The sequence below is a fragment of the Pristiophorus japonicus genome, chromosome 2, assembly GCF_044704955.1.
Source record: "Pristiophorus japonicus isolate sPriJap1 chromosome 2, sPriJap1.hap1, whole genome shotgun sequence".
Lineage (NCBI taxonomy): Eukaryota > Metazoa > Chordata > Chondrichthyes > Pristiophoridae > Pristiophorus > Pristiophorus japonicus.
In genome coordinates this window covers 18358934-18431022 of record NC_091978.1, presented here as the reverse complement: position 1 = coordinate 18431022, position 72089 = coordinate 18358934, and the positions used below count along the sequence as shown (strand labels likewise).

Below are 72089 nucleotides of genomic sequence, written 5' to 3'. Positions count from 1 at the left end.
CTCTGACAGTGCAGCACTCCCTCGGCACTGCACTGAAATGCCAGCCTCGATGCTCAAATCTTTGGAGTGAGTTTTGAAGAGACAAAATTCATGATTCAGAGGCAAGCGAGTTACCACTGAGGCAAGGCTGAAGCTTTTCCAAGGAAATTGCTACAGTTCTGTATGCAGATACCACACCGAGACACACAGAATGAATCATAGAGATTAAACCAGGCACTGAAAGAAGGACCTCAAGAAAAATCAGCTGAAAGTGTCCTCTTGGCCTCTAATCGGAAAGGTTTTAGCTTCGAACACCAGAAGTTCCTTTCCATCTCAATAAACCGCATGACAGCTTGGTTCGATGTGACTGTGGCAGTACATAGCAAGTAAACCTCAGGGGACAGTGAGTGTCTATTCTCTTATCGGTGGGACTGCTGTACAATATCTGAATTATTCACCCACAGATATAGCGCCAGATTACGATAAGGAACAAGGGGAATCCCTGTGTAAAAAGTTTAAAATGAGCAATTATGAATTCAAAGATTATGCTGGGTATAATTAAGAAAAAAACTTTTACATATACATTTTTTTTATTTATCTGGTCGTGGGATGTGGGTGTTGCCACTAATGCATTTATTGCCCAGCCCTAATTGTCCTTGAGTAGGTGGCGGTGAGCCGCCAGGTCAGAGGACAGTTAAGAGTTAACCACATTGCTGTGGGTCTGGAGTCACATGTAGGCCAGACCGGGTAAGGACGGCAGATTTCGTTCCCTAAAGGACATTAGTGAACTAGATAGGTTTTTAACGATAATCTAGTAGTTTCACAGTCACCATTACCACTACTTTTTTCAATTCCAGATTTATTTAAATTCCCCAGCTGCCGCAGTGGGATATGAACTCGCGTCTACAAGTTCATTAATCATTGGTGCGATGTTGACTCAGCTTTTTCACTGACAAAATGTGCCGTTTGCTACCACACGACTGGCTCCTGCAACCTTCAGCTCTGGCTTTCAGTGACAGAACAGATCTTGCTTCTTGCTAGGCCTGGCCGCTCTGGCCTGGCTCCCTCTGTCAGACTTCACTTCCTACAGACTAGGCAGGCTCAAGCTCACTGCCTCTTGCTGTCAACTGCCACAAGAACGTACGAAATAGGAGCAGGAGTAGGCCATACGACCCCTCGAGCCTGATCCTCCATTCAATAATATCATGTATGTATGCTTGGGGTTACTAGCCACCAGATGGCGCGACTGTCGGAGGTCATGGGGCTGTACGCCCGTGTGTGCAACCCAGGTATAAAAGGCAAGCCATCATGAAATGTAATCACTTTGGGCCCTAATAAAGCAGATCCAAGTTTTACCTGTGTTAGTTTACAGTATTCAGTCTATCGAGTTATTACATGCATAACATTTGGCGATGAGGTAACTTAAGATCCTTCACATGCAAAAATGACACAATTGGAATTCTGGAGAGATTTGTGGAGGGAGAGGATTGGACAGATTTTGTAGCTCGCCTGGACCAGTACTTCGTGGCAAACAAAATGGAGGAACCCACTGATGCAGTTAGGCGCAGGGCGGTCTTCCTCACGGTTTGTGGTCCGAAAATCTATGGACTCATAAAAAATCTTCTCTCGCCTGCAAGTCCAACGGACAAGGACTATGAGGAATTGTGTGCTCTGGTACGTGACTGTTAGCGTTAGTGTTTTCTTAGAAGAATCACTCAACACTCAGATTCGGTTCCAATGCCTGGCGGCATTTAATAACGCTCAGCGGGGAGGAAACACACAGGACCGTATCCAGGTTTCTCTCCACAGAACAAAGAGTTACATGTACCTTTATATGTTTCACAACAGTTACAAAACAGTTTACTACAGTTACACAGCCCATCACGGCTGGACACAAGCCAATCACAACGATTTTCGATTACATATAGGTTCTTTTAACCCAATAGAATTCTCCTAGTATCCAGGGAACCATATGTTCGGTTATTGTCAGCTTGGGCTGATCGATGGCTTTATAGGTTCTCTCCCTAGTTCTTTCATCTGGGAGAAATAATTGGTATATAGCCTTGTTTACAGCAAATGGTTTCCCTCTTATCTTTCTTCCTGGGGAATTAATTGGTTTATGGCCTTGTTCACAGGAAATGGTTTCCTTCTTATCTCTGTCTTCCCAGGCATTCCTACAGTGGGCCTCACAGGGTTATTGCTCGGTCAGTGAACGTTCAACAGTTCACAGTTTGACTACCTGATTTCCCATAATGCCTGGGCAGCCATTTTATGTGTGTGTCCATTTAAGCTTATGTGAGTTTTAAATATCCAGCAGGTGCCTAATGCCTAAGTCTATATATATATTTCTACTCTCTACAACAGTGACCATCTCAAACCAGAAGAAGGCATCATCATCTCACGATATCGATTCCACACGCACGTTCGTTCTGAGGGCCAGGATGTGTCGGAATTCGTTGCTGACCGTGTAATTTCAAAAACGCGTTGAGAGATATGCTGCGGGCCTTCTTTGTAATCGGCATCAACCACGAGGTGACCCTGCGTAAGCTACTGGCGGCGGAAATGTTGGACTTGAGCAAGGCCATCACGATTGCCCAGACATGCATGACGACGGACAAACACTTAAAGCAGATATCATCAGAAAATCAGAACTCGGCAAGTACTGTAAACAAGTCGAACTGGACAGACTCCAACGTGAAGGGGTCATATAACTAGTCAAATTTAACGAATGGTCCAGCCCCATTGTCCCTGTGTTGAAGAATGATGGTACTGTCAGGATTTGTGGAGACTACAAGGTACGATCAACCGAGCTTCGAAACAGGATCAATACACTTTACCGAAGGCTGATGACCTGTTTGCAACGCTAGCCGGGGGGAAGTCATTCACTAAACTGGATATGACATCAGCCTACATGACACAGGAGCTGGTCGAGACATCGAAGAAATTTACGTGCATCAACACTCATTAAGTACTGTTTATCTACAACAGGCGCCCTTTCGGAATTCGCTCGGCTGCAGCCATATTTCAGAGGAACATGGAGAGTCTACTGAAGTCTGTCCCTAGAACCATCGTGTTCCAAGATGACATCCTGGTCACAAGTCGTGACACCGCCGAACATCTGAACAACCTGGAAGAGGTTCTACATCGTCTGGACTCAGACTGAAATGTTCAAAGTGCATCTTCATGGCACCGGAAGTCGAATTCCTGGGGAAGAAAATTGCTGCTGACGGCATCAGGCCTACGGACTCAAAAACCAAGGCCATCAAAAATGCACCCAAGCCTCAGAATGTGACATTCCTTAGTCTACTCAACTTCTTCGCTAATTTCCTACCTAGATTGAGCACTTCATTAGAGCCTCTGCACATGCTGCTAAGAAAAGGCGACAACTGGGTTTGGGGTGCGTCTCAAGACAGAGCTTTTGAGAAAGCTACTAATCTGCTTTGCTCTAACAAGCTGCTGGTACATTATGATCCGTGTAAGCATCTAGTATTGGCCTGTGATGCTTCGTCATATGGAGTTGGTTGCGCGCTCTATCAAGCTACTGAGTCGGGTAAACTACAACCTGTTGCATATGCTTCTAAAAGTTTGTCAAAGGCAGAAAGAGCCTACAGCATGGTAGAAAAAGAAGCATTAGCCTGTGTGTATGGGGTTAAAAAGATGCATCAGTACCTGTTTGGTCTTCGGTTTGACTTGGAAACAGATCACAAGCCACTCATTTCATTGTTTTCGGAAAACAAAGGTATAAATACCAATGCATCGTCCCGCATCCAGAGGTGGATGCTGACATTATCTGCCTATGATTATGTCATTCGCCATAGACCTGGCACCGAGAATTGTGCCGATACACTGAGCCGTCTACTGTTGCCAACACCGGAGGTGGAGATGCCACAACCTGCAGACCTACTGTTAGTCATGGATGCTTTTGAAAGTGAAGGAACTCCTGTCACGGCTCAACAAGTTAAGACCTGGACCAGCCAGGACCCGATATTATTAGTTGTGAAATGTTGTGTGCTTAGTGGTGATTGGTCTGCCATACCCAAGCAAATGGGTGATGAGACCAAACCTTACAACCATTGCAAATACGAACTATCCATTCAGTCAGATTGTTTACTGTGGGATAATCGTGTTGTTATGCCTAAGAAAGGCAGAGAGAAATTTCTGCATGATCTACTTAGCATTCATCCCGGTATTGTCATGATGAAAGCCATTGCCAGGCCTCATGTATGGTGGCCTGGAATTGACTCTGATCTGGAATCATGTGTGCACCAGTGCAACACTTGCATGCAGCTAAGTAAAGCACCAGCGGAATCGCCGCTGAGTCTGTGGTCGTGACCATCTAAACCATGGTCCAGGATCTACATCGACTTTGCAGCTCCCTTCCTGGGAAAGATGTTTTTAGTTGTGGTGGATGCATATTCCAAGTGGATAGAGTGTATAATCACGTCATCCAGTACCTTCACAGCTACCAATGAAAGCCTTCGTGTCAAGTTTGCCACCCATGGTCTGCCCGACATCGTTGTAAGTGACAACGGACCTTGCTTCTCTAGTCTGGAGTTTCAAGAGTTCATGACGCTCAATGGTATCAAACATGTGAAGTCAGCACCATTCAAACCCGCATCTAATGGTCAAGCAGAGCGTGCTGTCCAAACCATCAAGCAGAGTATGAAACGTGTAACTCAAGGTTCACTGCAGACTCGCTTGTCACGCATATTGCTTAGTTACAGGACAAGACCCCACACACTTACCGGGGTCCCCCCTGCTGAACTATTGATGAAGAGAGGTCTCAAGACCAGGCTCTCTCTTGTCCACCCTAACTTGAAAACGATCATGTTGAATACAGACATCAAAGTCAGCAGTGGTATCATAATCGCGCTGCCTTGTCACGCGACATTTCGGTTAACGATCCTGTGTATGTACTAAATTATGGTCAAGGTCCCAAGTGGATCGCCGGCACTGTTATGGCCAAGGAGAGTAACAAAATGTTTATCGTCACGCTCAAGAATGGGCAAACATGCACGAAACATGTTGATCAGATAAAGCTGCGGCACACGGATGAACCTACCCTCAGTCATCAGAGGACTCCGCTGTCATCAATGAATCTGGACCTTCAATCCCTGACATGGTCATTACCACTCCCATCAGATCGGCTACCCAGCCCCCAGTCATAACAGACTCAGAACTCTCGCCCAAGGCCGGAGTTGAACTGAGGCGATCAACTCGGGAGCGGAAAGCCCCGGACCATCTCAATTTGTAAAAAGACTGTTACTAATATCTTAAAGGGGGATATTGTCATGTATGTATGCTTGGGGTTACTAGCCACCAGGTTGCGCGACTGTTGGAGGTCATGGGGCTGTACGCACATGTGTGCAGCCCAGGTGTAAAAGGCCAGCCATCTTGTAATGTAATCACTTTGGGCCCTAATAAAGCAGAGCCAGGTTTGTACCCATTTACAGTATTCAGTCTATCGAGTTATTACATACATAACAAATAAGATCATGGCTGATCTTCTACCTCCACTTTCCCGCCAAATCCCCGTCTCCTTTTGCCTCGCGCCATCATCCCTTTTGTCATTCAATCTCTCCTGCATTCCACCCTATCACAGACCTTCCCTTTTGTTTGTCCCTCCCCTCCCCCTCTTTCCTTGCCTCTGCGCTTGCTTAAAACCTGTCTCATCTCTAACTATTTCCAGTTCTGATGAAGGGTCACCGACCTGAAACGTTAACTCTGTTTCCCACTCCACAGATACTGCTGCCTGACCCGCTGAGTATTTCTCGCATTTTCCTGTTTTTAATCCCTTGAATCGCTTGGTGCCCACAAAATCTATTGATCTCAGTCTTGAATATACTCATCGACTGAGGGCCCACTACCCTCTGGACTAGGGAATTCTGTATCTACCTATCTCCAGCCCTCCGAGATCTCTGAGCTCCTCCAATTCTGGCCTCTTATGCATCCTCCAGTTCCTTTGCCCCACTATTGGTGGCCGTGCCTTCAGCTGTCCTAAAGCTGTGGAATGCCCTCCATAAACCTCTCCACCTCCGTCACTACTCCCTTAAGACACTCCTTAAAATCAAACTCTTTGACCAAGCAGTCCTAATGGCCCGGAAATCCCGGCCTCCCCAGGTCCGTACGGAGTGTGTACGGACCCGGGAAGGCATCGCAAAAGCTGGTTTTCAGCTCAAAATGCACATCGGCTTTTCCGATCTGTCAAGCTGTATATCGGGAGCGAGGACATTTGTACGGGTAAGATTGCGGGATTTACGCATATCTTGCCCAGCAAATGTCCTCAAAATTCTTGTGCCTGATAAAAGCAGCCTACTTTTACAGGCGTAAGAGTTTTAAATCATACAAAAACATAATAAAATAAAATAAAATTTTAAAAATCATATTTTATTGTTTAAAAACCCTGCCCACTACGGTAAGTTTATTTTAAACCATAATTTATAAAACTTTTTTTTTAAATCGGAATTTTTTTTTCGAAGACATTTATTAACTTTAATTTTAATTATGTGGGGTGTGTTTTTTATTTTTTATTGTGGTGTTTCGTGTGTTTGTTTTTCTCTCATTAATAGCAATGGGAACTGGTAGATACGGAGTTCTCATTGCTATCAATGGGAAAGCTGTGGAATATTGTACCTGATTGGCTGAGCAGTCTCACGTGACTGCACCTTCTGCGTGGGAACCTGGAGGACGGGAGCGCGCTCCGCAACGCGGGAAGAGAATCCCACGCCCCTCCGGGACCACCAGGTAAATTCATAAAAATTCTCCGGTTAGAGGCGTTCGTCCGAAAGAAGCATCCGACTGGAATTTCAGGGCCAATAAATATCTCATTATCATCAATATTCGTCTGATAACGGTTCTGTGAGATGCCTTGGGACAGTTTTACTACGTTAAAAGTGCGAGTTGTTGTTGTTCACTGACCCTGGTTGGTTTACTACACCAGTCCATCAGTCTTGATCGGGGCGGAGGAGCAGAGAGAGATCGGGGTCCAGGAGCTTCGTGATCGGGTCCCAGGAGAGGCGAGGGTTCGGGACCCAGAAGAGGCGAGGGCCCAGGGGCAGCATTGGCCAGCCCACACTGCGATCTATGGATAGTAGGAGCATGCGTTCGCACTAGGTCCGTGCAGCAGAGCTTGGTCTCCAGTCGTCTTGATTAACCCTTGTCACTGGATCAAGACCTAGCTCTGTCAAGCCCGTGTAGTGGCTGGTGTACAACGACCACCCTATGTTAAAAGAATCCATGCACAGGCATCTTCCACCCTTTAGTATGTAGTTCAGGTCCCTCATCGAAACACCTGTGCACTCATCTATTTTTGTGTGAAAGTGGATTATCTTCGATACGAGGGACTGCCTAATACTACTATACCATTAGTCTTGTAAACACTTAGTCATAAACAACCAAAAAAGCACTTCTAAAGATTGTTTTCCCGAGTCCTTCTGTAGCTGAATTTTTTTTTGCTATAACTGGAAAGTTTATTCAATTCCAGACACGTGCCCAGCTGCAGGTCAATCTGACATTTGATTTAATATTTTGTTGCCTTTGCTTGTTTTTTGGGGAATTTTTCCAAACTTGCCTGCTGACACAACTTATGCTAAAAGTCCCCTGTGTTGGTTACAATGGATCACAACAACCTCAAGCACTATCTTGTCGTGTATACACCGATGGTAGAATGTTATATTTGTGCAGAAAGAAAGAACTTGCATTTATATAGTGCCTTTCACCACCTCAGGACATCCCAAAGTGCATCACAGCCCATGAAGTACAATTTTGGAGCGTAGTCACTGTCGTAATGTGGGAAACGCGGCAGCCAATTTGCGCATCGTAAACTCCCACAAACAGCAACGTGATAATGGCCAGATAATCTGTTTTTAGTGATGTTGGTTGAGGGATAAATATTGTCCAGGACACCGGGGAAGATCTACCCTGCTCTTCTTCAAAATAGTGCTATGGAATCTTTTCCCGACTATCTGAGAGGGCAGAGAGGGCCTGGTTTTAACGTTTCATCCAAAAAGACAGCACCTCCGACAGTGCAACGCTGCCTCAGTACTGCACTGGAAGTGTGAGCTTAGATCTTGTGCAACTTGAACCCAAGACCTCCTGACTCAATGTCGAGAGGCTTATGCAGTGAGCCATGGCTGACATGGTTATTGATTCCATCCAGCTCATGCCATCACCCTGGTCACAATCTCCCCCTTACTGTTTATCTTTCCCCAAGGATCTATATTCCCCAGTCTCTCTCCCCCATCCAGAGTAGTGAATATATGAACGGGAACAGGGATATCAGACAGTAAATAGCAGGGATAAAAACAGAAACTGTTGGAAATCTTAGTGGGCTAGGCGAAAAACAGAGTTAAAGTTTTAGGTCGATGACCCTTCATCAGAACTGAAGGTTCAAGTTGCACTCTCGATCGAGACTTCCGCACAAAATCTAAGCCCACACTTCCAGTGCAATACTGAGGGAGTGCTGCACTGTCGGAGGTGTCGTCTTTAGGATGAGGTGCTAAACCGAGGCCCTCTCTTTCCTCTCAGGTGGATGGAAAAGATTCCATGGCATTTTCTGTTTTTATTTCAGATTCCAGCATCCGCAGTATTTTACTTGAGTAAATAGCAGGGTTTGAACATACAACCTTCTGACTCTTTGGTGAGAGTACTATCAAAGCCAAGGTCCTCGTATAATGGCACATCTTATTATTGGTGTGAGAAAACCCGAAGGGTTAGCAAATCTGCAACTTTTGAAAAGTAGTACCAGGCGCGAATGATTGTCTCCTGCTGGGAAATTCAGCTTTAGCGCTCCAACAGGCAAGTGGAGCCCTGAATAAGGCGCTAACCCCTTCTCTTAGGGCACTAAAATCAAAGAGTGCCACGGTAGCATCAGAGTGCTGAACAAAGTGGAGTGCAATGCTAACGGCATCAGAGGATGCTTCCCTCGCTTAAAGGGAAGGGCTAATGACAGTGCACAACCTAGTTTTTGGCAGTTCTATGTTGCAAGGCGAACTGCGAGACTGCCATTACAGTTCCAAAAACTCTCAGAGAGCGGAGGGCTTGGACATCGCACGGCAATGAAACATCGAGAACTTTCAGCAGGCATCAGACTGGTGCAAATAATAAAAGATGGCCTACCTGAAAACCAATCCCTTTAATTAGCACTCCCCAAATGGCCAGCCGAGTTGATAACGCCTCCTCTTCCTGCCGTTGTTGTCGCCCGGCGATACAGCAGGGAGCGTGAAGCAATTTTACATCGGGGGCGATAACGGGGCGCGGCGCACTTTATGACATCACAATCTGCGAGGCGCTAGAGGCCCAGGTGGTAACCGGCACTGAAGTACGCGGGCGTCGCTGAATTCGCCATGCCTGGTCACTAACCCCTTAACGCCCCATTAGCACTCCCTCCCCAGGCACTAACGGGAGGCGCTAAGCAGACGAATTTCTCCCCGCAAGTATTTGATCACAACCACAGCCAGTGATTGACTGAGGGAGATTGAGGGAGATCTTCAGGTCACCATTCCCACTTCTCCAGACTCTGAGAGTGACAGCGTCCATCAGCATAGCCCAGACTCTGAGAGTGACAGTGTCCATCAACATAGCCCAGACTCTGAGAATGACAGGGTCCATCAACATAGCCCAGACTCTGAGCGTGACAGGGTCCATCAACATAGCCCAGACTCTGAGAGTGACAGCGTCCATCAACATAGCCCAGACTCTGAGAGTGACAGGGTCCATCAACATAGCCCAGACTCTGAGAGTGACAGCGTCCATCAACATAGCCCAGACTCTGAGAGTGGCAGGTCCATCAACATAGGCCAGACTCTGAGCATGACAGGGTCCATCAACATAGCCCAGACTCTGAGAGTGACAGCGTCCATCAACATAGCCCAGACAGCTGAGAGTGGCAGGTCCATCAACATAGCCCAGACTCTGAGAGTGACAGTGTCCATCAACATAGCCCAGACTCTGAGAGTGACAGTGTCCATCAACATAGCCCAGACTCTGAGAGTGACAGTGTCCATCAACATAGCCCAGACTCTGAGAGTGACTGGGTCCATCAACATAGCCCAGGCTCTGAGAGTGACTGGGTCCATCAACATAGCCCAGACTCTGAGAGTGACAGTGTCCATCAACATAGCCCAGACTCTGAGAGTGACAGTGTCCATCAACATAGCCCAGACTCTGAGAGTGACTGGGTCCATCAACATAGCTCAGACTCTGAGAGTGACAGCGTCCATCAACATAGCCCAGACTCTGAGAGTGACAGCGTCCATCAACATAGCCCAGACTCTGAGAGTGACAGGGTCCATCAACATAGCCCAGACAGCTGAGAGTGGCAGGTCAATCAACATAGCCCAGACTCTGAGAGTGACAGGGTCCATCAACATAGCTCAGACTCTGAGAGTGACAGTGTCCATCAACATAGCCCAGACTCTGAGAGTGACAGTGTCCATCAACATAGCCCAGACTCTGAGAGTGACAGTGTCCATCAACATAGCCCAGACTCTGAGAGTGACTGGGTCCATCAACATAGCCCAGGCTCTGAGAGTGACAGTGTCCATCAACATAGCTCAGACTCTGAGAGTGACAGTGTCCATCAACATAGACCAGACTCTGAGAGTGACAGTGTCCATCAACATGCCCAGACTCTGAGAGTGACAGCGTCCATCAACATAGCCCAGACAGCTGAGAGTGGCAGGTCCATCAACATAGCCCAGACTCTGAGCGTGACAGGGTCCATCAACATAGCCCAGACTCTGAGCGTGACAGGGTCCATCAACATAGCCCAGACTCTGAGAGTGACAGCGTCCATCAGCATAGCCCAGACTCTGAGCGTGACAGGGTCCATCAGCATAGCCCAGACTCTGAGCGTGACAGGGTCCATCAACATAGCCCAGACTCTGAGAGTGACAGTGTCCATCAACATAGCCCAGACTCTGAGAGTGACAGTGTCCATCAACATAGCCCAGACTCTGAGAGTGACAGTGTCCATCAACATAGCCTAGACTCTGAGAGTGACAGTGTCCATCAACATAGTCCAGACAGCTGAGAGTGGCAGGTCCATCAACATAGCACAGACTCTGAGAGTGACAGTGTCCATCAACATAGCCCAGGCTCTGAGAGTGACAGGGTCCATCAACATAGCCCAGACAGCTGAGAGTGGCAGGTCCATCAACATAACCCAGACTCTGCGAGTGACAGTGTCCATCAACATAGCTCAGACTCTGAGAGTGACAGGGTCCATCAACATAGCCCAGACTCTGAGAGTGACAGTATCCATCAACATAGCTCAGACTCTGAGAGTGACAGCGTCCATCAACATAGCCCAGACTCTGAGAGTGGCAGGTCCATCAACATAGCCCAGACTCTGAGAGTGACAGTGTCCATCAACATAGCTCAGACTCTGAGAGTGACAGTGTCCATCAACATAGCTCAGACTCTGAGAGTGACAGTGTCCATCAACATAGCCCAGACAGCAATCAGGCTGGCGATCAGAGCTAAGCATACTAACCCTCAACTTAAAAAACATATGTTGGCGGTAATCTGCCATCTCATGGCACACACAAAATACGGAGGGCCTCAGAACTCAGAACACAGCCTTTGAACCCTCCAACTCCACACTTCATCTCCTAGGTATATTTTACGAATTAAGCGGACAAGCACGTCACCCTCTCATCGACCAGAAGGGCTACAGCTCCGGTGGTCCTTGGTCAAGGAAGCCCAATGGCGAAACCCTCATTCGGTGAGCTGCGAGGAATGGGTGGGGGTCGGTGACCAGTTCCCCCTGGCTCATTATAATGAAGCACCCACGATCTCATAGGAAGCAGCATTTAGTTCAAGTGTCGGCCGTGGCTCAGGGTGTAGCACTTTCTCCTCTGAGTCATGAAGGTTGTGTGTTCATAGTCCCACTCCAGAAACTTGAGCACAAAAATCTAGGCTCACACTCCAATGTAGTACTGAGGGAGCTCTGCACTGTTGGAGGTGCTGTCTTTCAGTTAAGACATCAAACCGAGGCCCCGTCTACTCTCTCTCAGGTGGATGTAAAAGATCCCATGGCACTATTTCAAAGAAGAGTCAACTTTGACATATCCCCGGTGTTCTGGCTAGTATTTATCCCTCAATCAACATAATGAAACAGATAAGCTGGTCATTATCACATTGCTGTTTGTGGGAGCTTGCTGTGCATCAAGGTTCTTACATTACAACAGCGACTACACTTCAAAAAGTACTTTGTTGGCTGTAAAGTGCTTTGGGACATCCTGAGGTAGCCAAAGGCGCTATATAAATGCAATTATTTCTCTCAAAATTTGCTAGATATATATTTTTTTTAGATCCTGACTTGAACAACAGGTGGCAGCGTTGTGGGAGTCCATGGTTATCGAAACCCCCTCCTAATGTTGGGTGAAGACGTGATAGATTAATGATACGTGGACCCTGGCTGGAGCAGGCTCGGTGGGCCACTCGACTGATGACCTGTTCAGAACTTCTTAACCACTCTTGCGAAACAGGATTGAGTACATGAGACATCAAATCATCAAACTTGGAGACTGACATTTGTTCTTTATTTTATTAAGGAATACATAGATGGGTCTGCCCCACTTAAAAAAACACAGCATTACATGGTTCCAAGGAGGAAGTGAACAAATAAATAACAATAAATAAATAAATAATGTGGCTTGTTCCATTATTACAACAGGGAATGAGAAAACAGTCCAACTTTGACATAACCCCTTTAAAAAAGCATACGAGTTTGGTCAGATTTTCAACTTCTCCAATGCTTTTCAGTGGGAAGGGACACTTATATTTTTTGTTCTTTCACGGCAGCATTTAAACATTCTCATGGGAAAACTTTTGTAAAGATGCTGCAATAGGGCAGGACTTTGGTCAACAATTTAATTTCCATACTTAAAGGGGTATGTCCAATCCAGGACCTTTGCCTGATTCCAATAGGTAAATTCTAGCATACAGGGGGTGTAGTCCCTTTAAACTGATGTGATGTCACAGGCTGATGTGATGTCACAGGCTCTGCTGCCAACTCTCTACCCAATAGTCCAACGCTTTGTTTTTTTTTAATAGTGCTGCCTTGATGGGCCTTGTTTAGTCTTTTTGCCTTTCTTCTTCTGAAGAAGAAGAAAAAGAGTGAAAGAGAAAAAAAATAAAGAATTGAAAATCTTATTCTTTGTCTTTTCGCACACGCCTCTACCTCTAAGGGGGAGGCGGTGGGGGGGGGGGGCGGGAGGATGTGAAACTGCTAATTAATAGAGGTACCTGTCGCCCATTTAAGACGGAGATGAGGAGGAATTTCCTCTTCGTGAATCTTTGGAATTCGTGAAGCTGTGGAGGCTGGGTCAATGAATTTAAGGTAGAGATAGACAGATTTTTGAATTATAGGGGAGTAAAGGGTTATGGGGAACAGGCGGGAAAGTGGAGTTGAGGCCAAGATCAGATCAGACATGATCTTATTGAATGGCGGAGCAGGCCCGAGGGGCCAAATGGCCTACTCCTGCTACCATTTCTTATGTCCTTATGAACAAAAAAAGACGAATGATGAAGATTTTAAGAAGAACATTGATTAACACCGTAAAACGGATACCGGGAATGAGCCAGCCAATCAGGGTACTCTAATGGGAGGACTAGCATCAACATGATGGGCTAAATGGCCTCCTTTAGTATTGAAATTCCTGTCATTGTATGAGCAGTAACGCTTTGAGCAAAGAACACGTGTACAGGTTTCAAAATGGAATGTAACATTGGATATTATAATTAACATAAAGAATACATAATATAAGATACATACAGAGTGACCAAGAAAGATAATTTAATATTTTAAAAAAGAAAGCTTATTATAATTCTAGACTGTGCCTATTATTGGCATTGCAGTCCTCAATAGTTTATCAACTATCCTAATAAATTACTAATTCATTACCGCTCAACTCCTTAATAAATTATTGTTAATTTAATATCTCTAAACTGTTTAATAAATAATGGTGAAATAATTGTAAAATACCTCCAAACCAATATAACTGAATAAATATCTTGAAACTAATCGCTGAAAGTTAATTTATTATTTGAAAACAAAATGATTTCATAAATTAATTAAACTTTTTAAGAAATAGCTTCAAGTAGCTGAATAAATTAGTATTAACCCCTTGTGGCACTGCTGTGTCTGGGACCGTCCACAGGTGACTTTTAGGTTTTATTTGGATAGCAGCGGATTGAAGGGAACATTTTCGAGGATTCCTCCATTTAAAATGAAGTGGATCATTTTTCGATAAATACCCGAAGGAAAAAAATGTGCAGGGCTACGGGGGGGCGAGGGAGGGGAATTAGGTGCTGTTGCAGAGAGCCAGTACGGGCTCGACAGGCCGAAGGGGCTCCTTCTGCACTGTAACCGTTCTATGATTCCCTGATTCTATGGAGGAAAACGGTTTCCCTTAAAGGCCTGACCTCCGACCTGTCCCAGTTAATGACATAATGACGAACCGGTCAGCCCCTCAGTGACAATAACGAGCACCACCCCCCCCACCCCGCTAACCCTTTTTCAGCGCACGTGTGCTCTCGCACAAGGAGTGCTGAGCAGCCGGCAGTATAACTCAGTGCTGCCGACTCTCACCACTCTGAACTAAGGCACCTGTCTCAAGTGCCAAAGGAGCCACTCTTCACTTGTAATGTTATACGTAGAATTGACTTTGGCTGGCCCCTTGCATTTAAAACTCGGCGTCATAATAAATCTCATTGAACTAAACACTTCTAAGCAAGAACTTAAATTAGATGAATATTAAATAAATAGCTATTCTGAGACAAGTAATATAAAATAAATATAATCCCAGCTGAATTTTAAATATATACCTCAATTAATGAACAATTCTTTCAGACTAAAGAGCTTAACGATACTGTAATTGAGTCCGGTTGAAATGAGCTGCAATATTTATCCTTTAAAAATCTTAAATAATTAAATTAAATTGTAAATACATCTCCTTGATTCATTGATTCGGTTGTAGTTTGTGTGTGCTTTTCAGTTGAAATGGTTTTGAATATTATTTTCTCATGAGTTAGTCATAAATCTTATTAAAGAGACAGATTTTCTTTGCCGTTGGAGGTTGCTATAAGATGAATCCTTCACATGAAGGTGAGAGAGATTGGTGCTTGCAGATGGATCTTTGTGGGCTTCCCAGTGTCAACATTGAACACTGGGGTCCAGTATTGTGTTCGTTAGATACAGAGTCAAGCGCTCTCTTGCTCTGTCCGAGCAATGTAGTTCAGACCAGACTCAGAAGAGAATGCACCCATGTGAAAATTTTTGGTGTTTCTGAGCAAGATTGCTCTTCTGCTGCGGGCAAAGATGGCAGAGGCAGCATCCCTTGCTGCCCTCGGGGCATTATGTGGTAGAGGCAGAAACCCTCACCACATTTTAAAGGTATTTGGATGTGCGCGTGAAGTGCCATAACCGATAGGGCTATGGACCAAGAGCTGGAAAGTGGGATTAGGCTGGATAGCTCTTGGTCGTTTGGCACGGACACAATGGGCCGAATTGGCCTCCTTCCGTGCTGTAAATTTCTACGATTTCTATGATTAAGAGTCAATACCATAGTGTGGGAGTTGTGGTCACATGTATAGGCCAGTGTGGGAATGGATGGCAAGTTCCTTCCCCCGAAGAACATTAGTGAACCAGTTGAGTTTGTCTCGCAATCCTGCAGTTTGTTATGGTCATTTACATTGGCACCAGTTGGTGCCATTAGTAGTCTTGGTGCTGTAGGAACTGAACTTCTGATCATTGCATGCAGAGAGCAGACAGAGGAGACTTACATCTCCTCAGTCTGGGGCTGAATTGGAATCTGGTCTCAGAGTTGAAAGGGCGCTGTCTCCAATTTGTCCTTTGTCTGCGTTAAACACATTTCCGATCTGCTGCAGGGCCACATCGGGTCATGTGCAAGAATGTTCCGTCAAGGATGAGAAAACAGGAGATAAAATCAGATCAGTGAGGATGCTGTTACATCTCCCTCTCTCTGTGTCTAGGACCCAGAGCACCTTGAGTTCCTGGAATCGATCATTCATCTGTTTTCTCAACATGCAAGTAACAAATTTTGTTTTTCTTTTAAAGCAAATTGCTATTTCGGAAAGATTCAGGATGGGGGTTAATAATAAATGTTTGACTGGTATAACTTGTGCAGATGCCCTGATACCCATCTGAGACCCCTCTGAAGCATCGTGTCAGCCGTGGCTCAGTGGGTAGCACTCTTGCATCTGAATCAGATGGTTATGGGTTCAGGTCCCACTCTAGGGTCTTGAGCACATAAATCTAAGTTGGTACTCCCAGTGTAGTACTGAGGGAGTGCTGCACTATCGGAGGTGCTGTCTTTTGGACGAGATGCCAAACTGAGGCCCCATCTGCTCTCTCAGGTTGACGTAAAAGATCCCATGGCCACTATTTCGAAGAAGAGCAGGGGAGTTATCCCCGATGTTCTGGCCAATATTTATCCCTCAATCAACATGACAAAAAACAGATTATCCGGTCATTATCACATTACTGTTTGTGGAGGTTTGCTGCGCAAGTTGGCTGCCACGTTTCCCACATTACAATAGCGACTACACTCCAAAAGTAGTCCATTGGATGTGAAGTGCCTTGAGACGTCCGGTGGTCGTGAAAGGTGCTATATAAATACAAGTCTTTCTTTTCTTTCTTTGGCGTTAGGGGCCGTAGATGGGAAATAATCATTTAGTTGGAACATTGTGGGAGTCAGACAATTTTAAATAGGGCAAGGAAAATCTGTCTCTTTAAAGATTAGGGCCTAGAGGTTCGTCTCGGACGGTGGGGCGAAACAGGTGGTATGGGATCAGCCGTTGGTTATACGCAGTGCCTGCTGTTCACTTCCATTGGGGTCAATGGACTGAATATGATGCAGTGCGTATAACGGGTGGCCAATCCCATTCCGCGCCCCCCCTCCACTCCATTAACCCCGTTTCACATCACCGACGGAGACGAGTTTCACGGCCTAGGTGTTTTTTTTTTACCTCAGCTGTCATCTAAAGAAAAGAAAGTTCGAATCAAACGCGTACAGATCTGCTTTTGATCCAGTCACTCCATTCACTCCAGGGCGAGTTGAGGAACCGGTCCTTTGTCCTTATGCGCACTTCGTACTTTGCTGAACTGGGGACTCGGATCTCTGAGATGTTGAGGCCTTCTTCCATAACCTGACGGGAAATACAACAACAACAAATATTACACCTTAAAACGTCCCTTCGAACTCAACATCTGCAATTCTCTCTATTTATGACAACAGCCCTGAAATTGCAGCCTCTCTGGGTGCGTACAATGTGCGCGTGCTCGAAGAGGCCCCGCAAGTTTGGGTTTAGGATCTGTCAAAATGCCTTTGACCGGGAGAAGGGCCTTCACGGGCAGAGATTTGGGCTATTTGCCCAACACTTGGCTAGCGAGTGTCCTTCAAACTCTTAGGCCTGGTAAAAGCAGACGGAAGGCCTGCTTTCACCAACGTAAGAGTTTTAATAGACAGAAAAAATAAATGTCATTACTTATTTTTATATTAAAAACTCTGTCTTTTTTTTTAAATTTTTTAACCCTATTAAAACAAAAAAATAAAATTTTTCTCTAAAACATTAAATTTAATGCAATTTCTACAATTTTAAAAAAGTGAAGTGTTTTTCAGAGCTCCCATTACTACATTGTGATTGGTGGTCCAGGCCCACGTGATCCCTGGATGCGTATAGGCTCCAGGAATACTTGGGCCTCTGCACTGGGCTGCGCATTTAGGCCTCGGAGAGCTAGTCTACGTTCCTCCTGGACCGCCGGGGACGCAATTTTTGGCCCATTGTCTCCTACAGTTGTAGGGGGCTTCACTAACCCACCTCCCCCTGCCCCGACCCTTATCCCGAACTCTCGACTGCTCCCTGCCATGATTACTCTGAAGGGCTGAGGATTGTTCCTCCTCGTCTCCCCCATCCCGGGCAGGCACTATCGTTGGTGAGGATTCAGGCAAGGAGATCTCTATAGGATGAGATATTTTGGGGAGAGGGTGTGGGGGGGGCGTGGGGGCAGAAATTCGTTAAGGCCCGGTTTCGGGCACTAAATGGTCGACGCTCGGGAGCACAGGCCAGAGGCCAAAGGCCCGAGCCCTGTCCGAGATTAGGAGTCGGGGTTTCTTGTCATGAGCCGGGCAAGCGGCGCCCCCCCCCTCCCTCGGATGGCTAGATGTCGCCCGCCACTCCCGAGGGCACCGGATTGCGAGCTAGCTATGACACTGGAGAAGCCAATTAAACGTTCTTGCAAAATTTGTATCAGTTTTGGCAAAAATCATAGATTCATAAACACCACAGAAGGTCATTCAGCCCATCGTGCCTGTACCGGCTCATTGAATCAACTATCCAATTAGTCCCTCCCCCACTTTTTCCCCATAAGAATTTATTTTCCTATTTAAATATCCAATTCCCTTATGAAAGTTGTTATTGAAACTGCTTGCACCACCTTATCAGGCAGCGCGTTCCAGATCGTAACAAACATAGAAACATAGAAACATAGAAAATAGGTGCAGGAGTAGGCCATTCGGCCCTTCGAGCCTGCACCACCATTCAATAAGATCATGGCTGATCATTCACCTCAGTACTCCTTTCCTGCATTCTCTCCATACCTCTTGATCCCTTTAGCCGTAAGGGCCATATCTAACTCCCTCTTGAATATATCCAACGAACTGGTCTCCACAACTTTCTGTGGTAAAGAATTCCACAGGTTCACCACTCTCTGGGTGAAAAAGTTTCTCCTCAACTCGATCCTAAATGGCTTATCCCTTATCCTGAGACTATGTCCCCTGGTTCTGGACTTCCCCAACATTGGGAACATTCTTCCTGCATCTAACCTGTCTAAACCCGTCAGAATTTTATATGTTTCTATGAGATCCCTTCTCATTCTTCTAAATTCCTGTGAATATAAGCCTAGTCGATCCAGTCTTTCTTCATATGTCAGCCCTGCCATCCCAGGAATCAGTCTGGTGAATCTTCGCTACACTCCCTCAATGGCAAGAACGTCCTTCCTCAGATTGGGAGACCAAAACTGCGCACAATATTCAACTCGCTGAGTAAAGAGAATTCTCCTCATCACCCCTCTAGTTCTTTTGCCAATTATCTTGAAGCTGTGTCCCCTGGTTACTGACCCTCCTGCCAGTGGAAACAGTTTCACCTTATTTACTCTTATCAATATCATTCATAATTTTGAAGACCTCCCCTAACTTTTTCTGCTCTACGGTGAGTAATCCCAGTTTCTCCAGTCGCTCCATGTAATTGAAGTCCCTCATCCCTGGTACCATTCTAGTAAACCTCCTCTGCACCCTCTCCATGGCCTTGATACCCTTCCTAAAGTGTGGTGGCCATAAATGCTTTATATTGTGAACAGAAATTGCTTGCTGTACCTGCATGTTAACTTTTAGTGATTCATGTACAAGGACACCCAGGTCCCTCTGAACACCAACACTTTCCAATCTCTCACCATTTAAAAAATACTCTGCTTTTCTATTTTTCCTACCAAGGTGGACAACTTCACATTTCTCCACATTATATTCTATTTGCCATATTCTTGCCCACTCACTTAGTCTGTCTATGTCCCCTTGAAACCCCTTTGCATCCTCCTCACAACTTACATTCCCACCTAGCTTTGACATGAAACGTTAGTCTGTAAGCTGTTAACATAAGAAATAGGAGCAGGAGTAGGCCATATGGCCCCTCGAGCCTGCTCCATCATTCAATACGATCATGGCTGACCTGATCATGGACTCAGCTCCACTTCCCTGCCTGCTCCCCATAACCCTTTACTCCCTTATTGCTCAAAAATCTATCTATCTCCGCCTTAAATATATTCAATGACCCAGCCTCCACAGCTCTCTGGGACAGAGAATTCCACAGATATACAACCCTCAGAGAGAAGAAATTCCTCCTCATCGCAGTTTTAAATGGGCGGCCCCTTATTCTGAGACTATGTCCCCTAGTTTTAGTTTCCCCCTTGAGTGGAAATGTTCTCTCTGCATTCACCTTGTCAAGCCCCCTCATTATCTTATATGTTCTGATAAGATCACCTCTCGTTCTACTGAACTCCAATGTGTATAGGCCAACCTACTCAAACTATCCTCATAAGTCAAAGCCCTCATCTCCGGAATTAACCTAGTGAACCTTATCTGAACTGCCTCCAAGGCAAGTATATCCTTCCTTAAATAAGGAGACCAAAACTGTACGCAGTACTCCAGGCGAGGCCTCACCAATACCCTGCACAGTTGTAGCAGGATTTCTCTGCTGTAATACTCTATTCCCCTTGACTGGAAGATGCACATTAAGTGAGTAATTACACAATTTTGAGATATTGCGAAAGATAAGTTGGAGGAGGAAGACGTGAGAATGTAAGGGAGGCGAGTATTGACTTTACGTCAAGTAACCAGCTGTAACATGCTGCACTTACCGTGAAAGTCTTGCCATGTTTCTTGCCATATTTCTTGTACTCGATGGCAAAGACCAATGGAAAATAGGAATGCGGCTTAATCCAGTTGCATGGATACTGCCAGGAGACATTCAGCTTTTTCCGATTCTTTAGTGTGACCGTTATATTCTGCGGAAGGTCTGGCTTAACTGCGTCAGAAAGGAAATTATATATTAAGACATCTAAAGAAATTGACTGCAAAGCTCGATTTGCAATTAACAATCAATATCCAATAAAAAAAAGTAAGAACTTGCATTTATATAGCACCTTTCACCACCTCAGCGCATTACAGCCAATGAAGTATTTTTGAAGTGTAGTTACCGCTGTCATGCAGGAAACGCTGCAGCCAATTTGTGCACAGCAAGCTCCCACAAACAGCAATATGATGACGACCAGATAATGGCCCTGAAATTCCGATGACCCGGCATGCACTGGAAACCGACATTTCCAATCTGTCAACTTTTTGGTCTTGACAGATGGCCGCATCTCGGGAACGAGGACACTTGCAGGGTAAGATTTCCGATATTTACGAATATCTTGCCCAGCAAATGTCCTTTAAAATCTTGCGCCTGAAAAAGCAAGCGTGTAGCCTACTTTTACAGGCAGAAGAGTTTAAAAACATAGAAAAAACACGATTAAAATAAAAATTTAAAAAACACATTTATGTTAAAACCCAGCCCACTCAGATAATTTTATTTTAAACCCTAACCCTAATTTTTTTTTTAAATCGGGAATTTTTTTAATTTAAAAAAACATGTGTAACATTTTAAATTTCTATTAGTTTATTGCGTGAGGTATTTTTAAAATGTTTTGTATAGTGTTTGTGCGTTTTGGGGTTTTTCTCATTCATAGTAATAGGAGATTTGTAACTTACGAATCTCCTATTACTATGAATGAGAAAATACTTACCTGTGATTGGGTGTCCAGGCACATGTGACTCCTGCGGACGTCCTGACGTGCACACGTGCGCGTCATTGGGAGAGGAGGCCTGTGAATTGGAAGTCCCAACGTGGGCAGCAGCTCCAGGTAAGTGCGCAGTTTATTCCTATTTTTTCAGGATTTACCCGTGGGAAGCCTTCCTCGAAATTTCAGGCCATTATGTTTTAGTGATGTTGTTTGAGGGATAAATATTGGCCCAGGACACCAGGGAGAAATCGCTTGCTTTTCGTCTAAAGAGTGGCATGGGAGCTTTTACAACCACCTGAGAGAGTAGATGAGGCCTCGGTTTAATGTCTCATCTGAAAAACGGCACCGTTAACAGTACAGCACTGCCTCAGTACCACACTGGGAGTATTAGCTTAGACACCCTGGAATGGGAGCAATAGGGGAGTCAAGAGTAGTGGGAAGCGGGCGAGGAAGTGGAATTGAGGCCAAGATCAGATCAGCCATGATCTTATTGAATGGCGGAGCAGGCTCGAGGGGCCAAATGGCCCATTCCTACTCCTATTTCTTATGTTCCTTTGACCTGAACCCACGACCTTCTGACTGTGAGGTATGAGGCCACCAACTGAGTAGCTGCGCTACTAATCAGAAATCCCTTATTGGATCACCAGCCTGTATTATATTAAGAATTGGCAGGATTAAGGGTGCTACATTTTCCCTCAATGTCACTGGGATAGGGAAGGAAACGTCGACTAGGGTTCCTGCTCCTGATGACTTTGCATCTGAAATTGCGGAACAGGACAGACTTAGATGTGAAGACCCCTTGTGGTTGAATATCAGTGGACGATTACTGCCAAAGTTCATACATGAATAATGGAGGAGTATCAGAAGGAAACTGGTTCCTTAATAATCAAGCCCTGACAAAAAATACCCAACCTTCGGGAGAGAACTACAGAGGTGGAGACTGGTGAGGAGGGGCTTCAGTTATATGGAGAGACTGGAGAAGCTGGGGTTGTTCTCCTTAAGAGCAGAGAAGATTAGGGGGAGATTTAATAGAGGTGGTCAAAAATGATGAAAGATTTTGATGGAGTAAATAAGGAGAAGCTGTTTCCACTGGCAAGTGGGTCAGTAACGAGAGGACGCAGATTGAAGCTAATTGCCAAGAGAACCACCGGGGGCGATAAAGTGGAGGTATACTTGAAAAGGAAACATTTTCAGGGCTGCGGGGAAAGAGCATGGGATTAATTGAGTTGGTTTTTCAGAGAGCCAGCACAGACATGTTGGGCCAAATGGCTGGATGATTGTATGATTCTATCAGGTCACTGTGAAGCCCCTTCTGTTTTCAAAGAACCCCAACCACCTCCACACTTTCTTGGGGCATTCAGATTTACTTTGAGCAGATATCTGTTGCTACTCAGCCACTCCCGACCTCTGGGACCGCAAATGAAGCAAAGGGACGTACCGATATCTTCCGTGAAAAACATGGTTTTCAGCTTCTGGTACGAGACGCTGTTGACGGCCTCCACGATGAAAATGATGCGGCTGTATTCCTCCGCGTAAGGTGAGTAGTTCTGCTCAGTGAAGGTGAACTCGTGGTCAGTGCCGGCGTTGGAGTAATCCGTGGAATTACACTTGCAATCCGACTCCCTGCTGGAATTACTGGGAATAGTGAGAGTGGGAAAAGGTTATCTCAGTAAATGCTTGCATACTTGCATTGGAGGCTGTTCAGAGAAGATTCACTAAGTTGATTCCGGAGATGAGGGGGTTGACTGATGAAGGTAGGTTGAGTAGGTTGGGCCGATACTCATTGGAGTTCAGAAGAATGAGAGGTGATCTTATCGAAACGTATAAGATAATGAGGGGGCTCGACAAGGTGGATGCAGAGAGGATATTTCCACTCACAGGGGAAACTAAAACTAGGGGACTTAGAATAAGGGACCGCCCATTTAAAAGTGAGATGAGAAGAAATTTCTTCTCTCAGAGGGTTGTAAATCTGTGAAATTCTCTGCCCCAGAGAGCTGTGGAGGCTGAGTCATTGAATATATTTAAGGCGGAGATAGACATATTTTTGAGCGATAAGGGGATAAAGGGTTATGGGGAGCGGGCAGGGAAGTGGAGCTGAGTCCATGATCAGATCAGCCATGATATTATTAAATGGTGGAGCAGGCTTGAGGGGCCAAATGGCCTACTCCTGCTCCTATTTATAATGTTCTTATGTTCTTAGGAGCTTTGGGATGTTCTGAGGGCATGAAAGGTAAGATATTTTCTAAATATTTCCCAAACCGAATCCAGGGAAACACAGGGTGGGAGCACAGCAAACTAGCCATGATGTAAAATGTAGATTACGCAGCGGAGCGAGGCAAAACATTTTTAGCAGCCTATATTTTAACAGTTGCACATATGCACTACAAATACAATACAGATGTGCGGATAATTACTGCGGGTGTGACGTTACACTATTTGAAGTGCATCCAGACACCGTTTATAAACAAAACAATGACACTCTACAGCCTTCCGGACTCAACATCGAGTGCAACAATTTCACACCATAACCTCTGTCCCCATTTTGTTCCCTTTCCTTGCTTTTCTTTTACAAAAGCTCACCCCCTTCTTCATTTTTATTTTGTTTCTCTGTGTTTCTCATGGCAGCTGGTAATCATTCTGCCATTCACACCCTTTCCACATTCACCTTTTGTTTCCGAACTTGTGCTATTACCATCTCAATTCGGCCCATCATCCCTTTTGTCTCTTACCCTATCTTCCACCCTATCACAGTCCTTCCCTTTTGTTCTTCCCTTTTGTTCTTTCCCCCTCTCCCCCTTTCAGGGCCCCTGCACTTCCTTAAGAATCTGTTACATTTTGAACTATTGCCTCTTCTGACAAGGGTCTCAGACCCGAAACGTTGACTCTGTTTCTCTCTGCATAGATGTTGCCTGACCCGCCAAGATTTCCAGCATTTTCTGTTTTTAAAACTGTTCAGGAACATCAGTTTTATTGTAGCCACTGTCTATATGGCCTATTCCGAAAATTAAAACTATGAAAGCGTTTTGAGAGAGTGGATACAGAGAGAATGTTTCCACTTGTGGGGAAGAGCATAACTAGAGGCCATCAATATAAGATCGGCACCAAGAAATCCAATAGGGAATTCAGAAGAAACTTCTTTACCCAGAGAGTGGTGAGAATGTGGAACTCGCTACCACAGGGACAGGGAGTGGTTGAAGCGAAAAGTATCGATGCATTTAATGGGAGGCTGGACAAGCATATGAGGGAGAAGGGAATAGAGGGTTATGCTGATAGAGATAGATGAGTAAAGACGGGAGGAGGCTCGAGTGGAGCATGGACTGGTTGGGCCGAATGGCCTGTTTCTGTGCCGTAAAGCCGATGGAACCCCATTTCTTCGCATTACTGCCCAAGTCAAAAGCAAGGAATTTATGATGAACTGTTATAAAACAATGTTTTGGCCTCAACTGGAGTATTGTTGAGCACTGCACTTTCGGAAGGAGGTGAAGGCCTCAGTGAGGATGCAGAAAAGATTTACGAGAATGGTTCCAGGGATGAGGGTCTTCAAATCAGTTTAAGTTGGGGGGCAACCGAAAGTTGAGCTAGTCAATGTTTCCTCCTCTGAGTAGGTCTGCTATTGGTGCTACATGCCTCTTCAATATGCTAAATCGAAAAATTGATTTTTTGTTAAACACTTACCTTCTGCCGTACGTCACGTTGAAGATCGCCGCATCATGGGTTTTCCACTTGCAGGTGATGACACCGTTTAACGTTTTGGCACGGCATTGCACTAGAAGACAAAGAGATACAGAGTGTTCACACCAACATGGTCCTGGCACAAATTCTTGTTCTGCTCCCGCTGTGGCTCAGCAAGCTTGCTCAGTGTGAGCTGTGCCTCAGTGGGTAGCACCCTCGTCTCTGCGTCAGAAGTCCCACTCCAGGGACTTGGGCACAAAAATCTAGGCTGACACTCCCAGTGCAGTGTTGAGAGGGTGCTGTCTTTCAGATGAGATTTTAAAGTGAGGCCCTGTCTGCTCTCTCAGGTGGACGTAAAAGATCCCGTGGTACTATTTCGAAGAAGAGCACTGGAGTTATCCCTGGTGTCCTGGACAATATTTATCCCTCAATCAACAACAAAAAAACAGATTTTCTGGAAATTATCACGTTGATGTTTGTGGGAGCTTGCTGTGCGCAAATTGCCTGCTGCATTTCCTATATCACAACGGTGACTGCACTCCAAAAGTACTTCATTGGCTGTAAAGTGCTTTGAGAAATCCAAGTCTTTATTTACTTATTGAATGGTCAAGGTATGCACTGTTAAACTCCTACATTGGATCACCTGGTTTGTGACACGATACTTGGTCTTAGCTGAAGATGTGGTGGCACCTTATGCTGAAGTTAAAGAAGACTGAATTCGTTATTACTCAAATGAACAACAAAAGTTTGTTTTGAGATAATATACAGTGTCTGTGGAGGCTCTTTAGAGGATGCCTATCTTTCTGCCATCTAGTCAAAGATTTCCCTCCCCCACATCAGCCAATTACTATCGGGTTCGACATGACAGGGTTCCCTGTCCTCACCTTTCATCTCACCGCCTCCACATTCAATGGATCATCCTCCACCATTTCCACCACCTTCAACGTGATCCCACCATCAAACACATCCCCTCCCCTCTCAACATTCTGAAGGGACCACTCCCTCTGCGACACCCTGGTCCACGCCTCAGTCGCCCCCCCCCCCCCCCAGCACCTTCTCCCCTTCCCACGGCACCTTCCCGTGCAAGCACAGGAGATGCAACACCTGCCCTTTTACCTCCTCCCTTCCCACTGTTCAGGGCCCCAAACATTCCTTCCGGGTGAAACAGCGATTTACTTGTATTTCTTTCAATTTAGTGTCATCATCATCATCATCATTGGCAGTCCCTCGGAATCCAGGAAGACTTGCTTCCACTCCTGAAGTGAGTTCTTTGGTGGCCGAACAGTCCAGTACGAGAGCCACAGACTCTGTCACAGGTGGGACAGATAGTCGTTGAGGGGAAGGGAGGGTGGGACTGGTTCGCCGCATGCTCTTTCTGCGCTTGGTTTCTGCATGCTCTCGGCGTTGAGACTCAAAGGTGCTCAGCGCCCTCTCGGATGCATTTCCTCCACTTAGGGCGGTCTTGGGCCAGGGCCTCCCAAGTGTCGGTGGGGATGTTGCACTTTATCAGAGAGGTTTTGAGGGTGTCCTTGTAGCATTTCCGCTGCCCACTGTACTGTGTACTGTACTGTATTCGCTGCTCACAATGTGGCGGTCTCTACATTGGGGAAACCAAACACAGATTGGGTGACCGCTTTGCAGAACACCTCCGTTCAGTCCGTAACCGTGACCCTGAGCTTCCAGTCGCCTATCACTTTAATTCTTCGCTCCACTCCCACTCTGACCTCGCTGTCCTCGGCCTCCTACACTGTTCTAACGAAGCTCAACGCAAGCTCGAGGAACAGCACCTCATCTTTCGTTTAGGCACTTTACAGCCTTCTGGACTCAACAATTGCAGACTATAACCTCTGCCCATAATTTTTTCCCTTTTTTTTTACACCCCCCCTTTTTTTTTCTTTCCCACAGCAGCTGGTTATGACTCTGCCATTCACACCCTATCTAGACTCATCTTTTGTTTCTTAACTTGTCCCATTACCAATTCAGCATCCCTTTCATCTCTCTAATCTCTCCTGCCTGCCACGCTATCACAGACCTTCTCTTTTGTTCTTTCCTCCCCTCCCCCTTTCCCTCCCGCCACACTTCCTTAAGAACCTGTTACATCTCTGATTTTTTCCAGTGCTGATGAAATGTTAACTCTGTTTCTCTCCACACTTGCTGCTTGACCTGCTGAGATTTCCAGCATTTGCTATTTTTATAGCCATTTACTAAGATCTATCAGCATGAGACATCTAGTTAGTTCTAGGTACTTTTGTGCTGTGGATTCCGATTCACCAGAAATTGGATTGAGACTGTCCCCAAACATCATTTAAGAAAATTGGCAAAAGAACCAGAGGGTGGATAAGGAGAATAATTTTTCACGCAGCAAGTTATTATGATCTGAAATGCACTGCCTGAATTCCCACCTAGCTTTGACATGAAGCGTTGGTCTGTAGGCTGTTAACAAAAGAACATAAGAAATAGGAGCAGGAGTAGGCCATTTGGCTCCTCGAGCCTGCTCCGCCATTCAATAAGATGATGGCTGATCTGATCATGGACTCAACTCACTTTCCTGCCCGCTTCCCATAACCCTTATTGCTCAAAAATCTATCTCCACCTTAAATATATCCACAGACCCAGCCTCCACAGCTCTCTGGGGCAGAGAATTCTGAGAGAAGAAATTTCTCCTCATCTCAGTTTTAAATGGTTTTTAATTATTCCGAGACTATGTCCCCTAGTTTTAGTTTCCCCTTTGAGTGGAAATAGCCTCTCTGCATCCACCTTGTCGAGCCCCCTCATTATCTTCTTATGTGTTTCAATAAGATCACCTCTCATTCTTCTGAACTCCAATGTGTATAGGCCCAACCTACTCAACCTTTCCTCATAAGTCAACCCCCTCATCTCCAGAATTAACCAGTGAACCTTCTCTGAACAGCCTCCAATGCAAGTATATCCTTCCTTAAATACGGAGACCAAAACTGTACGCAGTACTCCAGGTGTGGCCTCATCAATACCCTGTACAGTTGTAGCAGGACTTCTCTGCTTTTATACTCTATCCCATTACATGATGGGATGGCTCCATTATACAGGATCTTGTCATCATGTGGCTTGTCACATGTCTCTTTTATTGTATTTACATCCGCAGTTGCATTACCATAGTAGTCCAATAGGTGGAGCAGTAGCCCACTAGGTGGAGCTATATATTACAGACAGCTCTTTCAAAAAGCTGGCACAGGCATGATGGGCCGAATAGCCTTCTTCTGTGCTGTATCATTCAGTGATTATTACAAGGCTGGGTTTCTTTAAAATCCCATGGTACAGGATTGGATTCAAATCAAGTGTCCTAGGGTTAAAAGGACACTGATGGACCAATGGATGCCAATACTTGTGGAGCACAATGAGTTGGTGCCTTTAGGAGAGAGTTTAGAGAAAATTGTACAAGAGATGGCGGGGCTACTTGAAAATAATGAAAGTTAGGACAGAAAGTGACAATCGACGTCACCCCTCCACTGCCCCCTTACCTTCTTTGGTGAGGAAGATGGGCGATTGATCCTTCTCGCTGATCACCAGGTAGGTGTGCTTCACCAGGCTGCCGTTCTGCCAACACGTGTAGTTCCCGGCCAACGGCTGGTCCACGTTCTCCAGGGTCAGCTGCCTCGAGGCCTGAAGAGGCTTGCCGTCCTGTTGCCAGGTGACCGCAGAGTGAGGTGAGGCTTCGCAGCTGAGCGTGATGTTCTCTGTCCTCTCCACGGTGACCACTGTAATCAGAAGGTAGGCGGTCACGTGGGGCAGCAAATCGAAGTTCGCCAAGCCTCGGCGCGGGTAGCACTTCCACCACTGGTCTCAGCCCCACTCCAGAGACTGGAGTGCAAAGATAATCTAGGCAGACGTTCCCAACGCAGTGCTGAGGGAGTGCCACACTGTTGGAGCTGCAGTATTTCAGACGTTAAACCGAGGCTCCGCCTACCTTTCCCAGGTGATTGTAAAAGATGCTCTGACGCTATTTAGACGAAGTGTCCTGGTCAATATTTATCCCTCAAACAACATCACCAAAAAACTGACTATATGGCCATAATCTCATTGCTGTTTGTGGGACCTGGGTGCACACAAATTAACTGTCACTTTCCCTACAATGCAGCAGTACAAAAGTACTTCATTGGCTGTAAAGCTTTTTGGGACGTCCTGAAGTCGTGAAAGGCGCTATAGAAATGCAAGACTTTTTGTGTTTATCATTTGCCACAAAGTTTTGCCTTGAAACATGTGTACTTATAACTCCAACACTGACTAGTGACAATGCCTCACTATTTACCCAGACATCTGATTCACTGTGGAACCCAATCTCTTTGTATCCATTGGTTTCTGAAGTACTTGCATTCATGAAGCACATGATCTCCACTGACAGCAGAGAATGCCTTGCAACGCAGTCAACGATTCTGAAGATCAGTCACTGTTGATGCGAACACAGAAGGTTCTCCTTTCAATAGGCTGATCCTCTCGAGCTAATTACATCCCGAAATGTACTGAGAGAGTTTGCAGCTTCCAGCAAATTGAATGCAACTATTATTGGGAAAAAAAAGGGCTTTGTGTAAGCTCAGACCGCAGCTAGCAACATTTTACAAAATGAAGCAATGTGCTGAGCGACAAGGTAAAATGGGCTTTCTTTGACAGAGGAATGTTGGTCAGGACACCAGCAGGTCTCCTTGCTCTTCTTCGAATAGTGCCATGGAATCTTTAGTACACAAGCGTGACCCCGAGCTTCCGGTCGCCTGTCACTTTAATTCCCCGTTCCATTCCCTCTCTGGCCTCTCCGTCCTCGGCCTCCTACACTGTTCTAATCAAACTCAACACTAGCTCGAGAAACAGCACCTCATCTTTTGATTAGGCTCAACATTGAATTTAACAATTTCAGCTCATAACCTCTGACCCCGTTTTTTCGGACAGCAGCCAGTGTTGATTCTGCCATTGCTATTTACACCGCTTCTAGACTCAACTATTTTAAGTTGAAACAATAAATCAAGTACCCCTTATTAAAGGGGCACTAAAACCGACAAATTAAACAAATTAACTTTTTACAATAATGGTACAAATTAAAATTTGGTTGCCTAGGGTGATGATGCACTCCAGTTCCTCTGGCGCCCGCCTCTCATGGAAGGCCGCGAGCGTACCGGTGGACACCGCGTGCTCTATCTCCAGGGACACCCTGGCTCGGATGTAACCGCGGAAGAGAGGCAGGCAGTCGGGCTGAAGACCCCCTCGACCGCCCGCTGCCTGGACCGGTTGATGGCCCCCTTGGCCAGGCCCAGGAGGAGTCCTACGAGGAGGCCTTCCAACCTGCCTGCTCCCCTCTGCACAGGGTGCCTAAAGATCAGGAGTGTGGGACTGAAGTGCAACCAGAATTTGAGAAACAGCCTCTTCAAATAATGGAACAGGGGCTGCAACCTCGCACATTCAACCTAAACATGGAATACGGACTCCTCTCGACTCAGGTTTTGTTCCTTTACTCGTCCCATTACCATCGCCTCTTGACTCGCACCATCATCCCTTTTATTGTTTAATCTCTCCTGCCTTCCACCCTATCACAGACCTTCCCCTTTGTTCTTTCCTCTCCACCCCCGCTTGCTTAAAACCCATCACATCTCGTAATTTTTCCAGTTGTGACGAAGGGTCATCGACCAGAGAGGCAGGACATCGGTTTAACGTCCCATCTGAAAGACGGCACCTCCAACAATGCAACGCTCCCTCGCCAGAGCATCAGCCTTGAAAATAGCTCTCAAATCCACAACTTAATCCATAACCTTGTGAGGCTGCCAAATATTTCTGTACACAAGATTCAGCTCCACGCGCAACTTACTTGTCTTTTAAAGGTCGTAAGACAAATTGCATGAGTCTGAATAGATTGGGTCCACTCCCAGTCAAATTCCCCCAAACTTACATATACAGGAGATTCCCTTTTAAACAGGATGATATTCTACATCTCTAAATGCAATGGAATTGCATCTTGCTCCAATATTAATACTATAACTGCTGCATCATTGGATATATTTAAGGGGGAGATAGACAGATTTTTGAAAGATAAGGGTGTCATAGGTTACGGGGAACGGGCAGGGAAGCCTAAGATCAGATCAGCCATGGGGTCAAGGGGTCGAATGGCCTACTCCTGCTCCTATTTCTTATGTTCTTCTAACAAATTCATCCTCTGCGTAGCTTCCCATGCAGTTTGTAGAATTGCATAGAAATGACAACAATCCGTCAGTAACTTGCGAGCAAATAAATCTAATCACGGTTACTCACCCTGTACCCGTATCCCTTCTACCCCTTTCTCCTTCATGCACCTATCCAATCTAATCTGGAATATTGACACCATTTCTGTCTCATCCACTAACCCTGGAAGTAAATTCCACAGCCTCACAGCCTCTCCATATCAAGCAGTTTCTCCTACCCGCTTCATTTTGCTCTAAGACCCCCATGGTTGAGGCTCCTCAGGTATTGGCAACAGTCTGCTTCGAACTACCCTGCCCCACCCTTTTATAACTTCACCGTAAGCTGCCTTGTTCGAATGAAAAATGACTTAATCCTTCAAGTCTTTCTTCATATTGGGGGTAATGTACTGACATGGATAGAGAACTGGTTGGCAGACAGGAAGCAGAGAGTTGGGATAAACGGGTCCTTTTCAGAATGGCAGGCAGTGACTAGTGGAGTGCTGCAGGGCTCAGTGCCAGCTCAGTGCTGGGACCCCAGCTATTTACAATATACATTAATGATTTAGATGAAGGAATTGAGTGTAATATCTCCAAGTTTGCAGACAGCACTAAACTGGGTGGTGGTGTGAGGAGGACGCTAAGAGGCTGCAGTGTGACTTGGACAGGTTAGGTGAGTGGGCAAATGCATGACACAGAAACATAGACATAGAAAATAGGTTCAGGAGTAGGCCATTCGGCCCTTCGAGCCTGCACCGCCATTCAATGAGTTCATGGCTGAACAGATGCAGTATAATGTGGATAAATGTGAGGTTATCCATTTTGGGGGCAAAAACACGAAGGCAGAATGTTATCTGAATGGCGGCAGATTAGGAAAAGGGGAGGTGCAACGAGACCTGGGTGTCATGGTACATCAGTCATTGAAAGTTGGCATGCAGGTACAGCAGGCGGTGAAGAAGGCAAATGGTACGTTGGCCTTCATAGCTTAGGGGATTTGAGTATAGGAGCAGGGAGGTCTTACTGCAGTTGTACAGGGCCTTGGTGAGGCCTCACCTGGAATATTGTGTTCAGTTTTGGTCTCCTAATCTGAGGAAAGACATTCTATCTATTGAGGGAGTGCAGCGAAGGTTCACCAGACTGATTCCAGGGATGGCTGGACTGTTATATAAGGAGAGACTGGATCAACTGGGCCTTTATTCACTGGAGTTTAGAAGAATGAGAGGGAATCTCATAGAAACGTATAAGATTCTGACGTGACTGGACAGGTTAGATGCGGGAAGAATGTTCCCGATGTTGGGGAAGTCCAGAACCAGGAGACACAGTCTAAGGATAAGGGGTAGGCCATTTAGGACTGAGATGAGGAGAAACTTATTCACTCAGAGAGTTGTTAACCTGTGGAATTCCCTGCCGCAGAGAGTTGTTGATGCCAGTTCATTGGATGTATTCAAGAGAGAGTTAGATATGGCCCTTACGGCTAAAGGGGATCAAGGGGTATGGAGAGAAAGCAGGAAAGGGGTACTGAGGGAATGATCAGCCATGGTCATATTGAATGGCGGTGCAGGCTTGAAGGACCGAATGACCTACTCCTGTTCCTATTTTCTAAGTTTCTATATTTGCTTTTCGTCATACCAGGCAGTATCGTACTAAATCTGCACTGCACTCTCTCGGTCTCGAAAGCCTCAATATCCTTCCGGTAATGTGGAGCCCAATACTGCGCGCACTGTATTCCAACTGAGGTCTTATTAAGGTTTTATATAGGTTCGTCATTATCTCATTGGTTTTTATATTCTTTACCTCATGATAAACTATTTGACAGCCTTTAATGCCCTCTGAACGTGTACCCTTTAAATACCTCTGCTCATCCACATCACCGAGCCTACATCCATTCTGAGTATAATTATCATAAGAACATAAGAATAGGAGCAGGAGTAGGCCATACGGCCCCTCTTGAGCCTGCTCCGCCATTCAATGAGATCATGGCTGATCTGATCATGGACTCAGGTCCACTTCCCCGCCAGCTTCCCATAACCCCTTTAATAACCTTAAAGTAAGAAACTGTCTATTTCTTACTTTAAGGTTATTACTTTAATTTTATTTGTTCATGGGATGTGAGTATCGCTGGCAAGGCCGACATTTATTGCCCATCCCTAATTGCCCCTTGAGAAGGTGGTGGTGAGCCGCCTTCTTGAACCGCTGCAGTCCATGTGGTGAAGGTGCTCCCACAGTGCTGTTAGGGAGGGAGTTCCAGGATTTTGACCCAGCGACGATGAAAGAACGGTGATATATTTCTAAGTCAGGATGGTGTGTGACTTGGAGGGGAGCTTGGAAGTGATGGTGTTCCCATGCGCCTGCTGCCCTTGTCCTTCTAGGCAGTAGGGGTCGCGGGTTTGGGAGGTGCTGCTGAACAAGCCTGGGCAAGCTGCTGCAGTGCACCTTGTAGATGGTACACACTGTAGCCACGGTGCACCGGTGGTGGAGGGAGTGGATGGGTGACACATTTTGGTTTGTTTTACTGACATTGAAATCTACCTGCTACCTTTAAGCCCATTGCCTCTCTAGCCCTCAGACCACCCCCATTGTATCTATAACCCTTTCCAGCTTCCTTTGGTCTTTTGTGTCAGCTGTGGCTCAGTGAGTAGCACGCTCACCTCTGAGTCAGAAGGTTGTGGGTTCACAGACCTACTCCAGGGACTTGACCACAAAAATTCTAGGCTGACACTCCAGTGCAGTGCTGAGGAAGTGCTGCACTGTCGGAGGTGCCGTCTTTCAGATGAGATGTTAAACTGAGACTCTCGCAAGTGGACGTAAAAATCCCATGGCTCTATTTCGAAAAAGAGCAGCGGAGTTATCCCTCAAGCAACATTAAAAAAAAACAGATTATCTGGTCATTATTACAATACTGTTTGTGGGGGCTTGCTGTGCACAAATTGACTGCCGTGTTTCCTACATTACAACAGTGACTACACTCCAAAAGTACTCCATTGGCTATAAAGTGCTTTGAGATGTCCGGTGATCGTGAAAGGCCCTATATAAATCCGGGTCTTTCTTTTTCTAAGGAATCAGCTGCAAATCCCGATATCCTCATCACTTGAAGATTTGAAGCAAAGACACTTACTGTAAAGTCCTTACTCTACAGCATGAAACCACACGAGGCACATTCCAGGGACAAGGTCACTCCGTGACCTTGGCTCTTTATTACAGGACTCCAGAAATGATGACCCTGCGTGGGACCTCCCTTTATATACCTGTGTGATCAGGTAAGGAGTGTCTCCCACAAGTTCACCCCTTGTGGTCAAGGTGTGTATCTAGAATGAGTGTATACAGTAATACAGTGGTGTTACATTGTAGTTACAAACATGACACTTACGGTTCTCTGGATATCTGTCCAGCGCGGAGCAACAGCCCAACATTGCGATGGAAATGAGCAGGCGTAGAGAAAAGGACCACATCTAAACCAGCAGAGAAAAACGACACGCTCATTAATACAACCGTGTCATAAACACACAATCTCTACTCAAAACAGCTTCTGTCGCCACGCTTCCAATTGATTCAATTTTATCGCTCTGCTATTACCCCCTAATCTTCTTTATAAGAGTTCCATTATTCTATCTATCTGATCAGGGCATTAAATTATTCTTGCTTTATTCTATTAATATTCTAATTGGACATTCTCTCAGTACATCTATCACATTGGTTTTGAAACCTGCAGGTACTTAGAGTCACTCCAGATCAGCAGACTCAAGCTATACTGCTGGCTGTGACCAGCGTACACTCTCTCACTGACTCTCTCCCTCGCTATTTCTTTCTCCATCCATATATCTGCGTGCTCCTATCTCAGTTTCTCTGTCTGTTTTCTCTGTCTTTCTCTCTCACTGTCTCTTTCCGTTCTTTCTATTTCAAACAAGAGCAGGGGAGTTATCCCCGGTGTCCTGGGGCCAATATTTCTCCCTCAATCTACATAATAAAAACAGATTATCTGGTCATTATCACATTGCTGATTGTGGGAGCTTGCTGTGCGCAAGTTGGCTGCCGCGTTTCCCACATCACAACAGTGACTACACTCCAAAAGTAATTACTTGGCTGTAAAACACTTTGAAACGTCCAGTGGTCATGAAAGGCGCTATATAAATGCAATGCTTTCTTTCTTTTTTCTGATCTCTTTCTTTCCCTCTCCCTGTCCTTGTCTCCCCTTTGTCAGTCTCTCTTTCTCAATTTGTGTTTCTCTCTCGCTCAATTTCTCTGATAGCGTCTCCCATTTTCTGCCAATTTTTTTTCAATCTCCTATTTTCTGTTTCTCTCTCTCACTTGGCTGCCATGTTTCCTCTGTCTCATTTTTCTCTCTCATCAATGTTTGCCTCTCTTATTTTCTCGGCCAGTTTTGCTCTCTCGTTTGTCTTTGTTTTTTTCGAATCTGTTTCACCATCTTTTTCTGCTCCCTCCTAATTTTCAACACTCTCTCTCTCCCTCTGTACATCTTATTCTCTGTTTCTTTCACTGTCTCGCCCTGTCTCTGTCTCTCTTTCTCAATCTCTCTCATTTACATCTCCCTGTGCCTCTGGTTGTTTCCCCGCCCCCATCTTTCACCTTTGCTCCCAGCACTTTCCACTCTTAGTCCTGGACTTGTCTCTGTCCTCTGCCTCCCCCCCCCCTCCACCCACCCCTGTACAGCCAGTTACAGCCTGCCATAAAAACAGAAAATGCAGGTCAGGCAGTATCTGTGGACAGATCCAGCATGGTGCAGTTCCAGACTGCAGATAGATCAATCCCTGACCTGCGCTGGTCTGACTTGAGTGGTCGCTGTGCAAACACTGCTCCCATCCCAGACGCTCAGATACGACTGCAAATCTAAAGTAAAGTACCGCATGCAATCTCTTGCCGAGGGGACATTAGAAAGAGGATCAGAAAGTTGCAAGTGACTCAGGCCAAGTATAGAACACAGACTTGGGAGAGAGTTCAGGCTCGCTGGGATGGGAATTACATTTTGATCAGTGGAGTGTGTTAGAGGGCGACGATTTATGTCATTTTTCTTTTTATGTTGTAGAGATGTTGAGACATGTTGGAGGGATGGAGCGCTGCATACTGGAGAGATACAGCACAGTGTGTGGGGCAGATACAGCACTGTGTGTGGGACAGATACTGTGTGTGGGACAGATACAGCACTGTGTGTGGGACAGATACTGTGTGTGGGACAGATACAGCACTGTGTGTGGGACAGATACTGTGTGTGGGACAGATACAGCACTGTGTGTGGGACAGATACAGCAGTGTGTGGGGCAGATACAGCACTGTGTGTGGGACAGATACTGTGTGTGGGACAGATACAGCACTGTGTGTGGGACAGATACTGTGTGTGGGACAGATACAGCACTGTGTGTGGGACAGATACAGCACTGTGTGTGGGACAGATACTGTGTGTGGGACAGACACTGTGTATGGGACAGATACAGCACTGTGTGTGGGACAGATACTGTGTATGGGACAGATACAGCACTGTGTGTGGGACAGATACTGTGTGTGGGACAGATACAGCACTGTGTGTGGGACAGATACTGTGTATGGGACAGATACAGCACTGTGTGTGGGACAGATACTGTGTGTGGGACAGATACAGCACTGTGTGTGGGACAGATACAGCACTGTGTGTGGGACAGATACTGTGTGTGGGACAGATACAGCACTGTGTGTGGGACAGATACTGTGTGTGGGACAGATTCAGCACTTGTGTGTGGGACAGATACAGCACTGTGTGTGGGACAGATACTGTGTGTGGGACAGATACAGCACTGTGTGTGGGACAGATGGTAGCATAGTGGTTATATTATGGGACTAGTAATCCAGAGACTGGGACTAATAATTCAGAGATATCAGTTCAAATGCAACCAGGGCAGCTGGGGGAATTTAAATTCAGTTAATTCAGCATAATTAAGACCGCCTATTTCCACTTCTGTGACATCGTCTGTCTCTGCCCCTGCCTCAACTCACCTGCTACTGAAGCCCTCATCCATGCCTTTGTTAGCTCTAGACTTGACTATTCCAACATATTCCTGGCTGGCCTCCCACATTTTACCCTACATAAACTAGAGGTGATCCAAATCTCAACTGCTTGTGTCCTAACTCGCCCATCACCCCTGTGCTCGCTGACCTACATTGGCTCCCGGTTAAGCAACACCTCGATTTCAAAATTCTCATCCTTATTTTCAAATCCCACCATGGCCTCGCCCCTCCCTATCTCTGTAATCTCCTCAAGCCCCACAACCCCCCGAGATGTCTGCGCTCCTCTAATTCTGCCCTCCTAATCATCCCTGATTATAATCGCTCAACCATCTCTACCGATCTTTCCTCCTTTAAGACGTTCCTTAAAAACCTACCTCTTTGATCAAGCTTTTAGTCACCTGCACTAATTTCTACTTATGCGACTTGGTGTCAAATTTTTATTGCATAGTATTCCATTCCTGTGAAGCACCATGGGACGTTTCACTACATTAAAGGCGCTATATAAAAACAAGTTGTTGTTGTAATTAAATCAAAATTTGGAATTTAATAAAAAAGTTAGTCTCAGTAATGATGACCATGAAACTACCAGAGTGTCGGAAAAACCCAACTGGTTCACTAATGTCCTTTAGTGATAGAAATTTGCCGTCCTTACCCGGTCTGGGCCGATATGTGACTCCAGACCCACAGCAATGTGGTTGATTCTTAAATGCCCCTCTGAAATGGCCTAACAGCTACAACAAAGTCAGCACTGTGGGGGTACCTTCACCACACAGACTGCTCAAGAAGGCAGCTCACCACCACCTTCTCAAGGGGCAATTAGGGATGGGCAATAAATGCCAGCCTCGCCAGCAACGCCCACATCCCATGAACACATTTTTTTTTTAAGCATTTCTGCATGGGATGGTGAGACCCCAGGCCAGGAAATACTGTTCAGTCATTGCATTCTGAGAATGCATAAGACTTAAGAATTCGGAGCAGGAGTAGGCCATTTGGCCCCTCGAGCCTCCTCCGCTATTCAATAAGATCATGGTTGATATTCGACCTCAACTCTACTTTCCCGCCCGATCTCCCTCGATTCCCCCAGAGTCCAAAAATCTATCCATCTCATCCTTGAATATACTCAACGATTGAGCATCCACAGCCCTCTGGGGTAGAGAATTCCAAAGATTCACCACCCTCTGAGTGAATAATTCCTCCTCATCTCAGTCTTAAATGGATGGCCCTTTGTCCTGAGACTATGCCCCTAATTCAAGCCTAGTTACTCATGAAGTACCATATGCAATTGTCCATGAAACTGCTCGTCCCTCCACTGAATAGTTACCATGGACCCTTATCCATAAACTTCCAGCCAAGAACAGTTACCCATTGACATCACCTTACAAGCTTACACTTGTGGACATCTCCCATGCACAGTGAACAATAATATTTTAGCTAGAAAACCCAATGTATCAGCCCCCACTGAACTGCCCTCTGAATCTCTGCCTATGGATCAGCAGTCTTTTACTCCTACCCATTATTTACCAATGAACATTGTACCGATTAATGTTCAGTCACCAGGGAATCATCACAGAGCTGCTGGAGTTTGGAGATCCAGGCTCAGTAACAGGCAGCACGTAAATCTAGGCTGACACTGCAGTGCCAGTGCTGAGGGAGTGCTGCACTGCCGGAGGTGCCGTCTTTCGGATGAGACGTTAAACCGAAGCCCCGTCTGCCCTCTCAGGTGGACGTAAAAGATCCCGCGGCACTAATTCGAAGAAGAGCAGGGGAGTTATCCCTGATGTCCTGGCTAATATTTATCCCTCAATCAACATCACAAAAACAGATTATATGGTCATTATCACACTGCAGTTTGTGGGAGCTTGTTGTGTGCGCAAATTGGCTGCTGCGTTTCCCACATTACAACAGTGACTACACTCCAAAAGTACTTGGCTGTAAAGCGCTTTGGGATGTCCAGTGGTCATAAAAGGTGCTATATAAATCCAAGTCTTTCTTTCCTTTTCAGTAGGTGGTCAGCTGTGGCTCAGTCAGTTGCACCCTCGCCTCTAAGTCAGGAGGTCATGGGTTCAAGCCTTGGTCCAGAGACTTGACTAAGCTGACACTCCAAGGGAGCGTTGCATTGTCAGAAGTACCATCTTTCAGATGAGATATTTAAACCAATGTCCCATCTGTCCTCTCAGATGGGCACAAAATATCCCACATAATTTCAGGGGAGTTTGCCCTGGTGTCCTGGGCAATATTTATCCTTCAACTAACATCATGAAAAAAACATTATCTGGTGATTATCTCATTGCTGTATGTGGGACCTCACTGTATGCAAATTGGCTGTTGCGTTTCCTACATTACAACAGTAACTACACTATATGAATGCAAGTTCTTTCTTTTATTTGACTTTAGCTGAATCAATGGAAATAAAAATCAGGAGAGATGTAAAATGGGCCGTTGATTTGCTATTGCTCATTTTATATTATCGCACAAAGTCAAAATGATCTCCACTTGCATTTATATAGCGCCTTTCATAACCTCAAGATGTCCAAAGCTCTTCACAGCCAATGAAGAACTTTTGAAGTGTAGTCACTGTTGTAAAGTAGGTAGATGTGGCAGACAATCTGTGCACAGCAAGCTCCCACACACTGTCAAACAATGGCCAGATAATTATTCTTTTTGATTGAGGGATTAATGTTGGCTAGGACTTTGGGAGAACTTCATTGGTCTGTTTTGAATAGTGCTATGGAATATTTTCACACTCCCCAAGAGGGCCTGAACTTTAAACTCTCATCCAAAACCTCCAACCTTTTAGTAGCTACTGAAGAAACACTCAAGACTTTGTGCTCAAGTCCCTGGTGTGGGGCTTGAACCCACAACCTTCTGGCTCAGAGGCAAGAGTGCTGCCCACTGAACCACAGCTGACAAGGTAGAGCAATAAAGCAAATAATCAAAGAAAAATAACCAAACTTCCAGAAGAAGAGTGCCATCGTAAGGAGAGGAGAGAATGGAGAAAGAGAGGTAATGAAACAGAGTGAAACATGAAAGACGAGAAGACAGAGAGAAAAGTAAAATCAATCAAAGAAAGATGTGGCACTGAGAAACAGTTATAGTTGGTAAAGGGAAAAGTAATGGTTTCATACTTTAATCAATGTAAACCTCTAAAGAAACTAAGCAGGAGAGAATGTTTACATTACTTAAACTTAACAAACGTTTCAATGAGTTTTTAAAAATGAGCTATTAATTATTATTGTTTGACAGTTACAGACACGGTGTTACTGCTGAAGGATCGGCTCAACGCCTGGAATAACAGTTCTCCTGTCTCCTTCTGTAATGGGTGAACAGCCTATGCTAAAAGATCAGACAGAGGAATAATGCATGAATATTTTATGTGTCTGTCCACTCAGATCGCTAACAGTAATACCTGGGCTTTTATTATTAAGTTATGACACTTTGATCAACTGAACAGACAATACAAACTGAAGGTATGAAGTGAATATTTCCAGTGGATATCCCATCATCCCTGTGCTCGCTGACTTACATCGGCTCCCGGTTAAGCAACACCTCGATCTCAAAATTCTCATCTTTATTTTCAAATCCCTCCATGACCCTCGCCCCTCCCTATCTCTGTAATCTCCTCCAGCCCCACAACCACCCAAGATGTCTGCACGCCTCTAATTCTGTCCTCCTGAGCATCCCGGATTGTAATCGCTCAACCACTGGTGGCTGTGCCTTCTGTTGCCTGAGCCTCAAGCTCTGGAACTCCCTACCCAAACCTCTCCGCCTCGCTACCTCTCTTTCCTCCTTCAAGACGCTCCTTAAAACCTACCTCACCTGCCCTAATTTCTACCAATGCTGCTCAGTGTCAAATTTTTATCACATAATACTCCCGTGAAGCGCCTTGGGACGTTTCACTATGTTAAAGGCGCTATATAAATACAAGTTGTATTTGTGTAGACAACTTTGCGTTTTCTTACTGCAGATCAGAGAATGTTTGCTGGGCTCTATGGGACTTGAGCGCGTGCCTATGCTCAGAACTGCCGACAAAACTCCTCTAGTAAACTGCGTTATACTCTGAAGGAATTATACTCTGCTCTTAGATTGGTTTTTTTAACGTTAAAGTAGAAAAAAAATTAAGTGATTATAACCGTAAGACAAAATTCATTATTACCCAACTGAACAACAGAAGATTGTTTAAAGACTGAGCACGACTGGGGGTGACGGAAGGTTTAGCAACAGCTTCAATCTTGCTACCCACCTTACAACAGTACCCACATTATTACAACGTGTTTCCCACATTACAACAGTGACTACACTCCAAAAGTACTTCATTGGCTGTAAAGCGCTTTGAAGCACCCAGTGGTCGTGAAAGGCGCTATATAAATGCAAGTCTTTCTTTCTTTACCAAATAGCAGGTGACAAAAACCTGCAACAAATTCGACCAGAGCGATTCAATCTACGGTGTGGATGAATTTAGAAACAGGTTTTGTTTTGAAAAGGTTTTGAATTATCTTACGCAGTCTGTCGGAAACCCACAAATGTTATTCGTTTACAGGACTATTAGAATAATTCATAATCCTGCCCGCATACACAATAGTGACTCCACTTTAAACAATACTCATTGGGACATCTTGGAGACGTCGCACGAAAAGAGTGCAATTTAAAGGCAAGTATCTTTCCTCTTTCTGTAATAATGATTTATTTTTTAAATTCCCAACTGGAGTTAAACCAACACACAACTCAAGAGAAGTGAACGCGTTACAAAGGCTATTACAAAAAACAGATAAAGTGTTATTGTATAAATTTAAAGGGTAGCGAGCCATAAATTGACACTGAGAATAAATTATGATCTATTTGGTACAACAAGCATATTACTCATGGCTATCAGATATTGCTGAACTCGAAGTCCTTTTCTACCTACCTTTGCTGCCTTTGCTTGTCCTTACTGAAGGCAATGTTGCGTTGGTTGTATTCTGTAGCCTTCTATTGACAGTGGATGCTGTTATATACACCAATACGCCCCCTCACACCAAAAATGGATTTCGCCAAGCCAGGCCAGAAGGTTTGCTGATGACACAAAAAAAATTCTTCCATTTCTAGGAACTTTCACAACAGAAAGAAAATTGAAAACCCCTCAGCCAGGTTAACACTGATTCCCACTGCTCAATTATTCAATGTTCAGGCATTTGCAACAGCCATTGAGAATGAATACAAGTTCCTTCCTGTCCCATCCCTTGCTTTACTTTCTTCCCCCACCCACGGGCACTACCACATCACAAGAAGAAATGGGTTTCCATTCTTCAAAATGCCACTGTCATCTGCAATTGCTCGGGGACTCTGGCACTCCGAGGTCACCCGTCGTCTCCTTCCGCCTTCGCCTCCTCCTGCCATCTGCAAGGGTCCTTTGGACCCAACGACCACTGCTTCTCCCTTTCATCTCATCCGTTTTCCAACTCCATTCCGCCCTCCCGCTCAGCCATTCGAAAAGAAAAGAAACAGTGAACCATCCAAGGGCACGTCTAGCAAACCCGAGGGAAATTCAGTGCCGGGAAATTCAGGCTCACCCTCAGGAGTAGGGTTGGGAGGGGAAGGACTCAGGAGCGAGGGGAGAGAGGGCAGACCATTGAACGATCAGCTGCAGAAAGTAAAAGTGGCAGGCACCAAATGGCTACACAGTGCTGCGAAATGATGAGGACTGGTGGTGCTGTACTTACTTTCACCGCATAGAAAGAAAAACGGCATCGATATAGCGCCGTTTCTTGAACTCAGGATGTCCCACAGCGCTTTACAGGCAATGAAGTGCTTTTTTGACAGGGGTCACTGTTGTAGGAAACATAGCAGCCAATTTGCATGCAGCAATGTTGCTCCGACAGTGCGACGCTCCCTCGGGACTGCACTGGGAGTGTCAGGCTAGATTTTTGTGCTCCCAATCTCTGGGGTGGAACTACGAAGCCACAAGCCTTCCAACCTAGATAAGGGGGAGTGGACCCACTGAGCCAAGGCTGACAGGTTATAGACTGGCTGGCCGGACTGATGAGGTGAAGGTCTCCTTTGTTAGCAGGATAAAGTCCCATGTCTTTTGGTCATTCTCATATCGTGCTGCTAGCGGACAAGTAGCCCCCATGAGTCAATGCCATTGCGTGCTTATCATTGGGAAACATCACATGGTGTCACAATTGCAAATGTCACTCTGCAAGGAAATAGTCTTCTGGGAAATGGGCTGAAGGCACGCTACTGGGAATGGAGAACGGGAGCTTCAGCCTCGAGATGGTTGGCCCTCCGCTCTGCCCGCACTGACGAGGGTGGGGTTGAATCGACCCCTGCCCGAGCTCAGATCAGAGACCACATGCCGAATCCCAAAGGTTGGAGTCAGTTGGGTAACCGGGCTGGGCTACCAGCTGCTGAACATAAGAACATAAGAACATAAGAATTAGGAACAGGAGTAGGCCATCTAGCTCCTCGAGCCTGCTCCGCCATTCAACAAGATCATGGCTGATCTGGCCGTGGACTCAGCTCCACTTACCCGCCCGCTCCCCGTAACCCTTAATTCCCTTATTGGTTAAAAATCTATCTATCTATCTGTGAAAGGGCACGCCAATGATCTACTCCCCAGGCCCTGCCTTTGCACATCCCGATCAGCCCTTGTAAGGTACCATGGTGCCTTGGCACTGATCTGCGGTCACCCAGAGGACTAAGGAAAATCTGAGAGCGCCATTCTGTCTCTTGACGAGCTCCCCTTCGTTCCCGTGGAGGCTTCCGGAAGGGAGTCACACCAGCTCTTAGCAGGCACGGGTTGTGCTGAGGACAAAGGGAGGAATTCTGACCCAACGCGCCCCTTTCAGGAGCACGGCTGAAATTTTTACCCTCAGAAGCACCCTGACTGGAATCTAAAAGGCCAGGGCTTCAATGGAATCCCTCTACATGGCAAGGAACTGGCTGCACATGTTCTGGTTGTGTTTGATGCTGACATGCAATGCCGCATCTGGTCAGGTCAATGTCTCCCTCATCGCCCCGAGAACTCAGTCGCCTTCGAAAATGTGGAACTCACTGCCACGGGGGGTAGTTGAGGCAAATGGCAGAGGAGCATTCAAGGGGAAGCTAGAGAAGCACGTGAGGGAGGAAGGAATAGGACGTGCTGATGGCGTGAGATGAAGAGGGGTGGGAGGAGGCTCGTGTGGAGCTGTTGTACCCGATGGGCCGAATGGCCTGCTCCTGGGCTGTAAACACTTGGCCATTTTGTCAGCGGCCACTTATTATTTGTGAGAGTCGATAACAGGTGCCAGCAGGCAAGTCAGCCACGGAGCACAAAGTTTAGCCCAATCCTGTCATCCACAGCTGCAATTTCCAACAGCTGCCACTAGATGGTGATCCAATGGGGGAAGCGTGTCTAACTTTTCCCTCTCCCAACTAAAGATGCTAATGTTGATTGCAGTTCCTCACTTCTGTGCCAGCAATCGTACCAGGGATATTCCAGGTCCGTGCAGTTAAATGTCACATCCCATCCTTTGCATTTAGGCACTGAGTCATTGGGAGGGGCCTTTAATGCCCATTAGATTTGTCAGTGATGGTTAAGGAAGGAAAAGAAAGTCTTGCATTTATAAAGCGCCTCACTCAAGCACGAAAATCTAAGCTGACACCCCAAGTGCAGTGCTGAGCGAGTGCTGCACTGTCGGAGGTGCCGTCTTTCAGATGAGACGTTAAACCGAGGCCCCGTCTGCTCTCTCAGGTGGATGTATTTCGAAGAAGTGCAGGAGAGTTATCCCCGGTGTTCTGGCCAATATTTATCACTCAATCAACATAACAAAAACATATTATCTGGTCAGTGTCACATTGCTGCTTGTAGGAGTTTGCGATGCGCAAGTTGGCTGCTGTGTTTCCTACATTACAACAGTGACTTCACACAAGTGGACTTCATGTGATCATGAAAGGCGCTATATAAATGCAAGTCTTTTTTTCTTTCTCATGACGTCCCAAAGCGCTTTACAGCCAATTAAGTACTTTTTGAAGTGTAGTCACTGTTGTAATGCAAAAAATGCAGCCGCCAATTTAACCACAGCAAGCTCCCACAAACAACAATGAAGTAATGACCAGGTAATCTGTTTTCTGTTGTTGGTTGAGTGATAAGTATTGACTCAGGACACCAGGGAGAACTCTCCTGCTCATCATCGAAATAGTGCCATGGGATCGTTTACGTCCACCTGAGAAGGCAGACGGAGCCTCGGTTTAATGTCTCATCCGAAAGACGGCACCTCCGACAGTGCAGCACTCTCAGAGTACTGGCACTGGAGTGTCAGCCTGGGTTATTTGCTCCAGTCTTTAGAGTGTGTAGGTGTTATCAAGGCAGGAACAGGGAACGACAGTTATATGCTTTGACATATACAGTGTTGATTATCGCAGGACGGACAGTGTTAGAAAGTAAGATGGTGTGGGGAAATTAAATGAATGAGAGCGTGACTTGAGCCAGTTTTTGCACTGGCCCCCAAATGATGCTTCTATCGAAGCACTGACCACACTCAACCAGCTCCGTTGGGCAGGCCACATTGTCCGCATGCGTGACATAAGACTCCCAAAGCTAGCGCTCTACTCGGAACTCCTACACGGCAAGCGAGCCCCAGGTGGGCAGAGGAAACGGTTCAAGGACACCCTCAAAGCCTCCTTCATAAAGTGCAACATTCCCACCGACACCTGGGAATCCCTGGCCAAAGACCCTGGCTTAAGTGGAAGAAGAGCATCCGGGAGGGCGCTGAGCTCCTTGAGTCTCGTCGCCGAGAGCATGCAGAAAACAAGCGCAGGCAGCGGAAGGAGCGTGCGGCAAACCAGATTCCTCACCCACCCTTTCCTTCAACCACTGTCTGACCCACCTGTGACAGGGACTGTAATTCCTGTATTGGACTGTTCAGTCACCTGAGAACTCACTTTTAGAGTGGAAGCAAGTCTTCCTCGATTTCGAGGGACTGCCTATGATGATGATGACAAGTGTAAAAGAACTAATAGAAGGCTAAGATTAGGAAAAGGCGCTGTGATGGCTGGAATAGATGGTAGGTAACTTGGTTGCGGTGCATGTCGGCAAGCAACGGTTTGTTTTGAAGCAATGAGAGTAGGAATGCCCAGATATGATGTGCTTGTAACGGTGTGATACGATATACAAGCAGACGAGCATACGGACAATGACGGATAGGTAAAGACCATCTGGTCTATCGAGCCGTCCCACACAATTGCGATACCTTGTGTATCACAACACATACACTCCACCCCACCCAAAACCACGTGATCTCCTGGGAGAGGCAAAAAAAAAACAGGTAAAAACACCCAGGCCAATTTGGGAAAAACAAAATCTGGGAAATTCCTCTCCGACCCATCTCAGCGATCGAAACTAGGCCATTAAATTCCCTGCAGTACCTACCTTCTGTAAGAGGTGATTTCTGCTGCAGCCAGAAACAAATCCAGCTTTCGCTTGAGGGAATTCATTGAAGTCTGCATCCACCATTGAGGATTAACGGAGTGCGGCGTGTGGGAGGGGAACGAAAGTGGGTGGCAAACCAGGAATCAAAAGGGACATAGTACCGAGCTCTCAACGGTAAATTAACTTTAACTTCAAAGCCTAGAAATATTGGTGGAAACATTCTGGCCTCTTCCACATCCTCAATTTTAATACCTCCACCCTTGGCGGCCGTGCCTTTAGCTGCCTCGGCCATAAGCTCTGGAGCTCCCTCCCTAAACCTCTCCACCTCTCCCTCTCCTCCTTTAAGTTGCTCCTTAAATCCTATCTCTTTGACCAAATTTTTGGTCGCCTGTCCTAATATCATTACGTATCTGATAACGCTCCTGTCAAGCAACCTGGGACATTTCACTACGTTAAACAACAACAATAGCAACAACTAGTGAAATGTCCCAAGGCGCAGCACAGGAGATAAAAAATTGACACCGAGCTGCATAAGTAGAAGTTAGCGAAGGTGACCAAAAGTTTGGTCAAAGAGGTAGGTTTTAAGGAGCGTCTTGAAGGCGGAAGGAGCAGTGGAGAGGCGGAGAGGTTTAGGGAGTGAGTTCCAGAGCTTGGGACCTAGGCAACAGAAGGCACAGCCACCGACGGTTGAGCGATTATAATCAGGGATGCTCAAGAGGGCTAAAGCTTTTGGTCGCCTATCCAATATCTCCTTTTGTGTCAAATTTTGTCTAAAAACGCTTCCGTGAAGCACCTTGCGATGTTTTCTACGATGCTAAAGGCGCTCAGATTGGGATGGCAATAAAACTTTGCTTGTGAAGCATTCACACACATACACACTGGGGCAGGTGGGATCGCAGGAAATCTGCTCGGGGACCATTTCTGCTATATCCTCACCTTGTTGTATGGCCACACAGGCTTTCCCCAGCAATCCCCACTCACTGGGGAAAGGAACGCGTCCTCCAATTTACTTCCCATGATTTGCATCTTCAGAACGCTGGATGGAAGTATGGCTTGTTCGGCCCAGGCGGCTATCAGCGTAAAAATGGCGGCGGAGAAGATGGCCGAAAAAATACTTTTGGAATTGTGCAATGGCTTCTTGCAAGATATTAAGGGGAACAGGGAGGATAGAAAGAGAGAACTATTTCTACTGGGGATTCGAGGACTAGGCGCCATAGTCTAAAGCTTTGAGCCAGAATTTTCAGGAGTAATATTAGGAAACACTTCTACACACTAAGGGGCGGATTTTCCGGTCTTTTGCGCTCCGTTTTTTTTGCGCTGGAGCGGCGACAATGGCGGCGGTGAGGAACTTCTGGGCAGGCGGACAGCCTCCAGCGCCACGCAGGGATCCTCGAATCCAGTTTAGCGGCAGTGTGGAGTAGCACCGCCCAGAAGAGCTGCGCCGGTGTGCAGTGCTCCCGGTTCAGACACCGGTGCGAGTTTGACTACCGCACGATCCGTACGCCCCCGCAGCGCGACCTGCACTGACCACCTGGGAAAACAGGCGGTCCAACCCGTTCCGACTGCAGAGAGGTCAGTAATGCCGTCTGTAATGTCTGCAAGCTTGTAATGTTTGTAGCTCCACACTGTGGATGTGGACATATTGTGTACTGCAAGTGCAGGGTTAATAATAAACAGAACGAGGCAGATTTCCGGAGACTTCCGAGAGAGCTGCCTGCCATGTTAGGAAGCTGTGTGTGCTGTGCTCTGTGAATATATGACATTTGGTGACGGAAGATGGGATTTTTCGGATGATTTCAAGCTGAAATTTTGTTGGTGAAGAATTCAGCCAGCCGACAGAAGACTTTGGAAGTTTCTGTCTTTGAAAAAAGCTACAAAAATCCAAGGTAAAATACAGCACACCGTGTGAACAGCTAGCGATTAAAATGGTAGGTGTATTGGGACATTTGGATGAATATAGACATGACCGGGAATGTTTTAAAGCGTATATGGATCAGCTAGTATTGTATTTCATTGCAAATAACATAATCGAAGTTCCAGACAATGCAGTCCAGAACCGGGTTGTGTTGGAATGTAAGAAAGCGATCTTCTTATCGGAGGCAGGTCCGGCATTATATGACACTCTTGTAAATCTGCTTGTGCCTGACGAGCCAAAGGACACAACGCTTAAAGAGATTTTAATGAAGCTGGAGCAGCACGATAACCCCAGACCGTTAGAAATTGCTGAAAGCTATTGGTTCGGGATTCAGAATCAAAAGGCTGATGATTGTATCAGTGATTACATCGTAGCATTAAAAAAGCTATCGATGCTCTGTAATTTTGGAAACTTTCAAAAACGAGCATTGTTTTGTTTGTGGGGTGAAAAATGATGTGATCAGAAGGAAGTTATTGACGACGGATGACTTGACTTTTAAGATTGCTTGTCAGACAGCGAGGTCAATGGGCATGGCCGAACAATATTCCTGAGAATTAAATAATAATTACGGTCGTCAATCAACTGAGGTAAATCACCTGCAGGTTCAAAGTAAAAGACAGGCATGGCCGAAAGTCTCAGAAACTGGAAATTCTACCAGAGCATCGAAGTCGTGCTATAAGTGCCTCGGACAACACATTGCTCAAAGTTGTCCATACGTGAAGGCAGAGTGTTTCTTCTGCAGAAAGACTGGGCATCTTGCGAAGGCTTGCCGACTGAAGGGTAAACCAGTTTTTAAAGCTATGAGTCCAGCGTTCAAAGCTATGAGTAGAAATCCCCAGAGACTACATAGCATGGAAGAACAACAACAGGACGAGGAGATGTTAGAGTTACATGTCATCAGGAGCACGAGGTTAACGGACAGCGATTCGGAAAGCATCAAAATCCACATAAATGTTGCGGGATTCAAGATACCAATGGAAATCGACACGGGTGCATCCGTGAGTGTAGTACCGGAGTCACTATACCGCGACAAATTGCGTGATTTCCAACTGGAGAAATCCAAGAAAGAGCTGCGGGGCTACTCGGGAGAGAAAATTCCTGTGGTAGGTTGTATCACCGTACCGGTGAAATATAAAGATCAATTTTAGAACTTGCCTCTAATAGTAGTGAAAAGAGACAAGTCTGCCTTACTAGGAAGAAATTGGTTGAGCTCACTGAAGCTGGATTAGAGTAAGATTTTCTGTGTGGAAGTGAGTGTGGGTGAGGTTATCAAGAAGTATCCGAAGGTGTTCTGCGAAACAGGCAGTCCGATTCAAGGTTTCAAGGCGAGTGTCAGGGTACAGAAGGTCGCTAGATCGGTTTACTACAAGCCACGTTCCGTACCATATGCACTCAAGGAGAAAGTTGAGCGAGAACTCAAAAGACTAGAGACTGAGAACATTATTTATAAGATAGATCGATGTAATTGGGCTACACCCATTGTTGTTGTACCTAAGTCCGATGGTAAGGTAAGATTGTGTGGTGATTATAAAGAAACTGTAAACCAGGTTTTAGAGGGTAATGTCCCCAATACATTGCCGAATATAGAAGATTTGTTCACAACACTGACAGGTGGTCAGATCTTCTCAAAAGTGGATCTTGCGAATGCCTACTTACAGCTTGAACTAGATGAGGAGTCCAAGTCATGTTTGACTATAAATACTCATCTAAGCCTATATCAATTTAATAGGCTACCATTTGGAATGTCTTCTGCCCCTGCCATATTCCAAGGAGTGATGAACCAGATTTTGTAAGGTATTGAAGGGGTAGTATGTTATTTGGATTACATACTCATTTCAGCACCAAATAGGCAAATTCATAATAACATATTGGAGAAAGTCCTCAATCGACTAGAGAAGCATAGAGTACGAGTGTCTGCTCGTAAGTGTGAGTTATTTAAAAACTCAGTGGAGTACTTAGGGTACAGAGTAGACAAAGATGGTTTACATCCAACCATGGAAAAATTGGATGCAATTAGAAATGCACTCACTCCCAGGAATGTCACTGAACTGCGTTCATTCTTGGGTCTTTTGAACTATTATGGGAAGTTCCGACCAAATTTGGCTGCAGTATTACATCCACTGAATGAACTATTGAAAAAACAGGTCCATTGGAAGTGGTCAAAAGAATGCGATACAGCATTCAAGGAGTGTAAAAGTAAATTAGTAGAGAGCACCATGTTAGTTCACTATGACATATCTAAGGAAATTAAGCTAGCATGTGATGCCTCTCCGTATGGAGTTGGGGCAGTAATCTCTCATGTATTAAGAATTGGGGAGGAGAGACCAATTGCTTTTGCTTCATGCACTCTCAGTGCCAGTGAAAATAATTATGCGCAAATTGAAAGGGAAGCTTTGGCATTAATTTTTGGGGTCAAGAAGTTTCACAAATACTTGTATGGTCATAAGTTTACGATCGTTACGGACCAGAAGCCCCTAACAGCAATCCTCCATCCAAAGTCCCCAGTTCCAACATTAGCTGCAGCCCGAATGCAGAGATGGGCTTTGATTTTGTCAACATATACATATGATATTGAATACAGACGATCAGCTAATCACAGTAATGCTGATGCTATGTCTAGATTGCCTTCCCCATCACAAGTTACACCCGATAGGGAAGAAGTATTTTATTTTTCATACATTGATGAACTGCCAGTCACAGCTAAAGAGAGTGGTAGAGCAACCAAATGTGACCCAGTGATGTCAAGGGTGTATGGGTATATTGCAAATGGATGGCCAAACCAGGTAACAGACAAAGATGCACATCCATTCTTCATTCGTAGGAATGAATTATCAGTCGATAAAGATTGTATCATGTGGGGTGCAAGAGTGGTTATACCAAATAAATTCAGCTCCAAATTATTAGGAGACCTCCATGACCAGCACCTGGGAATGTGCTTGATGAAGAGTTTTGCATGCAGTTATTTATGGTGGCCAGGCCTTGATAAAGATATAGAGTACATCGTGAATCAGTCTACGACATGTCAATTGGTAAGCAAGCAACCATCACCAGTACCATTACAGCCATGGAAATGGCCTCCCAGGGTGTGGTAAAGGCTACATATTGATTTTGCTGAGTTAGAGGGACAACAATTGTTCATAGAAACATAGAAACATAGAAAATAGGTGCAGGAGCAGGCCATTCAGCCCTTCTAGCCTGCACCGCCATTCAATGAGTTCATGGCTGAACATGAAACTTCAGTACCCCCTTCCTGCTTTCTCGCCATAACCCTTGATCCCCCGAGTAGTAAGGACTTCATCTAACTCCCTTTTGAATATATTTAGTGAATTGGCCTCAACTACTTTCTGTGGTAGAGAATTCCACAGGTTCACCACTCTCTGGGTGAAGAAGTTTCTCCTCATCTCGGTCCTAAATGGCTTACCCCTTATCCTCAGACTGTGACCCCTGGTTCTGGACTTCCCCAACATTGGGAACATTCTTTCTGCATCTAACCTGTCTAAACCCGTCATTGTGATTGATAGCCATTCAAAATGGGTTGAGGTGTTTCTAATGTGGAAAATAACAACAAGTAAAACATTGGACATTTTACGAAAATTATTTTCTTCATTTGGCCTCCCTGAAGAAATTGTTTTGGATAATGGACCACAATTTCGTTCAGAAGAATTTGCACAATTCACAAGCAAAAATGGTGTGAAACATACCAAGGTTCCCCCATACCATCCTGCTTCTAATGGTGCAGCAGAGCGCACTGTACAAATTGTAAAACGTGCCCTCATAAAACAAACGTTTGATCCAAATCCAAGGAAACGACAGTTGTCATTGGATCATAAATTGGCAAATTTTTTGATTACATTTCGAAACACTCCTCATACAACTACTGGTAGAACACCAACACCAGCAGAGTTGTTTCTCAAACGACAGCCACGAACCAGATTCTCGTTGTTAAAGCCAAATTTGGCACAGTCCGTAGAAGAGGCAAATTAAGACAGAAAGAGAATCAGGATAGAAGTAGAGTAAAAGAGAGAAGTGTGAAATTAAACCAGAAGGTGAGAGTGAACAACCATCACCATAAATGGTTAAAGTGGTTACCAGGAAGAGTGATGAAGATATGTGGTCCTCGCACATATTTGATAAAGATGTTTAATAATGGACAGTTAGGTTTGTTCATATTGATCATATTTTACCTACAGACATGGAAGGAGTTGAAGGTGGGAATGATTCAATTATTTCTGACTCATCAAATAGTTTTGATACACCAGTAGCAAATCCTAAATCTAATGTACTGGAAACAAATCCAGGAGAGAATCAGAATGAAAGTCTGAGTCCGAGTCAGGAAAACAAAGAGCCTGAAGTTAGAGTGAGTTCAAATGAAAATCAAGGAAATTCCGTAGAGGAAAACGTTCCTCAGGATGAACCTCGAATGAGTGTGAAATCGACACCATGTTTGGAAGGTTCTGTTCGAGAGTGAAGGTATCCTCTTCGAAACAGAAAACAAGTGGTAAAGTTAAATTTGTAAATAATGGAAAATTCAAAAGTTTATACCCTGTATTATGTATAAACATGAAAGTTATGTATGATGTTTGTTATGATGACTTCTTCATTAAGGAGGGAGAAGTGTAATGTCTGTAAGCTTGTAATGTTTGTACCTCCATTCTGTGGATGTGGACATATTGTGTACTGCAACTGCAGAGTTAATAATAAACAGAACCAGGTAATTCCGGAGACATCCGAGAGAGCTGCCTACCATGTTAGGAAGCTGTGTGTGTTGTGCTCTGTGAATCTATCACACCGTCCTAAGGTAAGCGTGATTGCTTTTCCTTTTATTTATTTTTGCGATTTATGTTGTGGTGGTGTAGGCTATGTATTGGAAATGTTTTTGTGGGGTTTTTTTCAAGTTTTTTTTTCTTCCCAGGTGTCTCTCGGACGCTCCCGGCCCAGCTCTTTAGCTCGGGAGTTTCCCATGCTAACACCATAAGAGAGGTGTACAACGCCTCCCTTAGCGCTGCGCCCCAGACTCAGGTCCCAGCTGCACAATTATGCTGACTGAGGCACAAACTGTTCACGGGCGCAAACTTTACCGCCCCAAAATCAGCAAAGCTGAAAATCCAGCCCATAGAGTGGAATGGATTCCACAGGTCCAAGAACACAAGATCACAATAGGAGCAGGAACAGGCCATTTGGCCCCTTGAGCCTGCTCTGCCATTCAATAAGATCATGGCTGATCTGATCATGGACTCAGCTCCACTTCCCTGCTTGCTCCCCATAACCCTTTATTCCCTAATCACTCAAAAATCTATCTGTCTCCGCCTTAAATTATATTCAATGACCCAGCCTCCACAGCTCTCTGGGGCAGAGAATTCCATAGATTTACAACCCTCTGAGAGAAGAAATTCCTCCTCATCTCAGTTTTAAATGGGCAGCCCCTTATTCTGAAATTATGCCCCCTCATTTTAGTTTCCCCCATGAGTGGAAATATCCTCTCTGCATCCACCTTATCGAACCCCCTCATTGTCTTATATGTTTTGATAAGGTCACCTCTCATTCAACTGAACTCCATTGAGTATAGTCCCAACCTACTCAACCTATCTTCATAAGTCAACCCCCTCATCGCCGGAATCAACCTAGTGAACCTTCTCTGAACAGCCTCCAATGCAAGTATATCCTTCCTTAATTACGGAGACCAAAACTGCACGCAGTACTCCAGGTGTGGCTTCACCAATACCCTGTACAGTTGCAGCAGGACTTCTCTGCTTTTATACTCTATCCCCCCTTGCAATAATGGCCTGATCACTTGCTGCACCTGCATACTAACTTTTTGTGTTTCATGCACAAGGACCCCCAGGTCCCTCTGTACTGCAACACTTTGCAATTTTTCTCCATTTAAATTATAATTTGCTTTTCTATTTTTTCTGCCAAAGTGGATAACCTCACATTTTCCCACATTATACTCCATCTGCCAAATTTTTATCCACTCACTTAGCCTGTCTCTATCCCTTTGCAGATTTTTTGTGTCCCCCTCACAATTTGCTTTCCCACCAATCTTTGTATCGTCAGTAAACTTGGCTACATTACACTCGGTCCCTTCATCCAAGTCATTAACATAGATTGTAAATAGTTGATGCCCCAGCACTGATCCCTGCGGCACCCCATATGTTTGCCAACCAGAAAATGACCCATTTATCCCGACTCTCTGTTTTCTGTTAGTTAGCCAATGCTTAATCCACGCTAATATATTACCCCCAACCCCATGAACTCTTTTCTTGTGCTGTAACCTTTTATGTGGCACCTTATCGAATGTGAGCCCACACATTTTCTTTCTTTCTGTCTTTCTTTCTTTCTTTCATTGCACTGAATATATGTATAGGAAATTGAGGAGATTTATCCTTCTGACCTTTCAAAACTTACAAATGGTAAATTGGTCTTTTGCTGCGACCAACATGTTAATATATAGTGAGCTCACTAAAGCTTTGATATAGTGTTAGTCATCCTCTGTGGTTACCTCTTCTGTTGGAATGATCTCATTCTGGCAATGGAACCCCAATACCTGAGCAATTAATGAGAAACATGACCAATTCAGTAAGCACCTCCACCACCAGCTAGGAGGTAAAGTTGCCTGTGTAAATATCCCAGAGGGTTTTTCTTCTTAGGCAGTCCCTTATATTGAGGATGACTTGCCTCCACGCCAAAAAAAGGTGAGTTCATAGGTGTTTCAGTGAAGGACCTAATATTCCAGGTCCTGAACCACATATTGAAGGGTGGAAGATGCCTGTGCGTGGATTTTTTTAACATGTGATGGCCGTTGCACACCAGCCACCACACGGACTTGACAGAGCTAGGTCTTGGACCAGTGGCAAGGATTAACGAAGATGACTGGAGACCAGCTCTGCTGCACGGGCCTAGTGCGCACATAATCGCAGTGTGGGCTGGCCCGTGCTGCCCCTGGGCCCCCGTCTCTTCTGGGCCCCGAACTCACGCCTCTGCTGGGCTCCAATCGCATCGCTCTTCAATCTCTCGCCGCTCCTTCGCCCCGACCTCGCCGCTCCTGCTGTACCTGCCCACGCTTCAATCAGCGACCTGTATTCTGGTGACGCTCAATCCAGTCGCCCTCTTCACAGCCGTCGCCCTCCCGGACCGGCTCGTGCTGTACCTTGCAGCCGCCACGCTGCACCAAGACCGCCACTGCTCCGACCCGCGAGAGATCATCAGCGGCCGGTCGGGGCCATAAAAGGAGCAGCGAGCGACCCCTGGACAGCGTGGCAGAGGGTAGCACACTCTTGTCAGCTGTAGCTCGTGCTCCACTTGCCCAGATGGTGGGGCCTGTACTGGAGATATGGCTAAATGAGGGGAACGAAGTACAAACTTGTAGGGGCTGAAGCCTCCTCAACCACCTCACTAAGGAGGAGTCCCAGTAGTGGTTGATGAAAGGGGTTCCCCCTCTGTGAGCTTGAATGGCAGTAAAGTAGATTCACTCAGAGAAGGTCTGAGGAAAGTCTAATCAGGGTGGAGAGGTGATTAGTTAAGGATTATTATTTAAATTATGATTTAAATGGCGAAAAATTGCAAAATACACTAGTACAGAGGGACCTGGGCGTCCTTGCGCATGAAACACAAAAAGTTAGTATGCAGGTACAGCAAGTAATGAGGAAGTCAAATGGAATGCTGGCCTTTATTGCAAGGGGGTACAATATAAAAGCAGAGAAGTCCTGCTACAACTGTACAGGGTATTGGTGAGACCACACCTGGAGTACTGCATCCAGTTTTGGTCACCGTATTTAAGGAAGGATATACTTGCATTGGAGGCTGTTCAGGGAAGGTTCACTAGGTTGATTCCTGAGGTGAAGGGGTTGTCATATGAAGAAAGGTTGAGTAGGTTGGGCCTATACTCAATGGAGTTCAGAATAATGAGAGGAGATCTTATTGAAATGTATAAGATTCTGAGGGGGTTTGACAGGGTAGATGCAGAGAGGATGTTTCCCCTCGTGGGGGAACTTAGAAATATAGGTCATAGTTTCAGAATAAGGGGTTGCCCATTTAAAACGGAGATGAGGACGAATTTCTTCTCTCATAGGGCCGTGAATCTTTGGAATTCTCTACCCTAGTGATCTGTGGAGGCTGGGTCTTTGAATGTATTTAAGGTGGAAATAGACAGATATTTGAGCGATAAGGGAGTAAAGGGTTATGGGGGCAGGGAAGTGGAGCTGAGGCCAAGATCAGATAGGCCATGATCTTATTGAATGGCGGAGCAGGCTCTGGGGGCCGTATGGCCCACTCCTGCTCCTATTTCTTACGTGACTCGGACAAGAATGTCAAATTGGATGAACAGCGAAGAAGGCTTAAGGATCAGGGAATTTGTTGGAAGGAAAATGGGAAAAATTCAAGGGTTATTGTGGATTAGTCTTTAATTCTGAAGAGGTGAAAAGGAAGTAGGATTGAGATAACACTCTTCACAGGGTCTGTGAGGTTGAGGCAACATATCAGATGGCTAGGATGACGCACTGGATAAGGGAAGTGGAAGCACTGTAAAAATTTAGAGAGAATGACAGCCTCAGTCTTCCTTCTATCTAATGAAAGAAAGAAAGCTTTTCACATTTTGGGAGGTCCAAAAATGCTTTACAGCACATGAAGTACTTTTTGGAATGGCAGTCACTGTTGTAATGCAGGAAACACAGCAGCCAATTTACACAAAGCAAGCTCCCACAAACTGAAATGAGATGATCAGTTTTGGAGTTGTTGGTTAAGGGATAAATAATGGCCAGAACTCGCCTGCTCTTCTACGAATAGTTAGATCTTTTACATAAACCTGAGAGGGCAGATGGGGCCTCGGTTTAATGTCTCATCTGAAGGAGGCTTTTGAAAGCAAGATCGGGATCTTGAAGTCAAATCATTGGGGCAAGAGTTAACAAGAGATGGGAGCACAAGACATGAGTTGTAGATTGTGGTGGATGTGTTCAATGGGCTAAAAGGGCAGACAACATGATAAAGTGTTAAACCTTTGTCTGATACTATTTAATCCAGAGAAGTGTGAGGTTTGGGAGAGCTAACAAACAAAGGGAATACACATTAAATGGTAGGATACTGAGAAGTGTAGAAGAATAAAGGGACCTTGGAGTGCATGTGCACAGATCCCTGACAGTAGCATGCCAGGTAGATAAAGTGGTTAAGAAGGCATACAAAATGAGTACCTTTATTAGCCGAGGCATAGAATGCAAGAGCTAGGAGGGTTATGCTTGAACTGTATAAAACACTAGTTACGCTACAGCTGGAGTACTGCATGCAGTTATGGTCACCGCATTACAGGAAGGACATGATTGCACTGGAGAAGGTACAGAGGAGATTTACGAGGATGGTGATGGGAGTGGAGAATCTAAGCTATAAGGACAGATTGAATAGGCTGGATTTGTTTTCATTGGAACAAAGGAGGCTGACGGGAGACATCATTAAGATGTATAAAATTATGAGGGACCTAGATATAGTGGATAGAAAGGGCTTATTTCCCTTCGTAGAGAGGTCAACAACCAGGAGGCATAAATTTAAAGTAATTGGTAGAAGGTTTAGAGGGGATTTGAGGGGAAATGTCTTCATGCAGAAGGTTGTGGAGATCTGGAACTCACTGCCTGAAAGGATGGTAGAGGCAGAAACCCTCACCACATTTAAAAAGTACTTGGCTGTGCACCTGAAGTGCCGTAACCTGCAGGGTTATGGACCTAGAGCTAGAAAGTGGGATTAGGCTGGATAGCTTCTTGTTGGCCAGCATGGACACCTTGGGTCGAATTGGCTTCCTTTCGTGCGGTAAACTTCTATGATTCTATGATTCTATGATTGCACATATAGAAACATAGAAACATAGAAATTTACAGCGCAGAAGGAGGCCACTTCAGCCCATTGTGTCCATGCCGGCCGACAAAGAGCCGCACGGCCCTCGGTCAGCAGCCCTGAACGTTACATATAAACCTATGAACAATGAACAATGGCGAAAAGGTAAAGAGCACCCAGCCCAACCAGTCCGCCCCACACAACTGCGACACCCCATGCGTCTAAATGTAGATTTATCCTGTCCTTCAGGATTTTTTCCAATAATTTTCCCACCACTGTGGTTCAGCTGACAGGCCTGTAATTACTCAGCCTGTCCCTTTCTCCCTTCTTAAACAAGGGTGGCACATTAACAGTCCTTACAGTCCTCCGGCACCCTACCAGAATCCAAAGAGGACTGGTCAGAGCCTCTGCTATTTTCTCTTTTGCTTCACTCAACAGCCTGGGATGCATTTCATCTGGGCCTGGGGACTTAGCCACTTTCAAAGCTCCTCTCTCACTATATTTATTTCATCCATAATTTCACACTCCTGCTCGATAGCAATGTCTGCATCGCCCCTTTCCTTTGTGAAAACAGACACAAAGTATTCATTAAGAACCATACCAACATCTTCCACCTCCACACAGTGATTACCCTTATGGTCTCTAATAGTCCCTACCCGTTCTTTAGTTATCCTCTTGCTCTTAATATATTTATAGAACATCTTTGGGTTTTCCTTGATTTTACTTGCCAACAATTTTTCATGCTCTCTCTCACCTCTGACTTTCTATATTCCTCCAGAGATTGTACAGTATTTAGCCATTGGTATATGACACAAGCTTCCTTTTTTTTCTTTATCCTCCCCTGTAAGTCCTTAGATATCCAGGGGGCTCGAGAATTGTTATTCCCACCCTTTTTCTTTTCTTGAATACCTCCCACTGATTTACCCACAAGTAGCTGTTTCCAGTCCAATTTGGCCAAATCACTTCTCAACTTCGCAAAGTTAGCCTTTCCCCACTTTGGGACTTTTATTCCTGGCCTATCCTTGTCCTTATCCATAACTAACTTGAATCTGACTGAATTATGGTCACTAGAACCCAAGTGCTCTCCCACTAATACCCCTTCCACCTGCCCAGCTTCATTCCCCAAAACTAAATCCAGAACCGCCCCCACCCATGTTTGGCTTGTTACATACTGACTAAAAAAGTTCTCTTGAATGCATTTTAAGAATTCCGCATCCTCTATATCCTTAACATTATAGTTGTCCCAATCAATATTAGGATAGTTGAAAGCACAATGGTTTTTGGATTTACAGAAATTTTTCTACATATTTGCTCTTCTATCTCCCTCCCACTGTTTGGGGGTCTATAATACACACCCAGCTGTGTGATTGCCCCTTTTTTATTTTTCAGTTCGACCCATATGGCCTCATTTGATGATCCCTCTAACATATCATCCCTCCTCACAGCTGTAATAGTTTATTTAATCAATACCATGAACCCCCTCCCCTTTTTACCCCCCTCTCTGTCTTGCCTAAAAATCCTGTAACCAGGGATATTGAGCTGCCAAACCTGCCCCTCTTTCAGCCATATGTCTGTAACGGCTATAATGTCATTCTCCTAAGTGTCTACCTGTGCTCTCAGCTCATCCATCTTATTCGCTATACTCCGTGAAGTATATACAATTTAGCACAGGAAGACTGCCTTGATTAGTACTTACTAACTCTTGTTTCCTCTGTCTTACAGATTCACGTTCTACATTCTTGCTTTCCAATTTCAGCTTTACTTCCTTCCCTTTTGATTTGTCCTCAGGTTTCCATCCCCCTGCCAAGCTATTGGGCTGAAAAGCCTGCTCCCATGTTGTAACTTCTTTGTATGAATTCAAGGTGCTGGTGCTCGAAAAAGACAGGGCTGATGTAAGAAACAAAAATCTCACACAGTCCTTCTGAGGCTAAGATGTAATGTTGGAGCAGAGAAGGGAGCTATACTCTGTGTATGATTCGGGAGTAACTGATGCTGGCACTGGTATGGAAAACTGGGAAAGTACTCCAATTTCCAGTATTGGGTGCAAAAAGTTACCCCAAAAAATTATCATCTTAAAAATAGAAACATAGAGAACCATAGAATGTTTCTCAATTCAGAGTATTCCTTGTAGGGTGCAAGGAGAAAAAACAACTAATCAAAGTTCCCCTTCAATTCTCAAAGATTTAAAGATGTTTATGAGTTAAATGGGGATTTTTTTCCTAGATTCTGCTTGTTTACTCAACTTGAGGTTTTTCGGCCTGCCCTGGGAACGTTCACCTGCCCCATTGGATACTAAAGTCGAAACGAATCAAGGATAAAGGGGTTTTGAAAAACATTTTGGGTTCTTTATGCCAGCTCCGTTTCGATTAGTACTTTTTTAAGTGTAGTCACTTTTGTAGGAAACACGGCAGCCAATATGGGATATGATAGCATAGTGGTTATCATAGAATCATAGAATCATAGACGTTTACAGCACAAATGGAGGCTTTTTTGGGCCATTGTGGCCATGCCGGCCAGCAAGAAGCCTAATCCCACTTTCCAGCTCTACGTCCGTAACCCTGCAGGTTTAGACACTTCAGGTGTACATCCAAGTACTTTTTAAATGTAGTGAGGGTTTCTGCCTCTACCCCCCCTTTCAGGCAGCAAGTTCCAGACCCCCACAATCCTCTGCATGAAGAAATTTCCCCTCAAATCCCCTTTAGAACTTCTACCAATTACTTTAAATTTATGCCCCCTGATTGTTGTCCCTTCTGCTAAGGGAAATAGGCCCTTTCTATCCACAATATCTAGGTCCCTCATCATTTTATACACCTCAATGAGGTCTCCGTCAGCCCTCCTCTGTTGCAATGAAAACAAATCCATCCTATCTAATCTGTCCTCATAGCTTAGATTCTCCACTCCCGGCAACATCCTCATAAATCTCCTCTTACCCTCTCCAGTGCTATCACGTCCTTCTTGTAATGCGGTGAAATCTGCCGTCCTTACCCGGTCTGGCCTACACGTGACTCCAGACCCACAGCAATATGGTTGGCTCTTAACTTCCCTCTGAAATGGCGGCTCACCGCCACCTTCTCAAGGGCAATTAGGGATGAACAATAATTGTCGATCTTCCAGCGATGCCCACACCCCAGGAACCAATAAAACAAATTAAATAAATCTGGACTAAAAAGCTAATGTCAGTAACAGTGACCATGAAATAACTGGATTGTCGTAAAAACCCATCTGGTTCACTAATATCCTTACTTGGTCTGGCCTATAGGTGAGTCCAGACACATGGTAATGTGGTTGACTCTCAACTGTCCTTTGAAATGGCCTATCAAGCCACTCAATTGCATTCAAGAAGGTGGCTTACCACCACCTTCTCAATTAGGGATGGGCAATAAATGCTGGCCTTTGTAGCGATGCCCACATCCCGTGAATGAATTTTAAAAATTGGAGCACAGCTCGCTCCCACAAACAGCAACGTGATAATGACCAGATAACTTGTTTTTAATGATGTTGTTGGAGGGATAAATATTGGCCAGAGCACCTGGGGATAACTCCCCTAATCTTCTTCGAAATAGTGCCATGGGATCTTTTATTTTGCCCTGCGAGAGCAAACGGGGCCTCGGTTTAACGTCACATTCGAAAGACAGCACCTCCGACAGTGCAGCCCTCCCTCAGCACTGCACTGGAGCGTCAGCCTGGATTTTGTGTTCAAGTGGTTTGCAAATGATTGAAAGCGATGACGTCGTCCCCACTGAGAACGAGTGATTCATAAAAAAAAATTACTACATTACTTACGCATTGTTAGAGAAACGGCCTGTGGTCAGACTAGTTCCCTTTTATCTTTGTGGTCATGCTAATGTCCCTTTAAACATTGCGTTCGAGTGTTGCGATTGAGTGAGATATGGGACTGAATTTTCGGTCTTCTGCCGCCCCTGTTAGCGCTCCGGAGGAGCGACAATGGCGGCGGTGAGCACTCAGAACCGGTTTCGAGGGGGCGTGGAGCGTTACCGCCCGGAAGAAGCGAGCCGGTGTGCAACGCCCCTGGTTGCGACACCGGCTCGATATTTGGATTGCGCCCGACCCTTAGCACTCCGTAGCGCCCCCCTGGTGGTAACGCCTGTGGAAGCGGGTGTTCTAAGCTGTAGCGGCCTCAGTGAGGTAAGGAACGTCCACCTCAGGTAAGTGTGACTATTTTATTTTTGCGATTTACGTTGCGGTGGCATGAGTTATTTATTGGGAATGTTTTTGGTGGGTTTTTTTCTTCAGGTGTTTTCCCCCACCACTACCCAGGCCTCTCTTATGGCGCTCCGAGGCCGGCTGTTTGGCTCGGGATTTTCGCTTGCTCAGCCGGCCTAGCGGCCTAAAAGAGGTGTGTAATGCCTCCCTTAGCGCCCCACTCCAAACTCCGGCTCCGGCTGCTGAATTTTGCGGCGGCAGACGCAAACCATTTGCCGCCGCAAAATGTACCGCTCCGCCCAGGACAACACCGCAACAGAGGCACGGCCGAATTTCTCCCCCGTGGTGTTTCACTGAGCCATGCAAAACAGGAAGGTCCCGGATTAATTTCTTAATCTCCGCTGATTTGATCACTGTTAGGGTAGCATCAATGTGGGCATCATTTTTAGCATTAGAGTACCTGGATAAAAGAGAGTTGTTCAGCCAAGGCTCCTCACCATGAAGCAAGCAGTGACTGTGCTGAAAAGGTGCACAGGGGACACAGAATTAGACTCATAGACCACAGAAATTTACAGCACGGAAGGAGGCCATTTCAACCCATCGTGTCCGCGCTGGCCGACCAAGAGCTATCCAGCCTAATCCCACTTTGCAGCTCTTGGTCCATAGCCCTGCAGGTTACGGCACTTCAAGAGCACATCCAAATATTTTTTAAATGTGGTGAGGGTTTCTGCCTCTACCACCCTCTCAGGCAGTGAGTTCCAGATCCCCACCACCCTCTGGGTGAAGAAACTTCCCCTCATTTCTCCTCTAAACCTCTTCACCAATTACTTTATATCTATGCCCCCTGGTTATTGACCCCTCTGCCAAGGGTGTTGTGTTTTTATTCTATTTGTTTGTTACAGGACACTAGACAGGCATTAGGACCCTGTGGGAGCTATTCACACAGTGCTGTAAACATGCCGGTTCATGCTGGTTTTGGGACACCATTTTGGAGAGTTGCAAAAAAGACACACTTAGTTACATTACTCCTGTTTCAGTTAGTCTGGTTATTTGCACACACAACATAATTTGGCAACGAGGTGGAATCAAATTAACCTCCCTACGCACCTCCCCCCCACCCCACCCCGCCTTTCCTTTCCTTTCCACACCCGGGGACCCTCCATTTCCGTGGCCGAGATGGATAAAAAGCTTTTCTACGTACATCACGGTGAGTGGGTTAGACGGTGACAACGTAACACCAGCTCGCTGCCGTGCAATACTTATCCTCGGCATCGAAGGCCAATGCATCTTTGGCCAAATCGAAGACACGGAGTCCTACGGCAAAGCAGTAAACGCCCGAGAGAAATATTTTGGGCCATGATGGAGAGATACAAATTTTGTCAAATGGGGCAAGGGAACGGTGAACCAATCAAACAGTGCATCATTTCATTAACTGAACTGGCCGCTACGTGTAACTTTGGAGCACTCACAGAGGAAATGATCAGGGATCAAATTATTGAGAAAACAACGATCGGGAATGCTTGCTAATGGAGGATGACAAATTGACATTGGATAAAGCAATTAATTTGGCCATCCAAATCGAATCAGTGCTTTCCGATTCAAAAACGATCAGATCCCCAGCTCACCCTGTGCAGCAGACTACAGTACAGCCCATGTGCAAGGCATTTGTCCAAAGTAGAAATCACAGCGGAGACCCAGGGCTGGTAATAAGCCACCCACTATGGATCGTGGGCCGAACTTCCACTGCTTTAACTGTGGGGACAAATCACACTCAGCAAAGAGTCCTAACTGCCCTGCACATGGGAAGAAATCTCTGCATGTGGTAAAATGAACCATTTTGCTAGTGTCTGTCGCTCATCGCATCATATTCGACATGTGGACAACCCTGATAGTGATGAACCCAGTATTGTTTACACTGTTAGTGACATTTCGCACATCGGGTCGGGCAAATTCAAGGACTGTGATGTAAACATTGACGGCACGCCCAGCTGCCTCCTCATTGACCTTGGAGCCAAAGTCTCCATATTGAGCGAGGCTGTGTACAAAACTCACTTCACGCGCTGTCAACTGCAACCCGCATCTTCCATTCTACATGCGTACTCCGACTCCAAAACTGAGGTACTTGGAGTCATATCTGTCCCGATACACTACAAGGACATAACATTGGAGAACTTTTCCTTTCATGTTGCGAAGGGACGAAGCCTCATGGATGTTGACCTTTTTGACAAGCTTGGGTTCAAAGTTTACGACCCAAGTGGCACACCTGTGTACACGGTGGACTTTGACAAGCAGTATCCCTCAATCTTCACAGGGTTTGGAGTGACAACAAAATTCTGCCATCGTCCCCGCGCTGACCCTTCTGTCAAACCGGTTACACAGCGACAAAGCTGTCTCCCATTCGCGGTTCGCGACCAAGCATCCGCAGAATTAACGTGACTCGAATCTCAGGGAATCATTGAGAGCATCGACTCCTCACCCTGGATCTCGAACTTAGTCATTACTTGGTGTAAAAATGGGGAGTTCCGCCTATACATTGACCTGAAAGAGGTCAACAAGGCCATCATCCCCTCTTCCTACCCTCGACAAACTGTTTTCAGAATTCCACGGCTCAATAGTTTTTACGAAACTCGACATGCGTCGCAGTTGCCTGCAAAATCCCCTAGTGGAGGACAGCAAACCATTCACGGCATTCACGACGCACGATGGTCTATATCAGTATCGACGCACGCTCAACGGACTATCTTCTGCACCAAGTGCATATCAAAAGATTGTCACTACCATGCCAGCAGGCATAGAGGGAGCCCTCAATCTGCTTGACGATATCGTTGTCCATGGACGGACAATGGAAGAATATGACCAGCGACTTCATGCAGTTATGGCTAGACTTGCTACACATAACATTTCACTTAATGCCGATAAGCGTACATTCACTGCTGGAGAAATAAACCTTCCGGGCTACAGAGTCACAGCAACAACTTCAGTTGGATATCTTTGGTCCAGTTGAAGCTGCTTTCACAGCACTAGCGTTTCCTTGTTGTAGTACATGACCTGCAGGCCAAATGGCCAGAAATCGCTACAAAAAGTTCAGTGACCACATCAACAATCATCACTATTCTGCAGCGTGTGTTCACAAAGTGGGGCCTCCCAGAGGTCATAATCACTGACAGTAGACCGTAGTTTGTGTTCGACCAGTTCGCGGATTTCCTCACTCATCATGCTATCGAGCATCGCCTTATTGCTCGGTACAATCCTCAAAGCAACGGAGGTGTTGAGCGGTTTAACCGCATCATCAAAGAGGGTTTGAAAGCCAAACTTGCAGCAGGCCAAACAGTCGCCGAAGCGGTTCAAACCATTCTCCGCACATACCGTTCGACAAAGCACTCGCTAATGGGGAGGACACCCACTGAGCTCATGATTGGTCGGAATCTCAAACCCCCAGCCAAACCTAGCGCGACGATAACCACACTCACATGCCAGATTTCGGAATGCCAACGGAAAGCGAAGTCATACACTGACACAAAACGACACGCTCAAAAGCCCCAACTGTAAAACGGAGAATGGGTCAGAGTTAAGTGCCGCATCTTCCATTGAGTTCCATCATTGAGCTCGTAGGTGTGAGGGCTGAAATTTCCCCCAAATCTATTTAGGAGGTGAAAGTGAAGATGTGAGCGGTCCTTCCCCCTGCTGCCGCAATCACCCGCCCACACCAACCTGGCAGCTCAGCGGGCGGGAGAACACTTTTTAGTGCTAATGGACTGAGGACTAAAGTTGGCGAGGACCATGGTTTCCGCCGCGAATCCTTGTGCAACGCTGATTTTTACCATCCGCCGCATTTTTTTTCTAATTTTAGGCCATGCAGTATTTTTGGCGAAAAATGCCCAAAAAATACTGCTAGCACCAAAAGACCAATTTCTAGCCCTATGTACCTAATTATCCCACAGTGTAATTGCAAGCGAATGGATTAACCCTTTGTATGGTATTATCTCAATTTGAATTAGATGCATTAACCCTTTGTGTGCTATTCTCCTACACTTTCATTTCAGAGGAACACCTTAACCCTTTGTGTACAGCACGGAAGGCGACCATTCGGCTCAGCAGGTCCGCACGGACTCTTTCGGAGAGCAATCCAGTTCGTCCCACTTCCCGGCTCTCTCTCCCATATCCCTGAAAAATGTTCTCCTTTGTATCATAGAACTTACAGCATGGAAGGAGGCCCATCGTGTCCGTGCCGGAAATTCGAGAGAAACACATGAACCCTTTGTACGCTGTGATGTCACGGTGTAATGATGAGAGGAACGATATCTCTGGTGAGGGAATCAAGGATGAGGGAAGATAATAGTGAAATAACATTTGGAGCGAAGTCAGAGAGCATCTTTTCACACAAAGGATTGTCGAAATGTAGAGCTCTCTTACCCAAATGGCTGTGGATGCTGGAACAATTGGGGGTTTCAAGGCTGAGACGCTAATTTTTGTTAGGTAAGGGAATCAAGGTATATGGAGCAAAGGTGGGTAAATAGAGTTGAGGTGAAGATCAGCCATGATCTCACTGAAAGGTGGAGCAGGCTTGGGATCTGAATGGCCCACTCCTGTTCCTAATGTTCCTGTGTTCCTAAGGCGTTAACCCTTTGTCCATTATAATCACACGGTGTCATTTCAGGTGTACACTAATATCCCATGCTGTAATTTGAGAGGAATACGTTAACCCACTGTACACTGTTACCTTATTGAGTAATTTCAAGCGCACCGTGAAATAAAGATATTCTGGAAATATCTGTATTCTTTTCCCCCGAGCCAGTTCGGCAGTGAGCAGAATTTGTCATTTATGCAAATGTTGTCCGTTTGAGGAAGTACATTCTCTTTACAGTCAAACTAAGACTTTCGAAGCTGAAAGGGAAACACATTTCAGTTCTAGAAAGTTACGCTCTAGCTCTGAAAATGTCAACTTCAATGTATTTACTTTTGCAAAAAAAACATAAATGACTAGTATCCCAACCCGTGCCTCCGGAAAGTTCCACAACAAGCCTGCCAACTTGAAACGTGTATTGTGTTTAAATCGAGTCTCATTATTACAAGTTTGTTTAATTTACAAGTTTATTTTAATCATGGCTTTTTAAACTAAAAGGAAATGATTTAACCCTATTTTAACCCTGACTAGCTATTCCTTTATAAGGTAACTGCATTAACATTTAAGGACATAAGAATTAGGAGCAGGAGTAGGCCATATGGCCCCTCGAGCCTGCTCTGCCATTCAATGAGATCATGGCTGATCTTCTACCTCAACTCCAACTTCTCGCACGATCCCCCGATTCAGATGTCACCTGATCATATGTCATGTGGTCAGAACATCACGTGATCTGAACATCACACGATCAAACCTCCAGGAATGCCTCCAAGCAGAGTTTGCAACCCTAACTCGAACATGGAGCCTGGAGCGACATTTGGCAGGGAAGGTGACTGAGGTGTATGAGAGATTGGATAGTGTAAGGTATTTTTCACACCTTAGGTCCACTTAGAAAGATGAAAGAAAGGACTTACATTTCTACAGCGCCTTTCATGACCTCAGGTCATCCCAGAGTGCTTTACATAAGAACATAAGAACATAAGAAATAGGAGCAGGAGTAGGCTATTTGGCCCCTGCCATTCAATACGATCATGGCTGATCTGATCTTGGCCTCAACTCCACTTCCCTGCCCGCTCCCCATAACCCTTCACTCCCTTATCGTTCAAAAATCTGTCTATCTCCACTTTAAATATATTCAAAGACCCAGCCTCCACAGCTCTCTGGGGCAGAGAATTCCAAGGATTCTGAGAGAAGAAATTCCTCCTCATCTCCGTTTTAAATGGGCGACCTCTTATTCTGAAACTATGCCCCCTAGTTCTAGATTTCCCCACGAGAGGAAACATCTTCTCTGCATCTACCCTGTCGAGCCCCCTCAGAATCTTATATGTTTCAATAAGATCACCTTTCATTCTTCTAAACTCCAATGAGTACAGGCCCAATCTGCTCACCCTTTCTTCATAAGACAACCCCCTCATCTCAGCAATCAACCTAGTGAACCTTCTCTGAACTGCCTCCAATGTAAGTATATCCAATGAAGTACTTTTGAAGTGTAGTCATTGGTGTAAAGGCGGCAGCCAATTTGCACACAGCAAGATCCCAAAACAGCAATATGATAATGACCAGACAATCCGTTTGTTAGTGATGTTGTTGGAAGGATATATATTGTCCGGAAAACCAGGGATAACTCCCTCTGCCCTTATTCGAAATCGTACCATGAATTCGTTTAAGTCCACTTGAGTGAGCAGAGGGGGGCCTCGGTTTAATGTCTCATCTGAAAGACGGCTCCTCTGACAGTGCAACAGTTGGTTGGACTGCACTGGTCCATTCCAGTCCTGTACATTCCTGCATTTTTATTAGTTTGGCACATATACAAGCCCAGTTGAGTTGAAAATATTCACCATTCTCGTTCACTGCAGTCCATAGCAGTGAGCACAATGCTTTGTACATCAGTTATAGTGCTAGCTTATCACCAACATTTAGGTCTATTTATATAGTGCCTTTAACGTAGTAAACCAGCCCGTAGAATTTGACAGTAAGACCCATTAAGACACACCTCTGTCTGAGCTTCTGGTCTGTCCCCCTAATCTCTCTCGCCGGCAAGGCGTGGAGTTTTATTGATATCTCTGTCAAACACCTTGGAGCATTGTTCTACATTAAAGACACTACAGAAACGTTTATCATTATCGACTGATTCATTCTTTTTCCCGGCTGGATCTCGCAGGGTCCAATACCTGTCGGCCTAGCTACTGATGCAACCTAATTGGAGGTGCCCACATAGTCATTCACCTTATCACCTGAACCTTTCAGTTAGATTCTGAATCTCATTCTCAGCTATTCTATGTCAGCCGTGGAAGCTTATAAGCAAAGAAGGAAGGAAGGAAGGGAAGAAGAGAGGAAGAAAGGGAGGGAGGGAGGGAGGGAGGGAAAAGAAGGAAGGAAGGAAGGAAGGGAAGGATGGAAGGATTTAAATTATAATTTAAATGCAGAGCATGTGAGTTCTAACGCTGTCTTGGCTCTGTCAAAACTAGCCACTGCCTTATATAATAATGATTATAATTCAATAGAAATCCATTGTCTGTAAAGCGCTTTGGGATGTCTTGAGTGTAAAGTCCTTACACAATACCACAAATCCACATGAGGCACATTCTATGGACAAGGTCACTCCATGATCTGAACCTTTATTCACAGGACCATGAAGTGATGATCCTGCGTGGGACCTCCCTTTATATACCTGGGTGACCAGGTGAGGAGTGTGTCCCACAAGTTCACCCCCTGTGGTTAAGGTGTGCATTTCTTACGTATATACAGTATTGCAGTGTTGTTACATAAAGGTTACATACATGACATCACCTCCCCCTCAACATCTTATTGAGATCATAGGTTAAGTCTCTCGATGGTTTGCGCTCTCTCGTGGAGCGCCGCAGTTGAGGCTCTGGTTGCTAGCCTTGGCATGCGTCTCTGTCACCTGTGGTGATTCCGGCTTGTCCAGGCTGGCCGCAGGGACTGTGCATGCTGCTGAATGTTCTTGTTGTTCGTTCACTGGCGGTGGTGTGAATACCATCTCATGCTCTTCCTCAGGTTCCTCAGAGTCCATGCTGAACCTTTTTTTCACTTGGTCCAGATGCTTGCGGCATATCTATCATTGTTAAGTTTAACCACTATGACCCTATTCCCCTCTTTGTCTATTACAGTAACCTCGAGCCATTTGGGCCCCAAAGCATGATTGAGAACAAATACGGGGTCATCAACTTCTACACATCTTCCCCTTGAATTTCGGTCATGGTACTCGTTTTGGGACTGGTGCTTGTTCTCAACAATGTCGGACAGGACTGGATGAATGAGGGACAGCCAAGTTTTGAGAGTTCGTTTCATGAGAAGCTCCGCGGGTGGGACCCCCGTGAGCGAGTGTGGTCGGGACCTATAGGCCAGCAGGAGGCGCGATAGGCGGCGTTGAAGGGAGGGTCCTTGAATCCGGAGCATGCCTTGCTTTATGATCTCAACCGCACGTTCCACCTGGCCATTGGAGGCCGGCTTGAATGGTGCTGACCCGACATGGTTAATGCCATTACCCGACATGAACTCCCGGAATCCGTAGCTTGTGAAACATGGGCCATTATCGCTAACTAGGATGTCCAGCAAGCCGTGGGTTGCAGAGACCGCGCGCAGACTCTCCATGGTGGTGGATGTCGTGCACGAATTCAAAATGATGCACTCGATCCATTTTGATTATGCATCAACCACAATGAGAAACATTTTTCCCATGAACGGGCCTGTGTAGTCTACGTGAATACGTGACCATGGCCTGGTGGGCCAGGGCCACGGGCTGAGCGGGGTCTCCCTGGGGGCATTATCTAGCTGGGCACACGTCATGCACCTGCGAACACAGTGTTCCAGGTCTGAATCAATTCCCGGCCACCACACATGTGACCGGGCAATGGCCTTCATCAGCACGATGCCTGGGTGCTCGCTGTGGAGTTCATTGATGAAAGCTTCCCTGCCCCTCTGGGGCATGACTACCCGGCTGCCCCATAGTAGATAGTAGGCTTGGATGGAGAGCTCATCCATCCGTCTGTGAAACGGCCTGACCTCCTCAGGGCATGCTCCGTGTGCGGGCGCCCAATCCCCAGTCAGGACACATTTCTTAATCAGGGATAGGAGGGGATCTCTGTTGGTCCAGATTTAGATCTAGTGGGCTGCGATCGGGGAGCCTGCGCTGTCAAAGGCATCGACAGCCATGACCATCTCAGCGCTTTGCTCCTTTGCCCCCTCGGTGGTGGCCAGTGGAAGCCTGCTGAGCGCGTCAGCGCAATTTTCAGTGACAGGCCGGTGCCGGATGGTATAGTCATACGCAGTGAGCGTGAGAGCTCATCGCTGTATACGAGCTGATGCGTTGGCATTGATAGCCTTGCTGCCTGACAGCAGGGATATTAACGGCTTGTGGTCCGTTTCTAATTCGAACCTCCTGCCAAAAAGGTACTGATGCATCTGTTTCACCCCATAGACACATGCGAGTGCTTCCTTCTCAACCATCCCATTACCCCGTTCAGCTTGAGAGAGCGACCTGGAGGCATAAGCCACAGGTTGTAGTTGGCCCTCAGCATTACCCTGCTGCAACACGCACCCAACCTCATAGGACGATGCATCACATGTCAGAACCAATTTCTTACGGGGGTCGTACAGGGTCAACAACTTATTTGAACAAAATAGGTTCCGCGCCCGATTGAAAGCCCATTCCTGACAGTCCCCCCAAACCCAATCACAAACCTTACGCAGGAGCACATGTAGCAGCTCCAACAATGTGCTTAATTTCAGCAGAAAGTTCCCGAAATAGTTCAAGAGTCCCAGAAATGAACGCAACTCCGATGTGTTGCAGGGCCTGGGCGCTCGTCGAATCGCCTCCGTTTTGGATTCGGTGGGCCGAATCCCATCTGCAGCAACCCTCCTGTCCAGGAACTTGACCTCGGGAGCCAAAAACACACACTTAGACTTCTTGAGTCGTAGGCCTACCCGGTCCAGTCGGCGTAGCACCTCCTCCAGGTTGTGGAGGTGTTCCTCGGTGTCACGACTGGTGA

The 72089-nt window shown here is 45.7% G+C and overlaps 1 protein-coding gene across 1 annotated transcript; it reads right to left on the bottom strand.

Annotated features, from left to right (window-relative positions):
• Positions 1-13031: 13031 nt before the first annotated feature.
• Positions 13032-46648, bottom strand: LOC139228468 (interleukin-12 subunit beta-like). Its single transcript, XM_070859526.1, has 8 exons — positions 46565-46648; positions 34553-34634; positions 28510-28746; positions 25016-25106; positions 22779-22975; positions 20417-20583; positions 17020-17154; positions 13032-13082 (listed from the first exon to the last, which is right to left on the bottom strand). Exons 1-8 carry the CDS (start codon positions 46646-46648, stop codon positions 13032-13034), a joined length of 1044 nt encoding a protein of 347 aa, XP_070715627.1.
• Positions 46649-72089: the final 25441 nt, after the last annotated feature.

Coding starts and splice junctions, on each gene's coding strand:
- LOC139228468 (XM_070859526.1), bottom strand. CDS start 46,648: ATGGTGGATGCAGACTTCAATGAATTCCCTCAAGCGAAAGCTGGATTT. Junction 20,584..22,778: donor GTTTTTCACGGAAGATATCG/GTACGTCCCTTT, acceptor TTTCTGACGCAG/TTAAGCCAGACCTTCCGCAG. Junction 17,155..20,416: donor AACATGGCAAGACTTTCACG/GTAAGTGCAGCA, acceptor ATTTCCCGTCAG/GTTATGGAAGAAGGCCTCAA.